At 36.3% G+C, this 72,089-nt stretch overlaps 2 protein-coding genes and 1 pseudogene across 2 annotated transcripts; 1 reads left to right on the top strand and 2 right to left on the bottom strand.

The window, feature by feature from the left end:
- Positions 1 to 11,418: 11,418 nt before the first annotated feature.
- On the bottom strand, positions 11,419 to 18,885 carry LOC132059907 (large ribosomal subunit protein uL15c-like; annotated as a pseudogene).
- Positions 18,886 to 42,378: 23,493 nt separating this feature from the next.
- LOC132060848 (cytochrome P450 87A3-like) lies at positions 42,379 to 47,079 on the top strand. The gene is made up of 7 exons (XM_059453757.1): positions 42,379 to 43,355; positions 44,400 to 44,654; positions 45,233 to 45,322; positions 45,468 to 45,546; positions 46,072 to 46,178; positions 46,528 to 46,655; positions 46,769 to 47,079. Exons 1-7 carry the CDS (start codon positions 43,209 to 43,211, stop codon positions 46,899 to 46,901), a joined length of 939 nt encoding a protein of 312 aa, XP_059309740.1. The 5' UTR covers positions 42,379 to 43,208; the 3' UTR covers positions 46,902 to 47,079.
- Positions 47,080 to 49,701: 2,622 nt separating this feature from the next.
- On the bottom strand, positions 49,702 to 58,412 carry LOC132059908 (uncharacterized). Its single transcript, XM_059452751.1, has 6 exons — positions 58,166 to 58,412; positions 57,185 to 57,317; positions 56,973 to 57,076; positions 51,315 to 51,486; positions 51,082 to 51,222; positions 49,702 to 50,357 (listed from the first exon to the last, which is right to left on the bottom strand). The coding sequence occupies exons 1-6, from the start codon at positions 58,213 to 58,215 to the stop codon at positions 49,986 to 49,988; spliced, it is 972 nt and encodes a 323-aa protein (XP_059308734.1). The 5' UTR covers positions 58,216 to 58,412; the 3' UTR covers positions 49,702 to 49,985.
- Positions 58,413 to 72,089: the final 13,677 nt, after the last annotated feature.

Genomic DNA, 72,089 nt, shown 5'->3' on the forward strand with positions numbered 1-72,089 from the left:
ATCATGAGGACAAGATGCGGGAGGTAGGTCGAGATGGTTGGGGTACGGGAAGAGAGTAGACGCTCCAAGATGGGAGGGGCGCGTGAGAGGTTGGTTATGAATGGTTTTGGAGAGGTAAAGGAGGCCGAAGAAGTATTGGGAGAGGTGATTAGGACAGATATGGCGCTCACCACCGAGGACATGACCTTAGATGGAGGTTTGTGGAGGACTCGCATTAGATAAAAGGCTAGGTGGCTTACCCTTTCACCATAGTAGTCATAGCTTTGCTCATTTATTTATTGCCATTTGGTTTATGCATTTGATTGTCGCTTATATTTGTTAGGCCGTTGTACTTGATTATCTTATTTATCTATAGTAGTTAATGCTCCTTTCTCTCCGGACTGTTCTACCATGATTTTCTCGCTTTTGGTATTCGTTATTATCATATTGTTTTCGATATGCTTGACCCTATCTGACCTTTGTCTTGTTTTCTTCTTGTTTTCCTCTCTTGAGCCAAGGGTCTTTTGGAAACAGCCACCCTACCTTTTAAGGTGGGGGTTAGGTCTGCGTACACTCTACCCTCCCTAGACCCCACATGGTGGGATTATACTGGGCTTATTGTTGTTGTTGTTGTTGAATCTAGCATAAGTTTATACAAAGTTTGGTTGATTTTTTTCTCTTTTACGCATAAAATATAGCATTGCTTATGCGGAGTATAATGGTTCGATTTCATCTTTTTCTTTTCAACATAACTAATACATGTATATGTTATGAGAGAATTTATGTACTATTATTTTAGGCAAGGTAAAAGATGGAACAACAAATACATAAATAACTGATACATGCATAATTTTAACCAGCAAAAGAACATGGGAAAATAACACTGTATGACAATTTGAAAAAAATATTTAGATTAGCTCATCTTTATTTATTTGCCCGAGCTAGCCAACATTTAGAGCTTTGCTGTTGCTTTGCGTCTTTGTTTTCTGTTGTTGTTGCTCTGCAGCTTTGTTTTTGTTGCTGGTGAAGCCCAACTTATATTAAATGTGTTGAAATGTCCTAACAACGCTTAAGGTGAAACTTTGTACTTATAGAATATGATTACACTACTATTACAATGATGAGAAACAGAACAAGTGTGTATAAACACCTATTATACATTATTTATAAACTCTTTTTATGTATAAACACCTATTATATATTATGTCTAAACCTCTCTTATGTATAAATATCTCTTGTATAAGTTTGTATAATATTTTATACTAGTGTAAAAGTGTGTATAAACACCTCTTATATATTATTATACACTTTTATATAAGATTGATACATTGTCTACAGTAGGTGTATAAAGTTATATATTATTATATACCGTGAAAAAATGGCTATGCGGGTGTAATTTAAAAATATAGCTACGCAAATGTAATTTTGTATGCTGAATTGTACATTATTAAATTTTTCCTGAAAAACAACCCCTTTCAGTTTTGTCAAATATTTTAACAAACTTTCCATTTAAGACTTTATGGCAACTATGAAAAGAAAGATTTAATTAGAAACAAGAGGCACAAAAAAAAAAGTGCAATAGACACAAAAATTAGATCAAAGATAGCAGAAGTTGCACCTCAAAAGCTACACTAGACTCTAGAAAAAAGAAAGATTTAACTAGAAACAAGAGGCTCAAAGATACCAGAAGTTGCACCTCAAAAGCTATACTAGACTCTAGAAAAAAAAAAGATTTAACTAGAAACAAGAGGCACAAAAAAAAGTGCAATAGACACAAAAATTAGAACAAAGATAGCAAAAGCTGCACCTCAAAAGCTACACTACACTCTAGAAAATAGACCTACGTTAGCAGAAATGGCAAAACTGCACCTCCAAATGTAAGTTCCACTTAAACCTTTTTTATATACAGTTCCCGTCAAATTTAACAGATAGAATTTGTTAAATATTTAACAGAGACCAAAAGTGTTTACTTTTGCGAACTTAAAAGATCAAAACTACACAAGAATATACTTAAGGGACAACGTTAAACCTACCCAAAAACATAGGGACCACTTTTGTTATTTTCTTTGAACATAATCCATCCTATTTGAAAAAGCAAAGGAGGACTAGACCATTTCATAAAAAATTGTTGATAAGCACATCGACTTCGGTTAGAAGAATCCGAGAAATTTCTACTAAATTATCGTACAAATTACAATGAAAAAAAGATATTATAAATCTAGATCGACTAATTGTATTTTAAATAATACCTGCGACAAATACATTCAACTTGTGATTGCACCGACCAAATTGCAAGGGCAGAGATCTATCATTCACAAGTTGCATCGTTTTCATGTTACTATATATAAATAATTTAAGAAAGTGAAAATACATGCTAATTAATCATGTTAAGTGGTAAAAGTCTACATACGTACAAACACATAATTACACGTTTATTGACTTAATTAGTATTATAAACATCAAGTGCAGATAAAATTTTATTCTTACTTAAGGGCTATATATATATATATATATATATACTAGTGTCATCTGGCCCGTGCTCGACATTAAAATTCATTTTGTAGATATTTTTTTTTTTAAATTATGCTCTTGGTTCTCTATTTTTTTAACATCAGTTTAACACTTTCGAAAGACTTCTAAAATATTAAAGTACAGAAACTTATCTGAAAGTTAATTAAAAATATTTTCTTAATTTATATATTATTTTTTAAATAAAACAACTGAAAGCTCTTCTAATTTCTATTTTACTAAAAAAAATTAAGATTAAATGTTACACCTCGGAAAAATTTTCCGTTAACGTACAAAGGAATAGACTAACGAAGTGTACGACGTATACGATGTTTTGATAAGAGAAATGATATTTGATGATTCTAATCGAGATTTCAAAGACATTCGAGGTAGGATAAGAAAGTTGTTAAGGAAAGCAAGGTATGTATGGTGTGCTTTCGGCAAGATTTACTTATATTGAATTAACGATGGCTTAATGACATTTTGAGAAGGGCTATTATAACGTCCCTTAGATTGTTAATGAGGTGTTAAACAAGTGTTAAGGTTCCATAAGGATTGAGATCAAACGGTTGACAAGAACAAGTTTCGGGAAGTTGAGATTGTACTGGCCCTTTATACGGACCATATAAAAGATACTGCCCGTATATCAGACCGTATAACTTGCCCGTAATTGGGGTTCATCGGAACCATTATACGGTCACACATACGGACCGTATGTGTGCCCGTATAACTTGGTCGAGACGTATTTTTAAGTTTAAATAAGGGACCCAAGTTTATTTTCTCATTTCTCATTTTCTCTCCAACACTCTCCACACCTCAAGAAACCTCTAGAACTCCCTCCACACTCCATCTACAAGAACCCAAGAGAAATTGATGATCAACTTCATCAAACCAACAAAGATCAAGTGTAGGAGACACATAAAAGTTCATCCAAGTCAAGAAATCCCATTGGAAGTGAATTAGATTTGCAAGAAGAGTATTTCCACTCAAGGCTTGTTCCTACACTATCTAAGGTGAGTTTTATGGTATTTTCATGTTGTTTAAGGTATTGGAGAAGTTGAGACACTTGGATTGTAGAAGGAAATGGGGAAACGGGACACGAATGTAAGAATAGTGTCAATATGAGCAGAAGGGCTTGGACGAGTTATGAGTATTGATATGTTGTGAATGTAAGTATGTTATAAATGACATTTAGAACATGAGATAAGCATTATATGTGAGAAAACGCAATAGTAAATGAGTAGAGGCTTGGATTGAGTTATGAGTATTGATATGTTGTGAATGTAAGTATGTTATAAATGACATTTAGAACATGAGATAAGCATTATATGTGAGAAAACGCAATAGTAAACTATGACCATGATTATGGAGGAATTGAAGTGAAATTGTGAAATGCGAATAACGTAGATGAATGATGATTGTTGCTTATAATATTGTGAATATTGTTATGGATGATTGGGAGTTGATATGGAATATGGAGGAAAGTTGTATAAACAAAGGAAATGCTGCCCAATTTTCTCTAGCTTTAGTAAGCACGTTCTTATAATCGATTAGATAATGTTGATGCGAATTTTCAAGGTAGAAACGCGAGCTGCTGAAGAAGAGCAATCCAAATGACAGAATTGTTAAACGAAAGAGGTATGTAAGGCTAGTCCTTTCTTTCTAAGGCATGAATCTTATGGCATGATTTTCCTCCTTCTTCAAGAATTTCCTATATTCCGGAAAACTAAGAGTCTATGCTCATGAACAGCCATATGAGACAAGAGATACATTACGAGTACGATAATGATGATGATGAGCTTAAGTCTAAAGATTCTAAAGTTCATGATATGCTAGTTCCATAAAGTTCTCGCTATGAATACGATATGATGTTTCTACAATCTAATGACCTCATTCACGATCCCTTGAGGTTACTCGTTGGGTTACACTCACCTTAAAATGTTAATTCCTTCAAGGTGAGATATGACGAATATGATCACTCCATAATGTAATCGGGGGTTCTCGACCTTATGTCACCCCGATATTGTTATAGATTGTCTATGAGCTCTAATGCCTGTCCTACGACACACGCTCCGGAAAAAAATTATGAGTCTATGTTCGCACAGAGGATTTCGTATGGGCGAGCAAAGGTGAGATATGCCATAGATACGATAATGGTAATGAAGAGCCTAAGTTTAGAGATAATAAAGCCTATCATCCGATTTTTTTTTTTTTTATGAAGTTCATGTTATGAATATGATATTATTTTCATAGATTGTCCTTAATTCAAATGCATGCTCTATGAAAATTATGATAGGCTTAGGAGATGTATGTGATGATAAAAGAATTCCGTAGTAATGGCAATGATGATGATGAGATATACCGAGCCTCGTTATGGCCGGGTACGGAAGACATGTATGTGATATTATCGAGCCACTACGTGGCCGAATACGGATATTGTCGAGCCATTACGTGGCCGAATACGGATAATATTTAATATGTATGAGCAGATACGGTATTATGATATGTATATGTATGTGCAATGTATATGATATGAATATTAGTATGAATGAAAATATGAATACGAATACGAAAATGGATACGAAAGGTAAATGAGTACGAATACGTATACAGATACGGATATGGATGTATGTACACGGATACGCAATAGAAATGGAATGTCCCCATGAAAAGCAAGTAAGTGCTATGACGATGATACTATTATCTCCCATCCCATGCTATTTCATGGGTTGTCTATTATGCTTTCATATTGATGTTGATGCGTTTTTACATACTTAGACATATTTCGTATCGCGTCTTTTTTTGGACGCCGTGTTCATGCTCGCTGTGTAGACGATAAGGTGACCAGGATTCCAGGAGTTACTCGAAATAGGGGCTTCTGTAAGCACTCCATTACTTCAGAGGTGCTATGTTGAATTGTTATTTTGGTGTATATATTTGGGCACGACGGGGTCCTGTCCCGTTCCTATGTTTGTACTCCAAAGAGAGGCTCGTAGATACGTATGTGTGGGTAATATGGTCTCACAGTTTCTCACCGTATGTATGTATTATTTTGATGGCCGAAGGGCTGATGTATATAAATGTAAATATGTTTCAAATGAAAATAGTTTTTCTATGATTATGAGTATAAGAAATATGAATGAACGCAGTGAGTATAAACGAAATGTTCAGTCGGTTAGTTCTTCGGTACCCGTCATTCCCTACTTCTGTCGTGACATTAAAGTCTTGATGATCCAAATCAATCTTTTTATATGTTAACTTAATCTCATTTGTTTCTTCGACTTGACCCATATTTGGCAAACTTATTTTTTACCAAAAGATATTACAGTACCCAATTAATATAAAAAATATTAAATGCAAAAATATAGTCTTATGATGATATCAATAAAGTTAACTTATAAATAAATATAAATAATTAAAAACTTTGATGCTGCAAGTACTTTTGTAAATGTTCTTTTCAAACTAAACCACACAAAAAATATTGGAAAGTCAATAAAATTAAGTTTTTTATATTTTAAGCTTTCTTTTTACTTCCAAAAGATGCATGTTAAAAAATAACATTTTTTTCTCTTTCTTATTTTAATTAACTATTTTTGGAAATAGTCGAACTTAAATATTTTGTCCTAAATTATACAAAATATTGATTATCCGATATTTTGCAAAATATTTTTATAATTAAGAAAATATACTTTTTGCAATTGTCTAGTATTATTATTTTGGAGATCTAATTCTATTTTCTTTAATTACAGAAATTCTTCAAACTTTTTCATAATATATATATATATATATATATATTTATAATTATCTTTTTATAGTTCCTCTTTTAATATAGTCATTTATTAGATAAATTTTATGTTAAAAGTGTGCGCATGTAAATTTTGACTAATGAACTACCGTACTTCGGAATTCATTTTTCGATTGAGACGGAAGGACTATAATTTGTATGTTTGATACATTTTACAAGTATTTAACAATGATATAAGTTATTTGTGTTTATGTTTTAATTTAAAACTTAATCCTACTTGAAGTGAAATCTTTGTTAATTACTTATGTTTGCTTGCATGTAAAAAATTACAGGAAATAAAAAAACATACGTATGTACGATACAAAATTACAGGAAATAAAAAAACATACGTATGTACGATACAAAATTATAGGAAATAAAAAAACATACGTATGTACGATACAAAATCACAGGAAATAAAAAAACATTCGTTTATTCAGACGAATGGAAATTTAAAATAGAAAATGATAAATGGTAAGTAACATCAATAAATAGTATATAATATTATAAGAATAATATTTTAATTCAATAATTAAGCCTATATTAAGATATAATTTGAATGACATGATAATTCTTTACATGTCTATAATAATTTTATAAGGAAAAACATTAGTTAAAATAAATTAATAATATTTCCACAAAAAAGACTCAAATATGTATGAGTGTGGGGACCACTATAATCTTATTCATGCCATCATTTTAATGGCATGAAAAAGGTCCTTAAAGTTCTTAAAAATTACAAAAATGTGTGAACATTTACAAAGTCATAAAAACTTCAATTAGAGATAAAAAAAAGTCAAACAAAATTATGTGAGGACTATAAAAAATGGGATTCTCCCTTATATATAGTAGTAATATATATTAAAAGAGAATATAAGAAATTGGAGAAAAAAAAAAAAAGAATTGCCGGAACGATTAGATAACAATAGTTTACTTCTAGAATATCACGGGCAACTCATATATATAACACGAATAGATGGCTTTAAATTGAAGTATGACTTAAGAAAATTATATTAGGTCATTCAAACCATTTCAATATGATTTCTTAATTAGTTTAAGGCAAGTTGGATATTATTAAAAGCAGTTAAAGCATCTCGTGCACCATTATACTTAGAGGGTATATGCGTGGACCGTACAATTATGTATAAGATTACGTTATTATGTCTAATTTCAGAATGTGACAGATATCAAGCATGTTGCTTTTGAGTTGGTGGAATTTAATTTTGATGTAGACATATTCTTATTCTTGAGAATTTCATAATACGTGACAACATGTCACAAGTATATAGACACAACCCATATACTTCGAAAGAAAAAGAAAAAAACTGAAGTAGGAAGCTCAAAATTTTTGCTTTAATTCATTTAATAATATCAACAGTCTTGCTAAGGTGTTAAAGATAAATGTGAGTTGCATTTCAAAAAAATATAAAGTCCATTTAACTTTTTCTAAACTTTAATCCTCATTTGTTTAAGAATAAGAATTTCAATTACATAAATATTGTTTTGTCAGCGTAACCAATTATACACCAAAAGTCAAAGCACTTCAACCAAGAAATATTGAACGAATATTATCTTGAGAATAGATCACAAGAACAATATTCTATTTGGATTATGGAATACAGCGGATGCATGTAAAAAATCCCTAGCTCGTACGCAATGTTTACGCTTTACACCAAATCAGTTACCATAATATGTTATAAATAAAGAATTTTATTAGTTAACGGCGTATGTAGTAACTGATTTTTATTCTAATCTTAATTAATTTATTTTAATATAAAAATTGATGATACAAATAAATATTATGTTGATGTATCCTCAAAAGTGAGAAGCCAGAGCCCGCACAGACAGCTATAGTGGATTACTGGATTTTATTGGGACGAAATCACAGAGAGATTTGTAGGGTTGCCCCTAAACCCCATGTAACATGTACTCCAACCTTTTATTGTACATATGGCAGCAAAATACCATGAAATGAACAATGAAGAAAGAAAGCAAGAAACATGCTAACCACCAAAGATTAGAGCCAGGATTTTAAGTTTATCGATTTCTATAGATTTTAATTTAATATATAATAATAACTGAACCAACAGACTGAGTTTGAACTAAATATTTTTATACATTTAATAATTTTTTTAATACAATTACACGATCTAGGCAAAGTTATTGAGTCACGTGAACCCGTAATCATTGTGCTAGATCCGCCCCTACCAAAAGTCTCGAATTCGGTTTCGTAAATGTAAGCCGTTCGATTGAAATTGTTTTATCCCTCAAAGTGGACTATCGGGACAAATTTGGATTCAAAGCGGGTATTAAACATCATAGTAAAAAATAAAGAAATAAAAAACAACAAACATACTAGTCAGTACATATTTCTATACAAATTGGGTTTTCCAGCCATCTTTGCTGATTGTGGTGGACCTATCGTAGTCCTATAATTAAGGAATATGGTTATTCTGGGCCATCACCAGCTAGCACTAATAATTCAAGAAACTAAATTTCTTTTCACTATGGCGAAAAATTCTTTGTCAATGCCCTGTGGACCATAAGATCATATGCACAATCATTTGACAACAACAGATTGTTCGCATAATGCTTACATGTGAAAGAAATTGAGCATTAAATTATTAGGACTTTAATTCTGTTGCCATAACTTAGCTAAGTTTTTTATTTCTTTAGTACATGATTTTTCTTCGGAAATGATATTCCCTAGTTGGATTGTAAATGATGTTTGTATGTTCCTTTGAACATGTCATGTTGAATTAATAGATGGCATTTTTGTTGGAAAAAAATAAATATAGAGTGGGGCTTAGGGCAAATACAGTGAATTGAATTGTATGAAAGTTTAATGAATCACTTTTTTTTACTTTTACAAATATGTATACATATTCGGCGTATATCCATTCCTATTAATTCTTAAAGTAAAGCTTCTTAAAGTTTTCACATTTTCTTATATGTGTTCAGACTCAGAATTGTATTAGGAGGCCCCGCAAATCGTGCCGAAATGGAATGATTCCCCCTTGGACAAATTAAATACAAATCAGGGAGCTTGACAAAAAGAAAACTCCAATTACTAAATAAAGTAACATTGATGTTGACCACCAAGGTAATTGGAATGGCCGGAATTTCTTTATTTTTAATTAGAGATCTTCGTTTGAGTCAAAAGAATATAAAACTATCTAATTGATTTAGTCAATGCGAATTCAAATTAATTAGATCAGTGAATTTTTAATATTAGCAATGAAAAAAAAAAAGTTTTGATTTTTATTTTCTATGATGGAAGGAGCCTTCTACATTGCTGGTTTGGTTTGGTGAGTGACATGTTATTATTGTACATAGTAATCATCACATGCTTCTGCCTAATTTCTTTAATCAGGCAAATGAATCAGGAAGGCTCCTTTCCTTTTCCCTTCTTGTAGGGTTCAAAAATAGTCTTTTTCTTTTGAAACTAATTCTCATTCCCGTATACTAGTTAGTTGAGATGTTCCATGTTTGGCCAATACAAAAGTCTATCTGAAAAATCTTTAGGTTGGCATGACTATAATGTCCTACCTCCTAGTCAAAGTATTATCAAAGCTAGAAATAAAATGCTCACTGAATAGCGCAAAGAAAAAAATTAAAAATAAAAATAAGTGAGGAAAAACCACTCAGGGTTGTGCCAGACAAATATGATTCCCTCATCTTGAATCAAAGGTTTTGAGTTAGAGTTTTGAGAATAGAGAAAATTTTGGTAGGAATGCTGCTTTAATTACTTTACACGATACGATTCCGGCTTAATCATGGTCCTAAAGCGAGTAGCAGATACCATATGAAAAAACAAAAACCAGAAAAGGTCAACAAATCTAGTGCTATCTTTGATCTATATTATCTGTCTTATACGACCGCACAATATTTAAGAAAGACATTTAGTATTTTTTTTATTATAAGGTATTGAGCTAAACTATCCTTTATGACTCCTTGAACATCTACTAACTTAATTAATATTTCACTAATTAAAATTCTAAGTGTAGATTTGAAAAGAAAAAAAAAAGTAATCATTTATTTCTTATTGTCTACAACATTAAATACTTTCAAATAAATCTAATTTATCAAAACGACTAATATTTGAGATCGGAAGGAGTAGTTCTTTATGATAATAAATGCAAGTCAGTGTGTGGATATAAACACATAAATTTTTGGACACACATCTAATGTATATTGTATAGACTTAGACATGTGTGCCTGAATAGCATTGAGCTCACTTTTTCATTAAGCTCACCTTTACTTCAGTTGTTCCTTGATGCTCTATTATTTCCTTTCTGCAATTTGATACTACTTGACTTCATCTTTTGTCAAAGGGAAAGAAAAAAGAACCTTTCCCTATTTCTCTTACTCTATTGTCGGAGCCTGAATTTAAATTTTATGGGTTCTCAGAATAGTGACATCTAATATTAATAATTGAATTCTAAGTCTAATTTTTGTACATAGTTAATGCAAAGGGTCAAAAATGTCTCTCTACTTTGGGAAAAGGGCTAAAAATATCTTCCGAACTAATTTTGAATAAAAAATATCCCTTCCGTCATTGAAGTTTTCAAATATACCCCTGTCTTAACGGAAATCCGCAACATAACCCGATTTCATTTTTAAACCCGCTCTATTTAAAACCGATCAAACTAAATAAAAAACGCATATGGGTTGCCCGCTCCTATGTCTAAAGGGCGTTGTAGGACTGTGAACAAATTGTCACATATGTTTTTTAGTTGAATGCCGATTTTAAATGGAGCTTAAAAATAAAATCGGGACATGTTACATTTCCGTTAAAACGGATATATATTTGAAACTTAAATGACGGGAGGGATATTTTGACCCAAAATTAATTCGGAAGATATTTTTAGCCCTTTTTCCAAAATAAAAATACATTTTTGAGCCTTTTCTTAATACAAATCCAAAATCTGAACTGGAAGTTAAGAGGTTTAGCTGAACCTGAATATTGGCTTCTATCTCCGTGGCTCTAGGACTGACATTTGTTCCAATTAGTGAGGTTGCACCAATTAGTAACCTAAGGATAAAAAAGGAAAATTAGGATCATGCACGTGTGCGTTGTTACCCAAGCAGGATGAGCATCAAGACAATAAAAAACGAAAGATATGAAAGTTACGTAAGACATACTGTTTTGACTAATGTTGATCTATTTGTCTTCTGATAGCCTTGAAAAGTTACAATTTTCTGAATACCTACAATTGGACCACGTCCAAATTTGAATAAATCAATAAATTGTCATAGAGTCCAAATGTGTGGGGAGAAAGAAAAGGCAAAAGGAATTATATTTTGGAATAATAGTAGAATAAAAAAGAATACAAATATTGTGGAATTCTTGCTTTACATCCCTTTCTAAAGTGACAACAACAGCATCAAATTTTGGGGCCAACATATGTCTTGGATCAAGCAGAAGAGGGGTCGGCTGAGTCAGATGCAGCTCTTTTCTTGGCAAAATATTCCTCCGCTCGCGCGAGGTTCTTGGCAACCGATCCCTTTACCCACTTCTTTCGACCAGGCAAAACTGTTAAAGGACAACCAGCTGCCTCTAGCTTTTCCTTTGCTGATGCTGAAAAGGCGCGGGCCTTAAAGTTGAGCTTGACTTTGAGATCGCCATCGCCTAAGATCTGAACAATAAAGATACAATGGAGTATCATAAGAAAGGTGATGTTGAGAGCATTATATTGTCATCATACTTCTAAGCATCGGCGGAACCAAAATTTTCACTAAGGGGATTCAAAATATAAAGAAGTAAACATAGAAAGAAGGCAAGGGGATTCAACGCCTAAAAAGTCAGTGTAATTTTTTGACAAAGGGGTTCGGATGAACTACCAGCTTCCGGTACCCTATCTCCGTCCATGCTTTTAAGTTCTAATAATAGTAGGATATTGGTATGGCACATGAATTATGTCAAACTCTCCCCAGCTGTAATCAAATAAAGAAGCAAAGAGGTCTGTTTCTATCTTTTCCAACATCGAAATTGTCATAGTTCATCATTCAATTAATAGTTAGGACAAGACAAAGGAGTGGGTGGAGTTGGACTTGAGCTTAAGATTTTTCAACTTTATGGTTAGTGACTTGACCATTATGTCAAACGCTTGGTTGTGAATTGGGGCATGAGAAAACTACAGGAACATAGAAAAGTTAGCTTACAAAGGTTCATTATTCCACATCCAACAGCTAAACTAAGGCAAATAAGAAAATCAAGTTGGAAATGATTGCAAATTCCATCACATGTCCTGGGAGGAAGTACACACTGACACGCTTGTAAGCGAGATAACCATCATATTGGATCAGATTTAGCAGTTTTGGTTGAATATTACTGCTTCATTTGATGCCAAAATAATCATGTAGCTGGAACTATAATGTGATTAGACTATTTCCCAAAAAAGATGCCGCACCACTAGGAATTAGAGTTACCTCCCATCTCCATGTACAAGAAATAGAGGAAGAATTCTTTTTATCGAATAAATAGAGGAGTTCTCGCTTTAGCTTTTAGTTTTTGTTTTTCACAAAACTATCAACCACAAAGCCACAAAAGGAAGAGAAATTCATACAACACATTGAGGACTTCTAGAAGTTACGCTCTTTCTAACTGTATTAAATTTACACTCACGGAAATGCTTGATTAAAATAGACGAATTGCTTTCAAGGACAAGAAAACAGCTGCCTATTTCTGCAATTCTAAGAAAGGATACAACACGACATTCCATAATCTCAGAAAGGGCCATCAGTGATTATCCAACAAGGATATAACTAATCGCATGAGGTGAAAACCAATAATTATACACAGAGAGGGACTAACTGGTGGAATCAACTTGGGAAGAAAAAAAGATCTCCTTTCAACGTGGAGACACACAGTGCAAGTGCAACTATCCCTAATTGTTCATTAAGACATCATAGTTGGACAATCACTAACCATTAAGTTGTCTTGGGTCTTTGTCCACGAGAACAAGAAAGTCCAGGAAGGCATAGGATCAGATCAAGACTGCCCGATATTATGCAATACCGATATTCTCTCATCTTTTTATAATTGAAACTGACTTCTTAGAGAAATCACCAACAAAGGATACAACCTACATACTTTCATGTATGTATAAACTCACAGTGGACCGAATAGACCAACTAAATTTCGACACTGTCACTCTCACATAGCTATGTAAGCCCAATAGAATAGTCTTCCCTTTTACAAACATTGCCAGGATCCCTCTGCTTAATTTCTATTTCAAAATTAGCATGTAAGAACACTCCAATTCCTTAGCTTGAGTTCTTTTTTTTTAATTTTTTTTTTTTATGTTGAAGCAACACAAAAGTTCCAGTGTCTCTAGCTTGAGTTCTCTTTTTACCTGATTGTATTATTACAGACCATTTATGGGTTCTGTAAAACAATGTTTTGCCACCTGAACTTATAGCATATAGATCAGAAATCCAGTAATATTTGTCAAATAAATAACAGAAGAGTAAACCACATAAATTAGTTAACTGTTATCTTTAACTTCCACTTGCTCTAGTTTTTTCGTCTGAAATATTTCCTAAAACTTTTTCACATAAACTGCTTTTCCTTGACAAATTTGTTAGATATATCTAGAAACTATATGCTATATATAGCCTTTTGGGTAAACGAGATACAAAGTTTATTGTTTAGTGTATCATCTTAAGCATATTATAACGGTCTTGTTTTGTATTTCCGATACTGCAAGAATGGACAACTGGAAATGAATCTCCGTTTGAGAGTTGCTGACGCCGTTGATTGGCATTTTTTTAAAAATTTACCCACAAGAATTGTGAAGTAGGTTTGCCTATTTATCAGTTGAGTTGATGACATGCAAATAGCAGAATAAAAAGACGCTCTCCATTATTCTGAACTCTCAAATGATGAGCAGACACCAAAAAGCTTTATCATACTCTCCATTAAGAGTTCTTCAATCACAGTTAAGCTTACTTTAGACAATTCCCAGGAACATATTAGCTGTGAACTAATGCTAAATTTATTCTCTTGATTTTCAGAAAATTCGTATAAAAAAATTGTTCAGAAATTCCGTTACTATAGGAATAACAGATCCAACCCCCCCGCCCAAAAGCCCACCCACCCCCCAAAAAAGGAGGAGGAATGGAGATGAAAATGGTGCCTTGGTATTTCAAGTTTCCAAATATACCTGGGACAAAGTAGACGTGACCTAATACAACTTTATTCTATCAGCAAATTCATTCAAAAAATGGCGTTTGTTCAGAACATCTCTTGTTATGCAACATCTTTTCTTTTCTCTTTTTCATTTTTAGATGAGCAGCTTCGGTGAATGGAGATGACCAGGGTGTCCTAAGTAATTCAAGCTTCCAGATTAATACACTTGGCTAATCAAGTGACAGATAAGAAAAAAAGCATGATGATTCTCATATTAAATGAAATCGCTATGGAAACTATATTATGTAGCAGACAAAACATCATTGTTACCTTTGGTGGAAGTCTCCTTTCTCTTCCTGAAGGGTTTATTATACCCTTCTTTTTTAGGGATTCAATTGACACCTCTTCTCCTTCTTCAAATCCTGCAGCCTCTACATCTTTCAAGTTCACTGGCACAAATTTGGGAAGTCCGGCATGCTTGCCTGTACATTATGTAAAAATCCCCAGGTTAACCGGACTATTAGTGATCACTAATCTAGGAAAGTAACAAAGGCCAAAGAAACTAGACTCCTATGCTGATATTGTGCATAAGTTTTCTTCTCTTAGTATGGCAAATAACCATATATGGTCCTAGCAATGACAATGTAGATGGTTTAAGGCCTACTAAGTATTGGAAAAAAAGGTATATACTCCAGAATTTTCTTTTGGTCATTGCAGTATTATTTAAGACCAGCAACTTGACATATTATCCCCTAAATGATTATCCACACAATTCTAAGCCATCCCCATGTATCACAATTCTAGTGCCAACAGCCTACTTAACTCAACTCAAGCCGAAGAAACTTATTCATTTCCACTGTACCAAGCTCACCACATTAAGTCTTTCTTTTATCTTTGATAAATATAGGAGTCTTTCTCGCTATTATCAATTAGGCAACTGAAAAAAGGGGCTAACCGACTATGACACATGACCTCCACACGCCTGTTGCCAACAGCCTACTTAACTCAACTCAAGCCGTAGAAACTTATTCATTTCCACGGTACCAAGCTCCCTTCATTAAGTCTTTCTTTTATCTTTGATAAATATAGGAGACTGGGTGGCTCAGTTGGTTGAACATGGCGCTTTCATAATGGAGGTCTCAGGTTCGAAACCCCCTGCCTACGACAACAGGGGATTTGCCTTCTGGGTCGAGCTCATCGCACGAGGCTTGCCTAGTGCGGGTTACCTCTCCTGTGTGGTTTGCGAGCTATTGCACGGGGAGAATCACATTTGCGCACCCGAAGGGTAGTGGCTGCGGGTTCCTATGTCATCAAAAAAAATATATATAGGAGACTGAAAAAAGGGGCTAACCGACTAAGACTACTAGTTATCCGAAAGACGGTCCTGCAAGTTGGACTTACCGACATATCTGTTTTCGTCTTTCTTTATTTTGTCTAAAAACAGCTCTTGCTGGACGGGCTAAGAAGCTGAACTCCCTTCACTAATTTATACAAATAAGAACAAAGTTTTGTTGATAAAATGGTTATTCTCATTTTTAAATTTACTTGTGCATCATCATCCCTAGCTGAAAATCGACCACTTTCACATCATATAAAGAAAGTCACAGTCCTAGTTTTGTTTCTTAGTAAGTAGAAGCATTCCGCCACCAGTTTCAATATGTTGAAAACAGCAACAACTAAAACATCTTAGTGCCCAATCTACTTGGGGTCCCCTATGAAAATCTTTTATATATTCCATTTGGATCAAGCTTCATTCCATTACTCTTTTTTTCTCAGAACAAATCAGGAGTATCTCTGAAACTGGGAATTCTCTAAATCACATACTTATTCCTACATGTCATACACTATATATACAAACTCATAGACTCCAGTCAAACACCACAGCTAATGCAAGTATGGCAATAGCAACTAACCTTATCCCAAAGATTCATTATGTCTGACACTCAAACGAGAGAAGCTTTTTCCATGATCCTATTCAGAATCGACTTTGACACATTACCAGAACCAAAATGAAAGATCTTTGTAACAAAAAACACTGGCAACATAGATGTATTGGTGGAATTATATCGGAAGCAAAGAATATTTGACCGGACACATGGCAAGCGTAAAGAGGACTAAAGTTAACCATTGAATCGGTCAACGTCAGTCAGACCAAGGATTTATTAGACCATCTGAGAATCAGCTCCCCGGCCCTCCTTACTCACACTGGACAACAAGGAGGATCCACCCCAAAAGGTTCAGAGTGCCCGAACAGGAGATAACTCAAACAGTGGCCAGACTCTGAGATATCCGGGATTCCGCTTAATCCCATTTAATGCCCACGATCTAAGTGTAAAGGCTGAAACGGGCGAGGATCACAGAAGCAGTTACCACTAAGCTATCCTATTGATAAGATTTGAATTGGGGGAAAACACCAATTTAACACTAAAACGCGGAATTAAAGGATAACAAGAAATTGGGATGAGAATTGAAGAAAAGGGGATGAGAAATAGAGGATAAAAGCAAGACCCAATGAATAATGAACCTATGAGCAAACCTAAGTATATGAAACCTTGACCCTCTCAATTTGATTCAATTCAAATAACCTATACTATTTGAAATCAAAGCAAGGGAAATTCAATTGAATCCACAAATGAACAAACCTTCATGAAATCAATGGAAATCGGTTCAAAGCCAACAATGGACTCCACCATTAACTACGTCTAAACCTAAAGGCTATTAAGCCAAACAAACTACCACTCCTTAGAGTATTCAATACATAATTCATCCAATCTAAGTAAATGAAATGTCTAAGTCTAGTATTTATACTCCTAGACTAAAGAAGACTAAGTTATTACAAAAATGCCATTAATGAGGCAAGGCCTTGTTTAGTTGGTAGTCTTCTTTGGGGAATTTCGGAAATAGCCCTCATATGGAATCTTCATCTTCCAAACACCAATTGTCTTGCAATTGTAGCCCGAATTACATCCCTAGCCTTGAATTTGGATTCTTGGCCATGATTTGCATCGTATAGCCACAATTTGCACTTTTAGCCACTTGGTGTAGAAGCCTCCACAATCTCTTCCCAAGCTATCATCCAAAACGTCCCACGTCCTTCCAAGCATCTTTGTGCCATCTAGGATCATATCACCTATAAATCCCCCACTTTCTCATCCTTGTATCCATCTGATTTTACCTGATTACACATGACTTTATACTCAATTTTCTGTCAATCTTGTTGTTCATCACTGTTCTTCAAAGATCTTCATCGCCTTAACCAAGAGAATCAATAAGAATCCTCTATCTCTTACTTTCACAATTATCTCGTTTCGATTATCTGCGTTGTTACATCATTTTCATTATATTTACATCGTCAAAGGATTAACTCAATTTGGATTAATAACGTTACTTGTGACCTCATTATTAACATTTAACTGATTGTCCAAACGAATTTTAGGCTAAACAATAAAGCTATGAAAATCTCCAACAAACCAAATACATTATTCCTAAAACTCACAAATGCAAAGTTAAAACACTGCAGAAGGACTACTAACAAAATTACCTCCAGCAATTCCTCTCAACTTGGGAAGTCTCCTATAGAGCGGCATTTGACCCCCTTCGAACCCTTTTCTCACCCGGGGTCCGGATCTTGATTTTTGACCTCTCATCCCAAAACCTCAATGACCCCCTTGTCCCCTTCTCTTTCTCGAACCCGGTTGAGGACCCAAATTGTTGAGCCGAAATCGAGTGCTTGCAGCTTCACCAGAGACATTAGCAACTTGGTTGATTATAACAAAGGGAGTTCATGGTTTAGCTTTGTTGTTGGTGAGTTTGATTGAAGGGAAACTACTTGAACATATAGATAAGTTTAAATTTGATGGATAAAGAGTTGAACTTTCAAGATTCTTGAATTACCCTACAGATAGTGATGGAAACTAGATATACATAAGTTTAATTTTGATGGGAAAAGACTTCAACTTGGCTTCAAGATTCTTGAATTACCCCACAGAAATTGATGCATATACATAAGTTTAATTTTGATGGAAAAAGACTTGAGCTTTCAAGATTATTGAATTATCCTGAGATAGTGATGGAAATTACAAATACATAAGTTTGATTTCGATGGGGAAAAAACATAAGCTTGGCTTCAGGATCTTGAATTACCCCGAGATAGTGATGGAAATTACATATACATAAGTTTAATTTTGATGGGCAAAGACTTTCAAGATTCTTAAATTACCCTGAGATATTGATGGAAATTAAATACACATAAGTTTGATTTTGATGGGAAAAAACTTTGAACTTGGGTTCAAGATTCTTGAATTACCCTACAGATATTTCATGCATATACATAAAGTTTAATTTTGATGGAAATGGTTAAAAAAAAAAAAAAGAAGAAGAGAAAAGTGTTTAACTTGAATGAGGAAGAAAGATGGTGAAGGACTGCAGATGTTCTTGTAGTTGTAGAAGTTGGGGAGGTAATGGAGACGGGGGAAGCCATGTTGATAACTTGAATGTGTTCAGTGAGGAGATGTTAACGGATAAGGATGTATTTTGGAGGGTTTTTTTTTCCATTTCTTTGCTTTTCTTTTTACGAGGGAATGGGTTAAAACCCCTAAAATATCACTGTTTTACAAGTTTCATATATAAATTATTAAGTATTCATATAACTTGCTGAATTATTGTGCCAGGTAGACTCATTTTTAAGATCTTTTATTTTCACGCATCGTTCAATAAGTTTCTTAAATATTTTGCCACGTATTCAGTCAGGAGTTTTAATTTAAAGAACGCTGTAGTCGAAAGATAACAGAAACACCCAATGTTTGTGGCCTATCTTGCAATCAACCCTTACTTCGATAAGCTTCGAGGCTCCCTGGTCATCCTCTATTTACATCTTTGGGTATACCAGTGATATACGTAGTTCCAATTTGTTGGCTTTCATTCAATTTTCACAAGGCATCCGCTTCCCGGGTTAAGATTATCGATAAGTGTTGTTGTTGCCTAGTCATCCTGTATCGTAGGTAACATCATTCTCTCCTTTGAAACTTGTCTACGAAATCATGCCGTAACTCCGCATCGCCCACTTTATTTTGAAGCTATCCTCCTAATGAGTCTCTCTATCTTCCAGGCTCCGGCGTGAGCTTTCAAGAAAACATTTGAGTAAATGAGAATACCAGTTAGAGCTTACCTTTTTAGGGTTTCGCCAAACTTTTTTAGCAGAGCGGATTCGATTTCTTCCAGTGTTAAATTGTTTCCTTTGATACCGGTTATATAGTCGTCACATGCTCCTGTGGGTCTAAAGTTCCATCATACTTTGGATATTCGACATTTTGAACCTTCTCGAGATAAGCATTGGGGTTGTACTTGACTTATATGGTAACTGCGAGTACTTCTTGGTATCCATTCCTTTGATTAGTGGTGGAGCCCTTGGAATCCGACCCATTCGGAAGTGAATTTCCTTTACATAATTTAAGAATTCTGCTCCGAATGGATCCACTTGTCCCTGTACTATACTAGATCTGGACCAACCAACTTTGGCGTTATCCGGTAAATCCTTGGTACCAGAGTTAGTTTGCTCGTTTCCAGGGGTTTCTTGAGCCACAACAACATTTGACGGTGCCGACATTCCGGAGTTGACGTTATTAGAACAATAGTCACCACCTGCTGCAGTTGAGCCATCATCTGGTTATATTAGGTCGACATGATCTTTACCACCGCTTCTAGGTTCGAGTCACGCCGCTAGACCGTGTTTCCCTGTTTAGTGTTATTTTTCTCATCACTTATATCGGCCTCGTAATACTTATCATCGTCATTGGGGGTCTAAGCCCTTCCATTACAATGGACCGGGCCACCGGTGTGAGCGGGAGTTCGAGTTAATTTTCGTTGCAGATTTGTTTCTTCGTCAAAGCTATTGGTGTGAAATCGGATGGTGCCGTCAAATATTCTTCGTTCAAAGGCAGCAAGTCGTCGTTTCGGTTTTCACTATCATCTCCCTGATTAGCGTTAAACAGAGTGTTTCTTTCAATGTCAGGCATGATATGATTTTTCTTTCGAAACAAATTAGAGTTGTATACATACTAAAAGTAGCTTTACACGTGGATATAGTTAACTTGGCACGAAGCAATGAGAGGAATAGTTACCAAGGCAATACAACAATCTGAAGATTCCGAAGAAAAGAACTACAAAAAAACCCGGGGTGACCATTTCGAAGTAAATCTGCTCCGAGGTATCAACTCGGCAAAGTCATTTAATGAAGATTCCAAGACTTGTAGCCGTTAGTGGACCGGACTAGATTTGATGCAGACGTTACGATTAGAATTTAAGAGGCATTTAAGGCTCTTAATTAGTCATTATTGGTAAAGAATATGGGCTTAAGTGCTGATTTCCCATGTTATAAATAGGAGCATATAGCTTGTAATGAGGATCGGAGCATAGAAGGCAACATTCTTACTTTACTAAAAAGCTTTATCACACTCAATTAACAAGTTCTTTGGCTCTTCATATTACTTCGCTTATTATTTTGGTTACAAGCTTCTTAAGGCATAAAGATCATTCGGAGTCGCTCCACTTGAGGAAACCACTCCGAGATCTCACAGAGGCTAAGCTCCAATTGTCATTTCATTATTCTTTTATTTATAGCTCACTGCAATTGTTTATCACTTTGATTCTAATTCAAGTAAATCAAAGCACGTATCCTTTAAACCACATATAAATTCAACTGTACCCTTTTCTGGGGTAAACAGTTTGACGCCCACCGTGGGGCTAAGGATAATAATGGTGGTTTGTTGTTCAAAAATCACTTATCTTTTGCAAAGTTTTTGTTAGCAGGTTTTATTCTGAAAGTATGACAGGAACCCCAGAACGCAGTGATGTCAACAATAACAACACCAATCTTGGCAATACTGAGAATGCTCCAGTCCTTGACCCGGTAGTTAGAGAAACAAGGATTGAGCACATTGATTTTCCTGAAGGATCCTGAAGGAATGCCACAGAAAATGAAGCCGATAACGCGATGCCAGTTGCCAGAAAGGATCTAGACAAGTTATTTGATATGATGGAAAAACAGCAGCGAGCTATCCTAGTTTCAAGAAAGGAGCAACATATCTAATGGATCGAGTCAAGGTGGTGAGACCAATGCTGAAGCTCATGAAGATAGGAGTGGTAGGGGTCCGGCGGCAAATGAGTCTTCGGAGATACTTAAATTACTCTAGGACCTCAGTAACGGCATGGAGAAGAATGCGAAGAAGGTCAACGTTTTCAATTCAAAGGTAGATCAGATTCCTGGTGCACCCCCAATTTTGAAAGGACCGGATTCCAAGAAATATATTCAGTTGCCATTTCCACCAAGTGTCGCTCCGAAGTTGATTCCTAAAAGGTTTAAGATGCAAGATCTCCCAAAATATGATGGCACAACGGATCCTCAGGAGCATGTGACAGCATACACATGTGCCATAAAAGGCAATAATATGTTATCGAATGAAATCAAGTCAGTCATGCTGAGATTTTTTGGAGAAACCCTAGCTAAGGGAGTAATGGCGTGGTATCATCATGTGTCTGAACATTCAATTACATCCTTTGAGATGCTCGTGGATGCATTCATTAAGGCTCATGCCGGAGCCAAAAAAGTACAAGCGAGAAAGGCCAATATATTCAGAATATGTCAGAGAGACGATGAGTTGCTGCGGGAGTTCGTAAGGAGGTTTCAATTCGATGAATGGGCAGTTGAGGCCTTTACCAAAGGGTTGAACCCAAGGAGTTCAAGCGCGTCACTGAAGTTGAAGGAAAGCCTTCTGGAGTATCCTGCGGTGACATGGGCCGATGTACATAATCGGTACGAATCAAAAATTCGGGTTGAAGATGATCAGTGTCTACCAGTTTAATCAGGTGGAAAATTAATAGGACGAGATAAGTCAAAAAGGGTAGCCGATTCAGATTTGAAAACGTTAAGAGATAGGTATCAACCATATGGAACCCCGGAGCGGACGAATTTTTAGTCGGACCGAAGGCAGAATAGCCGCCTTTTCTCATCTGAAGGGGGGGGGGGGGTGGAGGAGATAGACGATATGACTGTCGTCCTTCGAATAGAGGTCTCCTAGACAGAAATGATACTAGGACTTCCTTCTAAAATAATGTGTAAAACCCAAATATTTCTGAGTATCATTTCTATATAGATGCTGCGGAATTGGTTTTGGCGGTCGGTTGCATCGAGGGAGCCCGGTTTTCGAAGGATATTCGGACAGATCCTAATTTGAGAGATCGAAGGTTATTGTGTGCATTTCATCAGACACATGGTCATTGAACAGAGGATTGTCGATATTTGAGAGATGAAGTGGCTCAGTTGCTGAAGAAAGGCCACTTAAGAGAGTTCTTGAGTGATCAAGCCAAGACTAATTATGATAAAAATAAGGACACCGGTAAACCCGTGGAGCCAGCTAAACCGCAACAAGTTATTAATATGATGGGCAGAGATGACGTTGCTGAAATAACGGTCACGACTTCAAAGAAAATGAAGGTATCTGTAACTCGGGAAAAAAGATCTAGGGACTACCTGCAGGACAAAGTAATTACTTTTAGGCACGAGGATGCTGAAGATATTCCACGACCTCACAACATCACATTGGTAATCTCTGTTAATATTCATGATTGTTTAGTTAAAAGAATTGTGGTTGATCCAGGTAGCTCTGCCAACATAATCCAATGGAGAATAGTAGAACAAATGGGTCCTGTTGAATAAGACTATTCCATCAATTTGGGTCTTGCTTGGTTTCAATATGGCAAGTGGAACAACAAAGGGAGAGATCATTTTACCCGTAAATGCAGTTGGAACGATTCAACAAACCAAGTTCAACGTCATAGATGGTGTGATGAGATACAATGCTTTGCTGGGAAGGTCGTGGATACATGATATGAGGGCTCTACCATCTACTTTGCACCTGATGTTAAAATTTCCTACTCGGGAGGGGATTATGCAAATCCGGGGTGACCAACCAACAACTGAGAAAATGTATGTTGTTGAGGAAACCTTAGAAAAAGCGGAGGAAGCAAGGACGGTAGAAGCCACGGAGAAATAGCAATTACAGAAAACGGAGAAAACTCTTTCGGAGAAAGCTGGAGATGGCGTAAAGGAAGCTGTGTCGGTGGAAAAACCTGAAACTGATGATGATATCGCTTCCGAGAAAGAAGATGATACATATCATGTTTCGAGATCATTTGTGGCTCCCGATGATTTAGATGCAACGAAATCAACCACATAAGAGCTCGAGCAAGTGGTTTTGTTCATTCATTGGCCAGATAGAAAGGTATACCTGGACACCGGATTAACTCCGGAGCTCAGAAGTAATTTTTTTTTCTTAAAGCTAATGTGGATTATTTTGCCTGGCCCCATTTAGACATGATAGGTAGGGGTGTCAATGGTTCGGTTCGGCTATTTTTTTTGTAAAAATTTATACCAAACCAATTTTTCGGTTACTCTACTATATATAACCAAAATTAAACTTTTGAAAACCGTCCCAATGAGATCGGTTTATCTTCGTTGTCGGTACGGTTCGGTTCGGTTAATTTTTGGTATTTTTTGAAAAGTCACCTAATGCAATACAAAAAAACAAAGATTAAAAAGTTATGGAAGAGTCATTGTACTAAAAAAATTAGTTAAATAATTTGCAATATGAAGTTTTATGTAGTTACTACCATTGCTAATTGTAATAAGAACTTAAAAATTTAGAAAAAATATACACAAAAAGAAGAGGAGGAGAAACCAAACCTTTTCTTCTTTTGGAGTGGTTGATGATATTATCGTGTAGTAGTGTTCGAGACTTTATGTATATTGTTTCAATAGGGTCGACGAGTAGGTTTAAGTTTTAGTTATAGCCCTCTCCATTTAAATTCATCCCAAGGACAAAATATCTAAAGCTAGGTATTATAACTTCTGATATATAAAATATAGTTCTACATATGTATTTATTCGGTTCGGTTCGGTATTTTCTCGGTATTTTTTATAAAATAAAAAAGCTACCCTAATTATTCGGTACGGTTATTGATTTAATTTAAAACCTTCAGTTTTATTAAAAAGAACCTAAAAATCGGTTCGGTATGGTACGGTTCGGTCGGTTCAATTGATTTTTGAAAAACCATTGACACCCCTAATGACAGGTATACCGTCAGACATTACAACTCATAAGTTGAGCTTGGACTCGAGCTTTCCACCAGTGAAGCAAAAGCGAAGGCCCATTTTAGAGGTCAAGAACAGATTCGTAAAAGAAGAGGTAACAAAGCTATTAAATTTCAGATCTATTCATGAAGTAGAATACCCTGACTGGTTAGCTAATGTGGTAGTAGTACCTAAAAAAGGAAATAAGTTTCGAATGTGTATAGACTTTAAAGATTTAAATAAAGCTTGCCCAAAGGATTCATTTCCTTTTCCACACATCAATCGAATAATCGATGCAACGGCAGGGCATAAAATGTTAAATTTTTTGGATGCTTACTCCGTGTACAACCAAATAAGAATGAACCCGGATGACTAGGAGAAAAACTTCTTTCATTACCAAGTATGGCACTTATTGTTATAATGTTATGCCATTTGGTCTAAAAAATGTTGGACCAACATATCAACAGTTAGTTAATTGCATGTTTGAAAAGAAAATAGGTAATACCATGGAAGTTTACATAGATGATATATTGGTTAAGTCCCTAGAAAAAGGAGACCACTTAAGGCATTTGTAGGAGACATTTGATATACTTCGAAAATATATCATGAAGCTGAATCCGGAGAAATGCGCTTTTGGAGTAGGCTTGAGCAAGTTCTTGGGTTTCTTGGTGTCCCACAGAGGGATTGAAATAAATTCTGACAAGATCAAAGTTATAAAAGATATCCCGGAAGTAATTAATGATGTAAAGACGGTTCAGAGTCTTACCGGAAGGATCGCTGCCTTGAATCGTTTCATTTCGAGGACATCAGAAAAGTGTCGTAAATTCTTTTCGTTGTTGAAAAAGAAAAAGATTTTGAGTGGACTCCGAAGTGTCAGTAGGCTTTGAGGTATTTGAAGTAATATCTCTCCAATCCATCGTTGTTGCATAAATCGAAGGAAAATGAGCAGTTATTCTTATACCTGGCAGTTTCGGAAGTAGCCGTAAGTGCGGTTTTAGTCCGAGTGGACCAAGTCAACAATTTTCAATTTATTATGTAAGTAGAACTTTAAACGGTGCAGAAACAAGATATCTGCAGTTAGAAAAATTAGCTTTGGCTTTAATAACCTCGGCTAGGAAGTTAAGACCGTATTTTCAATGTCACCCAATTTGTGTGGTAACAAACCCATTAAAAAATGTGTTACATAAACCAGATTTATCGGGTAGATTAGCCAAATGGGTAGTCGAACGGCGATAAAATCCCAGGTCTTAGCAGACTTTATAGCAAATTTCACACCGGGAATGATGCCGGAAGTAGAAAAAGAGTTGGTATTAACCTCTGGTGTAGTTTCTGAGATTTGGACCTTGTTTACGGATGGATCATCCAATGTGAAAGGGTCTGGATTAGGAATAGTACTTTTTACTCCTTCGGGGGAAGCCATTAGGCAAGCTCTACAAACTGTGAAATTGACTAATAATGAAATCGAGTATGAGGCTATGATTGCAGGTTTGGAACTAGCAAAAATCTTGGGAGCGGAATCCGTTGAGGCAAATTGTGATTCTCTCCTGGAGGTAAATCAGGCGAATGAAATCTTCAATGTAAAGGAGGATAGGATGCAAATATATCTGGATAGAATTCGGATATTGATGCGTCAGTTCAAGAAATGCGGTTTAAAGCACATAACACGTGAATAGAACAGTGAAGCGAATGCTCTAGCAAATTTAGGATCGACGGTAGATGCCGAAGGAATCAGTTCCGGGAAAGCTGTGAAGCTTCTGAATTAGGCTATTGATGGTGGCGATGGAGAAGTTAACTCTACAAGCTTGACTTGGGATTGGCGGAATAAATATATTGATTACCTTAAAGTTGGTAGGCTCTCGGATGATCCAAAGGAATCAAGGGAGCTTCGTACCAAGGCAACAAGATATTGCATGGTAAGAGATAAGTTGTATAAAAGATCAATCTATGGTATATTGGCAAGGTGCTTGGGGCCTGGAGAAACGGATTACGTGATGCGTGAAGTTCATGAAGGAAGTGGGAATCATTTCGGAGCAGAGCTGTTAGTAAGGAAATTGATCAGGGCGGGATATTATTGGGCGTCGATGGAAGATGATGCAAAAAGTTTCGTTAAAAAATGTGATGAGTGCCAAAGGCATGCTCATATGACTCACCAACCAGCAGAGTTGCAACATTCGATGGTTTCACTTTGGCCATTCATGAAATGGAGAATGGATATTGTAGGTCCGTTGCCCGCGGCCCCTGGCCAGGTAGAATTTATTTTAATTATGGCTGATTATTTTTCTAAGTTGATTGAAGCAGGTGCTTTTAAGAAAATCTGCGAAAGAGAAGTCATAGACTTCATCCGGGATGGCATTATTTGTCGGTTCGGAATACCAAAGGAGATCACTTGCGACAATGGACCGTAGTTCATTGGGAAGAAGGTCACAGAGTTCTTTGATGGACTTAAAATCAAAAGGATAGTATCTACTCCATATCATCCGAGTGCAAACGGTCAGGCAGAATCAACAAATAAAACTATTATTGAAAACCTTAAGAAGAGGTTGGATGCGGTAAAAGGCAGATGGCGAGAAGTTTTGCCGGAGGTATTATGGGCATACTGTCACGACCCAGCCCTGTAGGCCGCGACTAGTGCCCGAGCTGGGCACTCGTACCCACCTATTAATCGTAATCAGATCATGACAAGCATAATGGGAACTTATACGCACAACAAGGCACGACATTGCGCACACATATATACATATATCATATATACAACCTGAGGATTTACAGAACACAAACACAACTGTACAGTGCTGCCCACAACCCACGTTTATGTCTACAGGCCTCTAGCAGTAATAACAGAACCATATGGCGGGACAGGGCCCCGCCGTACCCTGAATAAATATATACACATATAGCAAAGAAGTCTGTACCAAAGTCTGGGCTCCGGATGAGGGAGCTCTCCAAAATGGCTGAGTAAGGATCCTAAGCTGGCGGCTCACCCAAACGTGTATCTGTACCTGCGCGGCATGAAACGCAATTTCCCCCCGAAGAAAAGGGGGTCGACGGAATATGTCGAGTATGTAAAGCATTAAGCACGAGAAACTAAATCGTACGGAAATAAAGAGGACAAAAGTAAGTACAAGAACTGGAACTCATAAAGCTTACCTCGAACGTAAATCATGCTTATCAGAATCATTAGTGGACTGAGTAACATAAATAAAGAAATCATCATGAACATATACGTACATAACATGCCCCGGCCCTCTAATGAGGGACGCGGTAGATAAAATCATCATATATATGTACATGTAACGTGCCCCGGCCCTCTAGTGAGGGACGCGGTGAATGGAATCATCATATGCCATCCCCACCGCCCTCCCGGTCATCACATCATCATCATCATATATATATATATATATATAACGTGCCCCGGCCCTCTAGTGAGGGACGCGGTGAATAATGCAGTGGAATTGCACGAATACATGCCCTGGCCCGGGACGCAGTGAAGGATGTAATAACGGCTCGCACGAGCGGAGTAGTGAGAAACCATATGCATATAAATCATCTCAAAGACTCAATGAAATAAAATAAATTAAACGAACTATCATTTGGGAATCGGAACAATAGTCATATCAATTACCTTTCGGACTTTACTCGGAACATGTCAAACCGGACTTAGAAATCATAATTACATATTGAAGTCATATGCGTAACAATCCTCACTTAAAATGCATATAAATCATAATTCTAAACTTACCAAATAAGTAGGGAATCCATACTCGGAGATCAAGGTGGAAATAGTACTAAATCTTTCTTAAAGGTCATTAAGGATGATCATAGAAAAGTCGCGGGCCCCACGGACGGGTGCCGACCCTATCCGAGCCCGACTACGAGAGTTAGGGGAATGTTATGTCTTATGAAGTTACCTATTATGTTTCGGGGCGATCCGAGCTCATATGCAAAAGTTACGAGCGTTTGAAGTTCGGAACCTTTTAGTAACAAAATTCTTTATAAGACTTTTGAAATTGACTCTTTTGAGAACATAAGAACCTTAGTTTGGTACACAAGAGAGTAAGTTTTTAAGAATGAATAAGATACATATCTAAGCTCGGATCCTAAGAGTGGAATTCCTCCGAGGCTCGGGTCATAGCCTAGTAGCACTAAGACATGCCAAAGAAGAGAAAATAACGCCTTACATACCTCTTCCGCTCGCAAGCTACGTCAAGTCTCGACTCTCGGATGCTCCAAGATCTACATAACGCCAAATATATAAACATTAGCCATAAGCATTTAGGCCTTCAATTCCAAACGAACATTAGATTCTACAGAAATTTCGGCAGCATTTCCCCTGTAAATACACCAACCCGAGATTTCAACTCGGCTAATTTCAACAACAACCAAACCAACAACCAACCTACAATATCAATAATCAATTCACATTACATCCCAACATTAATAGCTCTTTCTACATGACTTCGACAACATTCATAATATTCCAACAACATTCAACACTCATAATATAGTCACTAACTACTTACGTTCAATCTAATATCCGCGTTTATACATTCGATTACTAATCCAAAACCATTCAAACAATATTCAAGAACGTTTTAAACAATTCATACAATTTTCCAACCAACCCAAATAAGGCTCCAACTCACCCGAATTTGTCTCCAACCCGACAACAACATGATCTACATTCTTTCCTTCCAAATTCATGAATTACACTAATAATCCACACATTAACAATGCAATTCTCATAAATACAAAAATCACATAAAATTCACATAAACTTCCAAATCATCCCATAACTAACATAACATTATTTTGAGTCATTAAACTTGCATTCTTCCTCATAAAATCCATAATGACGACAACGATAATACTAACGACGATTCGTTCATCCACAACTACACTAAAGGGGACCATACGGCCAACCCCATACCCACACACAAAGATGATTTTCATTCTTTTCTTCACTCTACAACAATCAAAACATGTTTAAATAGAATTAATCCATTACTTCCAACACAACATACATATGCACGGCCAAACACCACCTACACAACTTCAACTCCAACTTGATTTCTATCATGAATTTCTTCCATTTTAGCATACTACAACACATATGAACCACTCATAACACATAAAACAAGATTAGAACTCACCTTTCTTCTTCAACTTCTCACTTGCCTAAAGTTGGGAGATAGAGAAAACGAGCAATCTAACGCTCCAAACAACACTTCCACGTTAATGAGCACCCTTGAATTAGCAAGTTTACTTGAAGAATTTATTTTTTTGGTGGCTTAAAATTGGTCTTGAATTTCCATGGATATGGCCGAATAGGCCTTTCTTTCTCCTCCAAGTTTTTTCTTGATTTTTCTAGAATGAAAATTGTTGAACAAGATGACTAAGTCATCTTTTAAATATTACACATTCACCATCCATGTGGCCATGGCCCACCCCCAAGGTGGCCGGCCACATGGTCACATATTTCTTTTTTTTTTTTTTTTTTAATTTTTCCAACTTTTCAAAAATAGCACACTTACTAAAAATGGAATTTTGCCTCCAAGTGTTTCCTTAACCTTTCCATACCAACAAAATCATACACAACTTAAGCCTTTAAGACAAATAAAAGTCTCTCGGGATAGTCTTGTCCTTAACTTGTCAAGGTTGACTTGGATTATCCCGACGTACGAAATACGGGATATAACACATATAGAACCACGCCAAAGTCCAACGCCGAAGAAACTCCATTTTCTTTAGTTTATGGTATGGAAGCCTCGATTCCAGTGGAAGTCAGAGAGCTAAGTTTAAGGTATGCTCATGCGGATATGGAAACAAACGATGAGGCCATGACAGTGAAGTTGGACTTGTCAGAAGAACTTCGTGAAGGCTTACCTCCGGGTGGTGGCTCAAAATAAAAGGATAGAGAAATACTATAACCGGAGAATAAATCTTAGGCATTTCCAAGTCGTGGATTTGGTTCTCCGGAAGGTGACGCAGAACACCAAGAATCCTAATCAAACCTTCATAAGTTAAAGGCGATATTGTCCAAAGGTCAATTGTACAAATTCAATTGTTTAAAAGTAAACAAAATCATGCCCAAAGTAAATAAGAGACGTCGTATTTACAAGCATAATTAGAGGCCCGGTTAGTTTAAAAGAAAGCTTACGAGATGAAATTCCGGAGCAATTTGAAATGAGGTAGTTTCTTCATAAATTTATCTAAGTAAGATAATAAATGTCTCGGAAAAAGTCAAGAGACAAATAAAGTTGGTCATAATGCTTAATTCAGATCGATTCATTCACAAAAGAAGACCAGAAGATCAAGATAATTACAAAAGGAAAATGCAAGAGGTAGAAAATGAAAATCACTCGGATTTAGATCCAGAGTCTTTAAGATCTTCATTTTCTTCATCTCCAGAGCTCTCAGCAGCAGCCATTTTTTGGTAAGCCTGAGCTTCAACCTTCTTAGCCTCTGTAATTTCAGAGTCCAAATCCGTAAGGCCATCACGAGTCTGTTTGAGGGTAAACCTTCGAACATTCCATTTGTTGTAATCGACCTTGAGGAGAGAACGAGCTTTTGTAGCTTTTTCTGAGCTTATTCTAATTGAGCTTCAGTCACTTGGTTTTTTCGAACAGAAGCTTCAAGGTCGGACTTCAAAGATACCAATAATATCGTTATGTTGACGATTCTTGACCTGGGACTACTGCAAATCTTGTTCAAATTTTTGAGTAGCATCAGCCAGTTCAGAAACCCACCCGTTTTCAATTTCGGTGAGTTGGCTCTTGAATCGATCAACTTTAGAGGCAATAAAGACCTCGTGAATTCCTTTTTGAATCCCCTTCGACAATTAAAGTTCGAATTGGAGAGTTTCGAGGTTCAATGATGCTTGATCGAGTTCTTGCTTCAGAACGGACTTCTCATCTTGAACTCGGCTGGGATCATCCATGGCTCGAATATAGTCATTCTTATACTTAATAAGATCTTCTTGAATCAAGGGAAGGTCACTATGGCTCGCCTATCCCTTCTCTCAAGCTCAGCTTTCAAGTTTAGAATTTGTCTTTGTTGGCATTTTGAGCCCTTAGGTCGTCATTTTCTTCAAGGGCTTGACGGAAGCCTTCACCGACCAAGATGGATGACTAAAAGCAAGGGAAATATTAGTTACAGCGAAAAGTGTAAAAGAAAGAAAAAAAAGAGTAAAGTTGAAAATTACTAGGGGGGTTTACCCTATTGGATGAGTGCATTCCTTCATTGATCAAACATTTCCAGGAGATATTGCTCATTTTTTTCTTTGTCTTGCTCCGAAACAAGAGGTTTCAAGTAGCTTGCAATCCCTACCGGACGACCTAAGAAATTGATATCCTTGAGAACGGAGATAGTGGCAGTCCGACTGCGTGAAGGATTTAAACTAGGAGCTGGAAGGATGCTTACTAGCTGTTCATGGGAAGAGGTATTCTGAGACCTTCTCAAAGTAAGTCTCGTCGGGACTGAGAGATGTTCAAAACCCGTAGGACTTATATACGCTTTCGGAGCTTGAGTGGCTTCGACCCCTTCAAAGTATTGATCGAGGTCATCATGGCCAGTTGGTGGAGCAATGGTTGAAGCCGGAGCAGTATCAGGAGCGGAAGCTGGGGGAGCAGGTTCATCAGAAGTGACCCTTAATCTCTTAGGATGAGCGGAGTCATCTTCCGTTTCTTTTCCGACGAGGTCTACAACCTTCATTGGGTCAGGAGTAGAACGTGCTGTAACTCCATCAACAGGAGCAAATACCGAAGTCACAGCAAGTTTTTGTGTGGTAGCAGGGGTCTCAGAGGAGAGAATTGCAACCTCGGGGAGAATATTCATTCTTGTTTATCTTTTCCTCTTCGAGACTGATGGTGTTGACGGCATGGAGGGAGGCTTAGCAGTTTTCTTCGGGACTGCAACCTGGGAAATTGCGAGGGCTGAGGTGCTCGCATCTAATTCTGGGTCAGCCAACACCCTCAGAATAGAAGATCCTTTTGGAAGACCTGTCAAATAGAAAGAACAAAGTTAGAAACTTTTCCTATGATAAAATAAAAAGGTTAGATTTATAAATGCTAACCACGGTTTGTTGCCTTCGGCTGGTATTTGGAAATTACTTTCCATTTACGTGAAGCTTTTTTAGAGATAGCCAAAATGGCCTGGACTTATTCATGAAGATTGTCAATGTTTCTAGGGGTCCAGGCGGTGGCTGGAAGGAAAGGAGAAGTTAGTACGATTTAAAAAAAAACTTATGGGTCAAATTCCATGCCTCCGGGAAGGGCATGTATTCTGCCGAAATGATCTCAGTACGTGGGGACTATGACGTAATGTTTTGTCTAGCCACGATCAATTTCTTCATCAAGTTCAGCAATGATGGGATTCCTTCCCCGTTTATTCTGTAGAATCACAGCACCAAGGAAGAATATGGGAGTGCATAGACGGATTAGGTGGTCTAGTGTGAATGGGATTCTTGCCTCCGATGTCAAGAAATGGAGACAAGCCACTAGCCTCCATATGGATGGACCGACTTGTGCTAAACACACGTTGTAAGTGCGACACTGATACCAGGATGATGGTATCAATGGGTGGTTCGAATTTTAGAGTAAATGGATAAGTGTATACGTTGGAGAAACCTGGCCAGAAAGTACGAATGGATTCCTCCGGTGATGGGAAAATAATTTGAGAAATGACTTTCGCAAAACTTGATGATGGGTTAGTAGTAGAGTCATTTTCCACCGGGACTCTTTTCCAGCCACAGTCCTCTCGGACTTTGTTCTCATTGTCGGAGGTAATAGATGAAGGGTAAGCATCGACCGGTTTCCCATGGTCATCTTTAGTGGTAGCCGTGCTCACAGAAAATTCTTTGGAAAAGTTGAAAGTGGAAGGTAACATATTGAAGGCTCTAGGCTCCGAAGTTCTGGTGGCCTTAGCCGGAACTGCCGTAGACGGAGCTACCGTGGTCGAAGAAGGAGGAGGAGAGGATCTAGCCGAGGCAGCACGAGTGTTCTTTTGTTGTATTAGTCATTTGAGCAGAAGAAAGAGTTTGGTTGAGGGTGTTGGTCGGAAAAGCTAGCAATGATCAGAAAATTCTTTAGAAGGCAAGAAAGATATTAGAAGAGGTGAAGGAGTTTGAGTTAAAAGTAAAATGGTAAAAATGAGGAAGTGAAGAGATTTTATAGGGGGACTTGTCATCATTACAGTGACGGTTCGGGTCATGAGACAACTTCAGTTCCCCAGTTAACAATTGACACGTGTTCGGAGTGACAGCGTGACGAGACGTGTGTCAGAATATGGAGAAGTAGAGACGTTTTACTTTCCTGCCTATTTCAGAAGATGAATTTACTATTTTGAAAGAAGTGAAACTTCTAAGAGAAGTTGTCGACACAATTACTTCTGCTAATTAACTCCGAAGAAAACTCGTGCATAGAACAAAAATCCTAGTCGGTTCAAAGGAAACTGATAAAACGGATAAATACAAAGAAAAGAATAAGCTTTATAAGACCAACTCGATTGGCTGAAGTATATTAAAACATAAGAAATAATCTCGGTTATAATAACCGTACAAAACATTACCAAACGAATGGTCTAGAAAACAAAAGGAAAAAAAGAAAAGCAAAATCCAAAGGTTATGCGGCCTCGGACATCTCGGCGGACTTATCCTTTGGCTCGATGACTTCGGGTTTGCCAAAATTAACTAAGGCTAATCCATCAGTCTATTTCTTTCCACTTCGATAAGAGAGGTTGGAGGATTGAAAGTTTGAGACTAGGAGAAGAAGCTTCCTCGAAAGTTTTACTTTTTGCTTCCAAAATAGCTAAGTTACGGTGAGAGCGTAACCTTTGGCACCGAACCTTGAAACGGTCACGGGAAACTTCAACGCTGTTGAGTTGATCTCGGATTTGCAAATTAGCTGCCTCTAGTTGGAAGTTCTTCTTCTGAAGTTTCACGAAGGAGGTAGTCAATGATTGGAGAGAATTTTCTGTCTTTCAATGAGTCAGATGCGTCATGTAAGCGCAAAGTCAATGCAACTTGTAGGGAGCAGGGGCGGAGCTACAGTGCTACGGGGGGTTCGGCTGAACCCAGTAGCTTTTACGTAGATCCTATATTTGTACTAGAAAATCCAGCAAATATATATAAATATTTAAATACGCACCCCCATAGAAACGAAAGCAGGTGGTTCAGTGATTACTGCGCGGCTAGCAAAGCCTTCTGATTTCTTGAGATCTGGGTTCGAAACCCACCAACTTCATCTGTTTTTTTAGTTCCTTTCTTGCTACTGCTATCTCTTTTTTAAAAAATAAAATAAAATAAGCTTACTCATGCTGTCATGCATTAGTGTTTCCTAGGCTAAACCAACTGGTAAGCTTTCTTTCTTATTCCTGTACGTAGTTTTGTTTTTTTTTTTTTTTTTTAAAAAACACAAAATTGATAATTGAAAAGTCATAAAGCACGTTTACTGTAAAACAAAAACATCATACTGTTGGTTTCTTCATAGACCTCAAAGTGTTAAACCCAAAAACTGACTTTTCAAGAAGTTAGGGTTCTAAACTTTTGTGATCATCATCGCCACTGCCTACCGCCTGCCGCCCACCACCCGCTGCTTGCCGGTCGCCGGAGCTTGGAGTACGAACCTCCGCCCCTTGTATCAGTTGTATGTACTCTTTGTCTCTTTCTCCTCTCTTCCTCCTTTTTTTTGATTTGTTTGCCTATGATGTGATAATTTATTCAAAAATTGATTTTTAATCTTTGATTCTAGGGTTGTCCCACCATATTGACCTTTTATATTTATCTAATAACTGTTTTGCTTCCCAAAATTTCAAGGCCAAAATCCCTGACAAGCCGACAAATATGTGGTCCCTTTAATGATTTATATAGTGCAATTTTCTTCTTTAAATATGATACCATACAAACTTAGGCTATTTTTTTGAAAATAAATTACTTTTGTTAACTATCATTGATCGTTTTTAAAAGATGACAACTCGTCGAGTGCAATTGTAATGATAATGCTTATGTTTATATAGTGTTTTATTATGTTGCTTTTTTAAATATCGGTATTTGTTCATCAATTTGATGGTCGTTATATATTAACTTGAGATCGTTGTCCTATTTTAAAATGTGAACCCCCAAACCTCAAATCCTGGCTCCGCCTCTGGCAGGGAGTTAGAATCTCGGAGATCAAACTTGAGTTGTTTGTTTTCCCCTCGGAGACGTTCAATCTCTTCATGAAGACTTACATCTTGTTGGGGAGGAATAAACGAGCGAGCCATTCCAATGGCCAAAGTAGTAGCAGTGTGACCCTGAATAAAATAACAAACCAGAATAGGGAAAAATAACAAGGGGAAGAGGTTGAATAAAAGCGTGCTTGAAGAAGAGCGTCTGCCAGCTGGGTCAAAGATGACTTTAGTTGAGTAGCAGAGGTACGAGGACGAGGGATGATCCCGTAGAAGCTATTTCACCCCGAGGCAATGAATTCTTCGAAGGTGACTTAGTAGTTAGTGTGGTCGGGTCACCATGTGGATCCTTAGTTGACCCGCTGGGACTGTTGGATACGACAGCATTAACTTCAACCGACAACTCGTCATCATCAAGAATGATTACGGGAATCTGGTTTTCACATGAAACTTTCTTCGTAGCCACTGAAAGTAAGCGACGAGAACGAATCCGGGAGCCAATTCCTGCGGAAGAAACCAGGACGGTTGGAACATTTCTTTGCCTCCGTTTCTTACTTGAAGAGGCAACATCTTCAGTAGCACCTTCCTTAGAAGGAGTGTTTTTTGAGGTAGACTTCTTCGTCGGAAGTCCTGAGAACAAAGATACGGACATAAATGACACAAAAAGCATTATTAAATTTGAAGGAAGATCAAAACTTGCCATGGTTTTTTCCTTTCCACCATTTTGAGGAAATATTTCTCCAAGAACGGGTCAGGTAGCGAGAAGCGCCAAGCAATGCGACGACCCAATCAAATATTTTGATTACGAGCTCCAGTTCAACTGAAACCACTGTAAGAAAAAAAAAAAAGTGGTGACTTGCATAAGTTAAGATAAATTACTACAGAAAGACGAAAGAAAGTTAAATGTTGCATGAAAAGCCTATGGGTAGAATTCCATGTTTCAGAAAAGGGCTCCAATAGAGGACGATGGAGTTGATTTGTTCGGATCATGCTAAATCGGTGTAGCCATCCTCTATCGTAGTCATCTTCCGGATCAATGAGACCTCGCCTCCCGTGAGGGTACAGATGCACCAGACCACCTCGAATAACTCGAGGGACGTAAATGTGAATCAAATGGTCTAAGGTGAAAGAAAATCCGGCTATGTTAGCCAATATGTTGATACAGTAAACCAATCTCCAAATTTGCTAAGCAATTTGTCCGATGCAATTTTTATAACGGCGGCAAAATTCTTCTATGACTTAAGGAATGGGGAAAGAATAGCCAATTGTGAAAGGATATGTGTAGGTCATAGAATGACCTGCAACGTGATGATTCATTCTTATCTCGTTGCTAACTTGGATGACATCAATGTCGGCATCCAAGTTACAATCATCCCGAACCCTAGGGATAGTGGCTGCATCAATAAAAGATTCAAAGTTTTTGATAGACTCAAGATGATTTGAAACTCGATAGTCATCTTGGTATTTGAAGCCAGTAGGGAGGATATCAGTACCAAGGAACTCAAGTTTTTCCCTTGAGTCAGGTGAATTCATTGGAGATTGCTGCGAAGGATGAGTCTGCGATGCAGAATTAGTAGGTGATTGAGTTATTAAGGGGATAGAAGACATTGTTGAAAGGAAAAATCTTGAAAGGAAGAGATAGCAAGATTGTGATCTAGGGTTTAGTTGTAGAAGGAAAGTGAATGTGTAGCAAATATGGACGAGATTCTTACTTTTTATACACTCAAAATTGGAAGGTGAAGGGTTGGAAGTTCAAATGGCAACGGTTTCCAAGGCTGATCACATCAATGGAGTAATAATGAGTACTCAACATCGTGCAGAGTGCATTAAAGACAAAACTGGAGAATGTCTTTTCAGGCGGCGGAGTTAGGCTTTCGGTCTTCCCACCATTGCTCAGTTTCGGTTTCAGTTCAAGTCCATTCCCCGGAGTCAATGCTTTCCATCGAAAAATAGAGGGACTATCTGTATACGTGCTAAAAGTAGCTTTACACGTGCATATAGTTAACTTGGCATTAGGCAATGAGAGGAATAGTTACCAAGGCAATACAACAATCTGAAGATTCCGAAGAAAAGGACTATGATAGAACCCGGGGTGACCATTTCGAATTAAATCTGCTCCGAGGTATCAACTCGATAAAGGCATTTAATGAAGATTCCAGGACTTGTAGCCGTTAGTGGACCGGACCAGATTTTATGCGGACGTTACGATTAGTATTTACGAGGCATTTAAGGCTCTTAATTAGTCATTATTGGTAACGATTATGGGCTCAAGTGCTGATTTTTCATGTTATAAATAGGAGCATATAGCTTGTAATGAGGATCGGAGTATAGAAGGCAACACTCTTACTTTACTAAAAAGCTTTATCACACTCAGTTAACAAGTTCTTTTGCTCTTCATATTACTTCGTTTATTATTTCGGTTTTGAAGCTTCTTAAGGCATAAAGATCATTCGGGGTCGGTCCACTTGAGGAAACCACTCTGAGATCTCACAAAGGCTAAGCTCCAATTGTCATTTCATTATTCTTTTATTTATAGTTCATTGCAGTTATTTATCACTTTGATTCTAATTCAAGCAAATCAAAGCACGTATCCTTTAAACCACGTATAAATTCAACTGTACCCTTTTCTGGGTAAACAATAGCAAGTTAGTAAAAAGTCAATAATAGGTCAAAACAATACTGCAATTGTCATGTCCCTACGGTGGGCGCCAAACTGTTTACCTCTAAATCTGTAATTTAGGATAACATTTGAATTTGTTCTATGGTTCAAGAACACAAAAATTAAAATGACCAAGTAGTAATACTCTTGATGCTAAATTACGAGATTAGTACAATAAAAAGTGTTAAACTGATATAACACTACAAAAAACATTGTCAATATCGACACAAAAGAAGTCGGGAAAAACAAACCTTAGGAGGTCGATTTTTGCAAAAACATTTTTTTAAGAGACCGTCCTCCGAAGGTTGGTTTTTTAATGCCAAAAGTTGGAAAGCGGAAACCGACCTTCGGAGCTCTTTTTTTAAACTAAAAGAAGCATTTTCTTTTTTTTTTTTTAAATAAAAAATATATATTTCAAAAAACCTACTTGGGGAGGACGGTTTTTTCTTAAATTTTTTTTTTTTTTTTGCAAAATAACGATCTCCCCAGGTCGGTTTTTTCGCAAAAAATAAATTTGAAGAGTATAAATTAAAAAAAATTAAATTCTTAAACCAACAAGCACCAATGTATAATGGTAGAAATGTATCCTGCCACGGTCAATATGAGAGTTTAATTTCCGGATGATGTATTTTATAATTGTGTAATTAAACGTGACCTCAAAGAGGTCGATTTTTTTTTAAAAGCTGACCTCGTTATCGGTTGGTATTTTGCGACCTCTTGAGGTCGCTTTCAAAAGCGACCTCAGGTTTTCCGACCTATCCTTGAGATCGGTTTTGGGTCGATTTTCATAGAAAATCGACCTCCTAAGGTCGGTTTTTGACGTCGTTTTTGGCAGTTTTTTTAGTAGTGTAATGAACATAATAATCAAACAAAGCAAGTAACTAAATCTTTTTGATGTGTCTCTAGGCAGTTGTCAGGCAACGTCACCGGAAAACAAGAGCTTCGCGAGCTTAAGAGCTTGAGGCTTGAGTTACAAAGCTGTGAAAGTAATACTCCTTCCGTTTCAATTTATGTGAACCCATTTGGTAGGACGCAGTTTAAGAAAATAGAGAAGATTTTTAAACTTGTGGTGTTAAATGAGTCACGTATATTTTGTGTGGATATAAATCATTGCATAAAGGTAAATTGTTTTCAAATTTAGAAAGAAGTCATTCTTTTTGGCACGGACTAATAAGGAAATGGGTTCACATAAATTGAAACGAAGGGAGTAGTTGTTTGTGATGAAAATAAGATGAATACAAGTGAGGAAGGAAGGGATGTTTTATGACCTAACTCTAAGTAAAGTCTCCCATGTTATACACCCCTCGTATTGATCATTATATCATGATCAAGCCATTATGTATGTGGTTGGGATTTTGCAGGAGAGAATCCTGAATTTTTCGGGAATAGTTATACCTTGGACTTATCTTGATCAGCTGCCGTCTCGTTCCAGGTCTCGAATCTCCAAAGCTAGATGGGCTTGTGTCATGGTTCCGGACCCTCAGCAAATAACAAGGTCAACCTTTTCGGTTGTGTTCGAGCGTCGATAGAGGTGTCACTCAATTGAGTCACATCTGATATATCTCTATTTGCCACATGTTACTTCCCTACTCTTCCACCTGGTAAGTTCAATTTTTACCCTATACAGTAATTCATGGTTAAGTTAAAAAAGGTATATGTGTGAACACATGATATATATCTATTGATGTATAGCTTGTTTGGCCAAGTTTCTAAAATCAGCTTATTTTAAAAAATACTTTTTTGAAAAGTACTTTTTTTAAAAGGACTTTTCAAAAAAGTACTTTTGGCGAAAAGAGTTTGTGTTTGGCCAATTAATTAAAAAAACACTTTTGAACGACAATTAGTGTTTGGCCAAGCTTTTAAAAAGTATTTCTATTTGTATTTTTCTCAAAAGTACTTTTAAAAAGTCCTTTTGGGCAAAAGCTGTTTTTTTTTAGCTTATGAAAAACTGATTCTGCTACTCCCTAGAAGCACATATTTTCTCCCAAAAGCTTGGCCAAACACCTCATTTTTTTTTCTTTCAAATAAGCACTTTTTGAAAAAATAAGTACTTTTGGGGGAAAATAAGCTTGGCCAAACAGGCTATTAGTAGGTATGTACTTACTATACATCATCAATATAAGAATTTGTCACATATTATATCACTTTTACTTAAGTAATATGTCTTATTTTCAATATTATAAATCCCATTTTACGGAGGCTTACCTATACATGTTATTTGAATAACCGAATAATATATATAAAAAAAATCTTTGCACTACGTACTCAACTTAAACATAGTTCAAAAATGCTTTATCCATAGATGTGATTGGCAGGTTGCAACTTGACCATATTGGGAACAAAAAGAAGTTGGCAACCTATTAAAACATGTGGTTCTTCAAAGTAGTCTAGCAACTGTAATACTTTAGATTATTTTGGTTAAACGTTATTCTTGGACTAGGTAAGTTTATGATAATAGAAACCTAGGGATAAATGAAAGGTAACAGAATGTGCATGGGATTGTGATTCGCAGGTCTCGATCGGTGCACTAGTGGATGCAAATAATGTACTATTCCCCGTTTCAGTATATGTGGCAAAGGCATGGAGTTTAATAAATAAAAGAATAAAACCCTTTTGAAAATTTTGATCGTAAACAGATTATAATATTGTGTGATCATTTTAAGACTTTTAAAACTTAAAACTTATATCAACGAAAGTTGTGGTGGAGTGGTAAGTATTCATTTATCATTAACCAGAGGTCTTCTGTTGAATACGGAGTCATCTTTGTTAAGGAATTCTTTACCCCCTCAAATGTGGGACTTCTAGGCGCGAACCCAGATTTAATGGGGCTCCAATGCGGGCACCGGACACCAAATAAAGAATAAAAAATAAGACTTTTAAAATTTGTGGTGTTAAACATTTTATAACATTTATGTGGCTATAAAAACTTCTTATTAAAGGTAAAATAAAAAAATTAAATTAAATTATTTCTAACTTTAAAAAGCTATCATTCTTTTTTAAACGAGTTAAAATGGAAATGTTGCCAAGTAAGCAGAGATGGGGGAGTATAACAAAATACTAATAATAATAATAAAACAAACAAAAAATTATTAAAAAAGATCAGCAAGCACATCTATATAACTAGGACTTTGCACTCTGAGTTTCAACACTATCCAAAAACAAAAGCCTCTCAACGTAGAAAAATGTGGAATATAATTTTTTGTGTAGTAGGACTAGTAATAGTGGGAATTAGCCGTTGGGTGTATAGATGGAGGAATCCCAAATGCTAAGGGGTATTGCCTCCTGGCTCTATGGGTCTTCCCTATATTGGGGAAACCCTTCAATATTTTTCCAAAGGTCCCTATGAAGGAATTCCTCCCTTCATTGCTAAAAGGACCACAAGGTATGTACGCTTTTCATGGTTTAATCTTGTTATTATATACTAGTGTTTTATGTCTGATTTTGAAAATGTCTTATATTAGTTAGAGGGTATTTGGCTAAGCTTATAAGCTGGTCAAATTGACTTATAAATATTTTGTGGTTTATTAACGCGTTTGATAAACACTTAAAGTGCTTATAAATTAAATGCTTATAAGCTAAAATCACCCGAAAGCCATAAGTTGGTCACTCTTAACTTATGATTTTTCAGCTTACATACACTTTTAGTTTGACTAAGACTTTTACTATATTATCTTTAATATCTTTTTAATTCTCGAAATGTCTTTCCCAAAATAGAACATCTACTAACTTCATATTCATTCTTTATACACCGTTTCTCCTTTCTTTACAAAGATACTATATTAAATTTCTAATTTTTGTAAAATTCTAAAGGGCCTTTTAGTCATTTTAATAAAAAATATCTTATCATCACTTTTTCACCGAACACGTCAAACTATTTATTATCGATTTCAACACTTTAACCAACACACGTAATTGCCTGTTATAAAATCAGTTTCAGCACTTAAAAATGCTTTTCAACATCTAAAACTTATCAACTATTTACAATCGGCCAATCCAAATGGACTCTTAATACTTCTTTTTAGGTGCTGTTGAGCTCTCTCTCGAAAAACGGATTGATGGGCAATGGTGGATTGGCTCATAAATACCTTAAGAATTTAGTTCTATCTCTCATAGGCCCAGATAAACTAAAGACTAAATTAGTGTATGAAGTTGATTTCATTACTCGTCAACACTTGCATAGATGGACTACACAAAGTGAAGTTGATGTCAAAGAAGCATGTGGAATTGTAGTCATTTCTTAACTCATGAACCATTACATCTCTTTCTTTAATTTAATATTCCCTTAGTTTCATGATAAGTGATAGTATTTTTAACTTGATCATACCCCTTAAGAAAATTACTCATTCCCAGAAATTAAGAAGTATTTTTACTAAGGTTCCTTAATCAAATGTCGTGAAAAAATAGCTCGTTAATGATTTCATGGTTATGTAAAACTACATTTATTTAAGTAAGAGTAGAATCGGAAGAAAAATCAACGCCTTCTAGATTTTGTGAAACACCACTTATTTTGAAATAAAATGAAAAGGTTAAAGTACATACTTATCATGAAACGGAAGGGGTGCTTTATCTCAATTTATGTGTCGCTATTTGAATTTCGAAAGTCAAACGAGTTTTTCTTTGATCGTAATTTTTTCATATATTTTTTAAATATTTTAAATTATTAATTAATGTGATTTATAGTACTTTTTATGTAGTTTTCAAATATGTAAGTTTTATTTGAAAAAACACTTAAGGATTTTATGTCTGAATTTATGATCACAATTTTGAAATTTGACGCCCGAAATTCGAACTATAACACATAAACTGCGATAGGAAGCATATATTTGCTGCTTACTTAGTTGTTTTTCCTATAATATAGATGTTGTTCATATTTATTGCGAAAAAAATCCTTGGTATGAATGAAGAAGAGGCATTGAAACTAAGAGGACATTACAAAGCCTTTGCCAACGGCTTTCTCTCTTTTCCAATTAATTTGCCTGGAACAGCTTTCCATTCCAGTTTGCAGGTACTCTTTCTCCCTATTTAAGTTTGTTTTACTATTACTATTTCATTTTTTTTAATGTTATTTAATCTCGTTGCCCGAAAGTTAAATTATATCCCTCTATTTCAATTTGTGTGTCTTACTTTCTTTTTAATCTGTTTTATAAATAATAACATTGCTTTATATATTTAGTTTCTCTTTAAATTCAGTTCACAAGATTTAAAAGGTATTTTGATACATTATATTATACAAATCTAACAAATTTAAAAATCTTACAGTACTTATTTTGTTAAAATCCATGTCTAGTCAATCTAAGACACATGAAGCTATAAAGTGAAATGGAGGGAGTAGTAAATATAGACAATTTGTATGAAGCTCTTTAACATCAATACTGAGTTTATTTAATGAAGATGTGCCAAAACTACTAGCTGATGATTTATTTAGCACAACCTAGGTGCACTCAAACGCGGATCAAGGATTTTTCTAATATGAGTGCACCATTAGAAAGGAGAAAAAAAGTATTAAAAAGGAATTGATTCCTATTCTTTTAGGTAAATAACTCAACATTCAGTTAAATGCACCATTTAGCACTTTTAAAGTATGAGTATCAGCAGATAATATTAGATCAATTTTAGAAAATATGTATACAAAATACTCTCTTCATTTCATAATAAGTGGTGTTTTTACCTTTTTATTTTATTTCAAAATAAGTGGTGTTTCACAAGATCGAGAAGACATTAATTTTTATTCCAATTTTACCCTTACTTAAATATATGAAGTTTCATGCAACCAAAAGGTGATTAAAGAGCTACTTCTTTTTCAAGAGATTTGATTAATGACAAGTTAGTAAAAACACTTCTTACTTTTTAGAAGTGAGTAGTTTCCTTAAGGGGTGTGCCCAAGCTAAAAACACCACTTATTATAAAATGAAGGGAGTACTTAAGTTGGCGGAGAGACCATGAGTTCACATGCACAAAAAATTTACCTATAAATCTACCCAATGGGTGCACTTATATTTGTAAAATTGTGAAATTAATTGAGCCTTTTTTTTTGTGTGTGTGTGATTAGGGGCGTAAAAGTGCTATAAAGATGATCAAAGACGTTTTCAAGAAAAGGAGGTCATCCAAGGAGAAAGCAAATGAGCAAGACTTCGTAGATTATTTACTTCAAGAAATAGAGAATGAAGAGACATTTATAACTGAAGAAATTGCAGTGGATTTAATTTTCTTTGTTATATTTGCGGCCCATGAAAATACTTCTTCAACCATGACACTACTCTTTAAATACCTCACAGAGTATCCTGATGTTTTAAGACAACTAAAGGTTTGTGTTCTTTAAGAGAGTTCTCATTGTATCTTCTTATCTTGTTTTTATGGGTTAGTTTCATGGTCAGTCACTCAATTTTCATTATATTGTAGAAGAGTTTTTAAACTACTTTTTGTGACAAAGAAATAATTCAACTTTATCTAAGTAGTATAAAGGAATCTTTACATAAATAGCCGACCGGATTTACTATATATTTTTTCTGACCGATATACATAAATTATACACTAATTATACTTGGTTAAACATATAGTATTATATATGTATTATACATATATTATACATACGTCTAGATATTTTTAGTTTAAGTGGTTGTGTGGACGAATATTTAAGTTAATTCTTCTATAATAAAAGTCAATAAACTACTCTTTGTAATAAAAAATGACTCAACTTTGACTAATATTATAAAAATTCATTAAAAGGATATGAAAGAGACATACTATATGATATTTAGACAAAATCTCGAGACTTTTGGTTTCTAGAGGAAAGTTAACTTTCTGTGATACTTAAGTAAAATTGAGTAATTTACTTAATTATATTATTTTAACATATATATTTGATATCATAACACTTCGTAGGAAGAACATGAGAACATACTTAGAAATCGAGAAGATAAGTATGCTCCAACTTCATGGATTGAATACAAGTCCATGATCTTCACACATAAGGTAAGGTTTTTCTAATCCAATTTACATATATTATTCAGTATATGACCAACCAAAATTAAGATATTATCTCTGTACTCATAAGTCATAACAACAGAATAACACTTTCTTGTGTCTTTATTGTTTCTAATTTCAAAATGATTGACAGGTTACAAATGAAACACTAAGGCTTGCAAGTATCGCCTCGGGAATATTCCGAAAAGTACTAAAGGATGTGGAAATCAACGGTAAATTTTATTATAAATTAGATCTTTTAATTTGTTCGTTAATAAATTTAAAAAATGGCTTCTTTCAAGAATTTGCATTTGCATTTTAGTGGCAGTTAATTCCTCGCATCCTTGTAATCTATAGAACAATATTCCCAGACGATCCCTCTTTACAAAACATTAAATATTGGGGAGTTGATATTACCAAAATTTTAAAATGTTACTCCCTTGTCGTGGTTTTCAAAAATAGTTATCTCAAATTATTTGTCGTTTTAGAAGTTCAAGATAAAATTAATTTTTTTTTTTCCATTTCACCCTAATTAGTAGTTATTGTTCTTGAAGACTACAACCACCTCAATTACGGGTTGATGTCATGATTGTTTCAACACCAATGAAGGATAAAATAGCTAAAAAATCCCTCCTAATTAATGTTTCTTAAGGGGATCATGATAGATGATTTGAGACGAAGGGAATATGGAAATCAATTTCCCTTTTCTTTTGTTCTCATTTGTCTAAAAATACTAAACTGAAGAACAATAATCACAGGATATACGATTCCTAAAGGATGGACAATGGTCGTGTGTGCACAATCAGTCCATTTAGATGCAAACAAGTATGAGAACCCCCTTGAATTTAATCCATCGCGATGGAAGGTAAGTCAAATATATGTAAATATAATTAACTTTGTATTCCCTCCGTCTCAATTTATATGACACTTTTTTCTTTTTAGTCAGTCCCAAAAAGAATGACACCTTTCTGTATATATTTAGTAAAAACCCAACTTTAAATTTACGTTTTTACCTTTAACGAAATGATTTCTAGTCACACAAATTTTTATGGTTTGTTTTAGACCACAAATTTCAAAAGTCTTTCTTTATTTCTTATACTTCGTGTCAAGTCAAATATCGTCATATAAAATGGAAGGGAGGAAGTACCTTTTTTTGTGGTTCTCTATACTTTCAAATTTTTAATATGCTTCTACACAAAATTTGAATTCAAAAGGATGAAGAACTACATAGTGTGTCCAAAACATTTGTGGCGTTTGGTGGAGGAAACAGAATGTGTGTTGGAGCTAATCTCTCAAAGGTGCAAATATCCATTTTCCTCCACTATTTGATGACAAGTTATAGGTATGCATTCTCACGGACCCCATAAAAAGTAATAAGGTTAAATTTAATAAATTTAAAAATTATACCATGAGAAGTGTAAAGTTCTAATATTCAATTTCGTTTGAACATTTTAGGTGGAAAGTTTCAAATAAAGGAAACATTACACGACAACCAAATTTGAACTTTGACGATGGGATACGTATTCAAGTCCAGGAGATTCAACGAGAAAATAACAAAGAAATTATTACTCAAGTTGAAAGAGTTTAATACCCCAGGGTCCTTTTATTTTCTTTAATATTGTTTGGGCTGCGCCCCATCTATCTTTTTCATGTACTTTATCAGTTAATAAAACTGTTAATTCCCGTAAATTTTCATTTACTTTTAGTTTATATATTTTGTCCCACGTTGTGCTAACTGTTTGTGTTATGTGTTGGAAATGATAAAAATGCACGTGATTGATGTTTGTGATGATGTTATATACATGTTGGAAGTAAGTTTGAAAGGTTTGTAATGGATTTAAATTGAAAAAGCACCAACTCCCCACACAATAGGTAAAGCCTTAAAATTGAAATCAGTGAAGATCAAAATGAATAAGCAGGAATCAATTCTTTCATTACCTCATTACTTAACACACGTTATATCAAATACGTGCTATAGTGTTCTTGCCTTAATGTGGGCATGACTGTTTTATTTAAAAATATGGCCAAACCCATCAATAGATACTTGTGATCGTCTGGTTATTTCACTTGAACACTTTAACTAAACTTTGTTTCATTTAGACACCCGAGGTAGGGTCCAACTGTACCATTTAATTTAGACATTTTTCGGTGAATCAGCCAAATTTACAAAGTGTGTGCAATACACTCGCTGCTGACATGGCAAATGACTAATAAAATGAGGACATATGTCTTTTTTAATTTTAAAAAACTATTTAATAACAAATTAAAATTAGTACTCTCAAAAAGAAAAAGAAAAAATTTGATTTACACCCAATCAGAAAAAGAGACATTTTTATTAACAAAAAGAAAAAAAAGGACACATTGAAAATTCTGAAATGAATAGTTGTTTTTGGTGTTCTTCACCATCTTCATGTTGTTCTTGTTACAATCACGATTTTAATCTAAATTTTCAAGAGAAACTACTCCAAATTTGTTTTAACTTCAACTAAAGATTCCCCACGAAGACCCAAAGATAATCCAACATTAATTTCTCAAATTTTTCATCAAATCAATTAACCTATTTTAAACCTTCAAGCTTTCTAAAGACTCCATTAATGGCAAGTTTTTTTTTTTAAAAAAAATCTTTTTGGGAATTTTATTCTTCTTTTGTTTATTAAATAGATTTATCCAAAGAAAAATCATCTTTCTTGTCCTGTAAACGCTTAGGGAGAGAGAGGGTGATGGCGGTCTTGATTTTTTCCGGTGAACAAGATAGCAATGGGGGAAGGTTTGTTAAATGGAGAAGAAAGAGAAAAAAAAAAAAAAAGAAGAAGGAAATAAAAAGAATAAAAAAAATATATATGTTTTTTGGGCTCTTCACGCGCCAGATTGGTGTGGAAATCACGTAAGTTGCCAAGTCAGCGAAAAGTGTTTAAATGGCACAGTCGGATCCACCTCAGGTGTCTAAATGAAACAAAGTTTAGTTGAGGTGTTCAAGTGAAAGAACCGGACGACCACGGGTGTTATGTATGAGTTTGGCCTAAAGATATTATTATAACATTGTACATATCTTAGTCTAGATACCTCTAAATGTATAACTCGAGTTTTTCAACCAAACAATCATCAAATCTAATCTTTCACATCTGACTTACCAAACAAGTCATAAAAGATGGTGGCATCCATTAGTCTGATCAGCTCTATCAAGGGTTGAATGGCTTAATCTAAAGCGCATGGCAAAATTTATATGTTTACGGATAAACAGTCTTGCAAGAATTAAGAAACTATCAACAGTACTGAATCATGGATGTTACACATTATGGTTCCTCTAAAACGTAACTGATGCTCCTTTGTAAGTTTAAACATAACAGAAGATCAAGAATACATGAATCAGAAAAAGGGATTTCACTATTTTTAAATGCTCAACATCAATCTCATGATGGCACATTCTGTAACAGGGTGTGTAAAGAATTAAAAAATGAAAATCATAGAGACGTCTAATTACTAATAACTGAATATATTACAAGTCTTATCGAAAGTAAAGATCATTTACGGACTTGAATTGACCTAGATTATATTGCAGGAGGTAAAAAGAAAAATAGACCATTCCAAAATTTTGCTAATATGACAATTCAACCAGGTAAAAGTTTACTCTAGGGAAAAAGAAAATAGAAGAAATTGAAATTTCATTAATGATTACCAAAACAGGTGTTTGGGTGAGCTTTCTGCTGACCTCAACAATCTCCCCTGAGATAGGAGAATTAATTTTACTGTTGTGGAGGTTTTTTTTTTTTTTTTTTTCTTTCTTTTTTTTCCTTTTTCTGTTAAGAATTTCATTTCTTCTGCATGAATGTTCTTAATCATGTTCAATCTTTTATGGGAAAAAAAGAAGAGAAATTTACCCAACTTTTGTTAAGCTAATGGATAGCACTTGGAGTTGTTTGGTTGGTGAGATTAAAATACTATAATTTTGGGATAAAATGTAAGATATTGTGTAATTTTTATTTTGAAATTCGTCACTTTGGGATTGATAATAACACAATTGTGTTATTATTTTTATACACACTTTATGTGGGATAACAATCCCGTGATTATTAATCCCAGTATAAAATAACAAAACAACACATTTGCCCTTCTCAAAAACTTGTCCCAAAGTTATTGAAAGACATCTAAACAGTACTCAAAATATTTTACAGCTCAAGTTTTGAGTACTGGTTTAAATGTCTTTTAATAACTTTGGGACAAAAGTTATCGGAATATGCTGAAGTTAGCCACTGGAGGGTATATTTTGGTTCGAATTGCTGATTATAATTTTACTGGGAAATTCATCCAAGAGCAAGGACTGTTAACATATTCAACCAAAAGATATTAAGACTCAAAACTACAAGAATGAACAGAGCTAAGGTTAATACTTTAGCATGAAACTCATACTCCTAATACTTATTATTCATTTCAGGGAACTCATATTCACTTCATATTTTACAAATAACATTGCACTTCTAAGCTGGTCGAATAAGAAAACCACCAGGATATAACAGTGTGCACAGAAGCCGCCATGACGATAAAATTATGATCCTGTTGCTCTCTCTCTCTCTCACTCTCAGACACACATAAAGAAAAGAGGCATCAGACAGATTAAAAAAGAAAACTTGACACTAGCCAAATCTGCAGATCTAAATTAAGAATAACAGCTTCACTAACTTTTGCCCTCCTCTACCTTTGAAGAATTGAACTTGATGTTAACCAAATCTGCAGCAAGTCGGGCAGCAGCAGATGCACGCTCTGCAGCAGAAATAGCAGCACGAGCTCTCTCTAATACATCTGATGTTTCTGGTCTTGTATCCTTTTTTATATCGACAGAATCACCCAAAGTGCTGTCACCAAGTGATGGTTTATCTATATTAGCAGGCCATAGAGGTGCTTTACTAACAGAGGTTGGAGACTCGAGACTTCTAGCTCCTGGATTGCCATTTCGAGACGTCACAGGATTTGCAGAAGTTGGGGCATGACCACGAGCATTTGGTTCTAGAGACGCCCGAGCAGGTGCAGCAATTTGTTTTGGTCCATTCTACATCATGAATTATAGAGGCAGCAAATAAAATTCAGGTCAAGAACAACAGAGCACTTAAAGTTCAATGGTGTCAGGTAGGGGGTGACAAAATCAGCCCATGAAAACATAACTCGTGCAACCGCCCAAGTTTGGGATGGTCATTGGCCCGCCCATTTATTATCTCAGACCATCAATAATTGGGCTGATACGTAGCCCAAATTGACTCATGAATAATCTTGTCAAAATATTTTAAAGAATACATTCTTTATTTGACATGATATATATAGCCATAATAAAGAAAAATCAATTTTAAATTTAAAAAAAAAAGGGAAGAAAAATCAGTTTTATTAGGTACCAAAAAATTATATTAAGTTGCAAACAAAAAAATTAAAACTTAGTAAGAATTGGGCGGGTTGGGTCTTGACCTGCTTTCTAGCCCCCATTTCAGCCCAAGTAACTTTTGGGCGGGTCAATAACCCACTCATTTATTAACTCATCCCATTTTGACCAGCCCAACCCGCTCACTAGACACCCCTAGTCGCAGGGATATACTAGAGTTGATTAAATTAACAATGTCCCAACACCCGGCAAATTATAGTGGAGATCCTTGTGAATGTCCGAAGTGTTAGTTCTAACAAATTTTAAGGAGTAGCTTCTAATTCAGACATTTTCAAGCTTCTGAAGAGAAGGACTAAATATTCAAGACACACATACAACTAGAAGATTTAACAAAGGAAAGTACCAGAAGGTCCTCTGGCTTTTTACTCAGTTCTGCTTCTGTGTTAGAACAATCCCACTCCACGTTGTACTCTCTTGCAATTTCCTTCAATACATTGAGCCTTACTTCAGCTGATGGAGCACCGACTGAAAGTTTCTCTATAATCTGCATATTCAAAGAATTAAACGTTTAATATAGTCAACCCTGCAAGTATATCATTAGCACAATGAAGAAGAAGAAGAAGTAGAGAGCATAACTGTACGGTTGACACTTGTATCAGGCCGAAGCTCAGATGCTGCAGCTATGAATTCCTTTCCATATTTAGCTGCAAATAGATTCCTGACATGCAATAAATCTGGCAAATCTGAACATCTTGGAGCTGCAAAGATTATACTTGCAACAGCTTCCCGCAATTCCGTAGGGCATTCTCTGATACACCAAAAGAGATATTTAATCTCATCACGTATAGTTTTTACGTTATATAAACAAATAAGACAAACTCTTGTGTCCATGAGTTCGTGTCCGCTAGACAGATGCTCGAAATGATTTAGTTGAAACACAAAACTACCTAGAAAGAGAATATGTAGCTACTCTGGCTTTATAATGTGCTTGCCCTAGTGGCACCTTAAATCCTTCACCTACCAAGGTCAAAACGAAACGACGTTATAGCAACGATTTTGGTGGTCAACTTAGACTTTGCCATTTATGAAGGAACGAGGTCACCAGACCTCAACAAAAAGTTCAAGTCAGCCAAGGATCATATGCTTGTCAAGCTATAAATTTTAACTGACCAAAAATCACGTTTGACCAAGGTGCAAGTAAAAGTTATTTATGATGAATAACTGATGGTTTGATCTACATAGACCTCTATAAATGCACCGCATGTAAGAGTTAAAATATGATGACTGAGAACACTGAAAAGAAAACAAGATAAATCCAAAATTACATGAAGTCATCTCAAATTCTCAATAGACCAAAACCTCTTGAAATATAACAAAACACAATGGAAGCGAAGTATCTGCATAGTCGGTTTCATTGTTGGGACTCATTAGGTAGATGTTTTAGTTAGGTTACATTTTTCATGTTGGCTTAGGGATAACCATGATATTAAAAGAATCTTTAGTTCTAAAGAAACTGTAATCTGTTATAATTTAGAAAATTTTGAGCATTGAAAAAAATAAACCCACATAAAGCAGAACGAATATTGACAATATATATAGCCAGTCTCGTCTAATTGGAGATCAAGATCCCATTTGGATTAGCAGATTGTAAATAGTTGATAAGCTTTAAGTGCTGAAATTGATTTTATAAATAAGTAGTTACGTGTTTGGATAAAAGTGCTAAAACTGTTAATAAACATCAAATATGTTTGGTGAAAAAGTGTTGATAAGCTTTTAGTTTGTTAGAATGATAAAAATATCCTTAAAATTTTGCAACAAATTACAACATGCCCAGTAAAATCCCACAAAGTGGGACCTGGGAGGGTAGAGTGTATATTCGAAATAATTCCAAGTACAAATTAACCCACTATGGTGTTTCACAACGGTGTATTAAAAAAGCGATGAACACACAACAAAGGCTTTGATGTCAATGTAAGAATAATTAACGGGGCAAGAACGAATCGTGTTACCCTTTCTGTGTTGAGCAGCGTTGCCCTCTTCTAGGTGAGCCAAAGTGTGTTTAATACCTTCAAGAGCATTTTGCTCTTCCAGTACATACCACATTTTATGACTCGAGGTGTCGTAATTCTCACCGTTTAGTCTCTCACCCTTGTTAAATCAACAATGATGCTCTTTGATGTCATGTCTGGTAAATGAGATAGCAAGTTTTACTCGTCAATATTTACTTTAAACAATTTCTGCATGTGATATACCCACTCAAGCAAATTGATTTCCATAAAGGTTTCACATTTAGTGTAAAAATTGAAAGGTCCCTAAAGTTTCCAATCCTCATCTACGCACTAAATGTTTAACCAAAATTAAAATCATTTCTTAATGTGTATCAAAAAATATATTTGAGTCTAAAATCACATAGATTCTTAAACAATTTATGCATGACTTTCTTCACATTACGGGGGTGACAAGAATTTACAACACTTTCTCCCATAATTTTTAGTTTATCTATGGGAGAAACTCGAGAAAGCTGCGATTTAGGAACTATCGGACTTAATCTAGGTCTAGAACAAGTCTTTAGTAGCCAAGATTTCTTAATCTTAGCTGCTATTTCCTTTTCCTCCCAATTGGCTTCAAGTTCCATAGTGTATACCCAAATGTGCTTATTAAGACCAAACTTGTGATAAATACTAGCCAATTGACACCTCCAATAATATGGTAAGGATTGCTCCAATATACACAAGGCTCTCCAATCCGAAACATATTTAAAATATTCAAACATTAATTATGTCCGTTTCTTCCCAAAAAGACGAAGATGATATGGTATAGATGCAGATGGGTCCATTTTGAATTTTTGGAACTCTTCATATTTTCTTTCTCCGCCCCTAAGCAGAGCCCTATCCTCCCTAAAGATATTTTGTAGTGTCCTTAGGACAATCCTGATGACTTCAGGCTCAGAGTCTGAACATTACCGAATCTAGTCCTTCGACGACGCATTCTTCTACATTGTCCGTTTGCTCGAGTTTTACCACTACTCCCACTTGAGTAATTCGAGCTTGTTCTCGTCCAGCCATGTCTGAAATGGGAATAAGGAAACAAAATGGTTGTTACAATTCAATGGGCATCTAGTTCGTGGAAGAATACTTTCTAAGAACACCAGATGAATTTTTCTCACACAGAGAAAAAGCATTCTGGTATCGTTTAAAGCAAAAGGAGGATAAGCGGTTTAAGAGCAAAAGTCACTCCCACACACGTTTCAACATATAGAGTAGTGGTAACCTCTTTGTAGGAAACTGTTTAATGTTTATCTTACTAACCAGGTCGGGTCAGCCCACATGGAGCGACCCACAGCCCATTATCAAACATCTCCCACTTCGCTCATGGGGGGCTAGACCCAAAACCAAAAGGGCATCTAGTTCGTGGAAGAATACTTTGTTTCCAAGTGATTCAAAGTTCGACTTGGGGCGATTTGGTGGCAAGTTCAACAGTTAATCTTCCGCTGCTTTAAGGTACACAATTCGTTGTTCTTGCTCCACGAATTATTCTAGCAATGGCATCAGCGCCTAGGGTTATTTGTTTCACGCATAAACACTACAGCTGCGAATAGAAGTTTGCTCTTCTTGTTTGTATTTTTTGAATAGACAACCATTTTGTTTCCTTGTTCTCATTTCAGACATGGCTGGACGGGGACAAGCTCGAATTACTCCAAGTGGGAGTAGTTGTAAAACTCGAGCAAACGGACAACGTAGAAGAATGCGTCGTCGAAGGACTAGATTTAGTAATGATTCAGACTCTGAGCCTGGAGTCATCAGGAATGTCCCAAGGACGCTACAAAATATCTTTAGGGAGGATAGAGTTTTGCGTAGGAAAGGAGAAAGAAAATATGAAGAGTTTCAAAAATTCAAATGAACACACCGGCATTTATACCATATCATCTTTGTTTTCTAGGAAAGAAACTAGCAGAATTAATGTTTGGACATTTAAATATGTTTCGGATTGAAGAGCCTTGTGTATATCGGAGCAATCCTTACCAGATTATTAGAAGGGTCAATTGGCTAGTACTCATCACAAGTTTGGTCCCAATGAGCATATTTGGGTATACACTATGGAACTTGAAGCCAAGTGGGAGGAAAAGGAAATATCAACTAAGATTAAGAAATCTTGGATACTAAAAACTTGTTCTATACCCAGATTAAGTACGATAGTTCCTACATCTCAGCTTTCTCGACTTTCTCCCATAGATAAACTGGCTAAACTTGTGGCCGAAAATGTTGTACATCCTTGTCACCCGCGTAATGAGAAGAAAGTCATGTAAATACAGACAAGTAGTATATGACTTGTAATTGTGTAAATTTTTTTTATGAACAAATATTTGTTTATCTCTTCTGTTATATATATATATATATGTATATATACATATATCTACATATATGTATATATAAAAGAATCTATGTGATTCTAGTCTCAATTTTTTTTTTTTTTTTTTTTTTTTTTTTTTTTTACTACATACACTAAGAAATGTTTTTAATTTGGTTAAACATTTAGTTTGTAGATGATGATTGAAGACTTTAGTAACCTTTCGATATTACACTAAATGTGAAACCTTTATGAAATTGATTTGCTTGAGTGTGTATATCATATACATAAATTGTTAAAGTGAATATTGATGAGTAAAACTTACTTAATTGTCTCATTTAGCAGACATGGCATCAAAAGCATCATTGCAGATTTAAACAAGGGTGAGAAACTAAACGGTGAGGATTACGACATCTGAAATTGTAAGATATGGTATGTACTAGAAGCGCAAGATGCTCTTGAAGGTACTAATCATACTTTGGTTCACCCAGAAGAGGGTAACACTGCTCAACATAGAAGAAATCTCGAGGCTTACAATGCATGGAAAAAGAAAGATGCCACGTGAGTCGTGATCCTGAGGCTTACAATGCAGTTTTACTGACTGAATCTTATTTTGCCTGGATTGCAGACTCCGGAGCCACCGACTATGTGAGCCGTGATCGAGAAGCATTTGTAGAGTTATGTCGAGTCTCACCTGGATCAAGGTGGATATATGTAGGAAATAATGCAACGCTTGAAGTCAAAGGAATAGGCAGTTGCAAAATGGACTTGTATGATGTAGGTGAAAATTTGAAAGGGCACTCAACATTTTGGTTAGTTATGGGTGTGTAGGAATGTCTTTGACACCAACCAAACAATTATATTAGAGTGCTAAATACAGAAACCTCTCTTGAGGTTACAGCATGTAAATATAGTTTATTTGGTTTCAAATATTATATAAACCTTCATATTCCAATATGGTGTATTACAAAACAGAATTTCACCTATAGCTTAATATAGAGGTCCTGTATGCATAAATTTTATTTATTTCCATTTCTCTTTCACTTTGCCATAGACAACCCCTTCCTGAGCTAGCACTATGCTCCTTTCCTGCACTTTCCCCTTGCCAAAAGGGATTATTTTAACCAAATGGTACCTAACTTTTCTCTGAAAGCTGGTAATTCAGTAACCTAAAGGAAAACATTCTTTCTGAATACCCAAGGGTCCACATCTTTTCTCACCTTTTCGAAGAGAAAGAACATCGCTCACATGGTTCTAAATCATCTTTTCATTGTTTTAGAGAAACTATTATTATAGAAATTCAGCTGGGTAAGTAGTACTGATTGATATTAGAAAAATAAAGAAGCATATCTTAGAATTTTCAAGCACTCCTGAAGCCTTGAGGAGAAAGCATGTGGAAGATAGTTTGTTATACTGAAAATTTCATTAAAGATAACAAGAGGCTATAACTAGCATTAATTGAATCGACATACTAGGGTATGATCTTAACTTAGTCTTTTAAGTGAAAGAAATGGATAATAAATGTGAATACAAGCATAGTATTCGCAGCCTCAATTGATTGGTACTCACATTAGAAACAAAAATGCCCTCCCCTTGCCCAAACCCTGAAATTGAAAAACAAATACAAAATTGTACATATATTTTACTTGGCTGAGGGATGACTAAATCAACTTGAAAAGGTATGTGAAGCTTTTCCACCCCCCCCCCCCCCCCCTTTTTCGACAAGTGGTATCTGAAGCTAACTTTAAGCTGAGACTAGGCATATTGTTCACAGAGAGGAAACCAAAAGCACTTGGTGAAGTCTCTGGCAAACATAGTGCAAAGAGCATTTTGAAGCAACATACAAAACATCTCCTGATCTCTAAATAATGCCATAACAAACTGGACCTAATGAGTAACGAAATTTCATTGATTTGAAAAAAGAAAGTCAAGCGAGAGACAGCTTACTTTTGGCTTTCAAGGATAGGGACACGGGCATAAACAAACTCGCAGAACAACTCCAAAATTTCATAGGCAGCCCATATATTTTGCTCACGTATAATATGCTCAACCTGAATGAAGGCATACTAGTTAGATAAATACCCAATTGAATGATCAACAAGTAAAAGTATCTCAGAATTTCTACCCATCAACAAGTAAAAGTATCTCAGAATTTCTACCCTAATTCGAGCTATGGATTCCTGGCCGGCTTGCAGAAATTGGGCTATCTCCTTGCGCATATTTTTGAGCTGTGCATCTCTCTTGTTTTGTAATAATTTGATTCGTGAGATTGCCAAGGTCAAGCATGTCTTGCTACAAAGTCATCCACAGATAGAGTCACAAGAATACAACAACAATAAGCTTCAATCACTAAGTTCGGGTCAGCTATATGAATCCTGTTTTCTGTGAAACCAATCATTCATGTTACGTTATATTATACATTCTCTATAACAGCCGAAAAAATACCAGAACAAAACTACGCTGATATAGAGAGGTTTGACTGAGATGACTGTTATGGTCTTATAGATAACTCAGTCAAACCTCTCTATAACAACCGTCTCTATAACAACATTTCATTATAACATCCATGTTTTCTATGGAACCGATATTTCATGTTATGTTATATTATATATGTTCTCCATAAAGCATTTCGTTATAGAAGCAAAAAAATATCGAAACAAACAACGCTGTCACAGAGAGGTTTGACTATAGTTCAGCTTTATGAACCTTATTAACCTTTATGCTTCATCTGGACCAGTTTCATTCCAATGCTTAATAATTTCATTTTAAACATTAATTAGGTATTCTCTGACTAACAATTTTCTATATTTCCTAACAAGCAGTCACATGAATAATTAGCAATTTATTTTTTATTTTTTAAATAACCTAGATACAAACATAAAATTAAGCAGAACAACAGTACAGTTCAGAATTTCATATCAATTGTGTTTCAGCAAACACTAACTACCCTTAAATCACATAAACCCATTTTTAAAGCTTTAAAGGTGATACTTTTAGAAAATTGAAAAACCCCATAAACAGATCACTGACTTTTTTGGTAAAATTTGAACAACAAATTAAAAATGAGTTCTTGAATTCATTAAGGGAAAGAAAATACAGTTGACAGGAAAAAAAAAAAAAGGATGGAGTGTTTGACTAACCATTTCGAGGCTTGAAGTCCTCTGTTGAAGAGTTGATTCAGTAGAGACATGAGTTAAAGAACTCTAAAAAATGGTTATAAGTGCAAAAATATATATCACAGTTTTGTTAAGAATTTTTTTGGTACAAATTGATATATGTTTTGGAAAAGAGAACTTTAAACTTAGTTCTGATCGGTGATTTTCTATGAAGTTTAATTCCAATTCCAATTCCAATTCCAATCCCAAAGCTTTTTGTTTTTTCTTTCCAAAATTCCGATGATTTATTTATTGGCAGTATTGTTTTTCTTTACTAGTTTGGGCTATATGGGTAGCTATTTAGGGGACATGTGCACAAATAGCCAATTTGAGGACAATATTTATTTAAGCCATTTTATAAGTTTTTGTAAGTTTAGTCATTTTAGAATTAATTTCAGACCCATGAGATTGAAGTTGGTTTGATTGAAGAAATTTGAAATTTGAAGATTTATTGCTTATTTGAAGTTGTTTTGATTGAAGCAATTTGAAAACACCATTATTGATTTTATTAAGCTTTGATTATTTAAGAAGATAAAGTTGGATTATTGATTTTTGAAGGTTTATCTAGAATCTAACCATTAGATATTGTTGGATTGATAATAGAATGTTGAGGATAAAATTTGGATCAGTTGAAGATGATTTGGACCAATTTAAATCAATTTTGAAGTAAAATGTGCAGGTGAAATTTCTCAATTTTTTTTGGTTATTTGTTAGGAATTGTGAATAAATTATTCTAAAGTGATGACACAATTAGTATTAAATTTCTCATGATTCAACACGACTTGGGCCAAACGCATTCATTAGGAACTCTTGGTGAACGATGCAATTTGTTCTAAACTCTTGATGATTCATGATAACTTTGTGAAAATCTAATCCATAAAAAAAACTCGTGGTGATCCGTTAGGAATCGAACTCCAACTTTTAATTTGAAAGTTATTTTTGCACAACTTATTCAAATGGGCCAAAACTTAACAGCGACATTAAAATAACCTATTTGTGTAAATCTTCCCATTTGAAGAGCTTTGGATCGGCCCAAAATTAATGGGTCATTTTCACAAATTGGATCATTTAAAGCCTTATATAAATTTTGGGGTAATTTGCACGATTGGCCTTCGTTGGGGATGGTCTTTAATTTTTGCCCCTGAAATTGCTTGTTTTTAATTTTTAAACCCCTATAAAATATACAGATGTTAAGTTCGAACGCATTTGTCATAAATAAAAAAAAAAAAAATCGCAAGTCAAGGTTTTGCAAAAAGTTTGCCCGTGCCTTAAGATAACTAAGTAAATCTGCATTGAGACGACAACTTTTTTTTTATAAAAAACTTTTAGTTATCTGCGCCCAAGAAGTCTCAGATAACTCAGACTATTTGCAAAGCCTAGCCTTGCGATTTTTTTTTTTTTTTTGATTGAGCCGCGATTCGAACCCAGAATCTCGGGGTATTTTCGGCCACCTTTTTAAGCGAAGGACAAAAATTAAAGACCAACAATTTGAGGGGAAAAATTAAAGACCACCCCAAAGGAAGGACAATCCACACAAAAAAAATGTAAATTTTGTCCCCTCATTTAAGGAATTTGTAAAAAAAAAAAATGGTCTTGTCGGTATACACGCTGAAGAACGAAAAGTTACGCTATTGCCAGATTATGTCTGGGAAGGCATAACTATGGTACAATCTTCAAGGAACTGATCAGAAACATGAATTGTTCGACACTCATACACATTTTCTCTTCTTAAGGAAATTAGTTTATTGAATGTTTGAATTTATTTTTGGAATAATCACAAAAATAGATGAAAAATCTTCTCAACTTGAGGAATATCAATGGAATTATCCTTAAGAATATTTCACCGGTAATAGTAAATCTCCTAGGACTCAATAAATTATTATTGTTCAAACTAGGAGCAGAATAACAAAGAAAAATTTAAGAAAAAACTCAACAAAGTTGTTGAAAGAGAAATATTTCTAAAAACGTAAAGGTCTAATTATATAAGGGTATTAAAACCGCTATATCATAATGACTAAAATATGTAACAATTAAAACGTGTAGATGTTATAATGTTAGTTAATGGTTGTATATTTGTTACAATATATTAACGGCTAAAACCATTAGGAATCTAACAATTTAATCACGAAGTTGATTTTTGCCTAATTTTTTTGGTAAGCGTGTATTTGGACATACTTCTAGTCGAGTATGATCTGAATTTAAACTTTATGAGTTCAACCTTAAGATTATCAGTGTACATCCGTCGTATTTTAAAAGTTATGGGTTCATGTCTAATATTTATTGCAATTTTAATAAATATTTACCCATAAATTTATGCTGTAATGGTCAAAAGTTAAGGGTTCAATAAAACCCCCACCTAAAATGTTAGATCCGCCACTGCTTCTAGTAGGCTCAAATTGTCCAAAATGAATGTTTCAAAAAGCATGACTTGGATTGGCCTCACGTACATATCACGCGTCGGGTAAACTATACAAATATCCACTTTAGGAGCCACTATTTAATTTGTACCTGATTTTTTTTTTTTTGGCAAGTTTCCCCGCTCTGCGAGCAACTTTAGACATATGCAACTAAAGTTGAGAAAATTTGAGTCTAGAGTTTGGCATCATACATTTTTGTCTAAGTTGGCCTATTGGGCTTTAAAGGCATAGGCTTTAAAGATGAATGTAGTGTAAATTAAAAAATGGAAGGAAAAATAAAATGGAGGAAAATGAAATTCAAATAAATTTCATTTTGTAAAGGCACTTTGTCCCTCATTGGTGGGGGAAAGCACTTCTTGTGTGCTTATATATAAAACCACTTCTTCTAACTCTTAAAGGGTTGAGAAGAGGGACTCCCCTCACGCCGTTGCCATCGCTCGGCTTGGTTTTGGATTTGGTCAAATGATTGATTGATAATCTTTTTGGACCAAATTTATATCTAAAATTCTATTATTTATTTTCCCTTAATAATTTTTTTGTGGAATTTTAATTAAATAAAATTCGCGGAATTGTTATTTTTATTCCCAACCGTAATAACCGTTGAACAGACATAACACTTTAACGAACAAGCATTTCTGCGCCTGTTCAGAACAAAACGTATGGCTATAAATTTCGAGGCTTTGCCTCAGTTTTCAACCACTGAAAATTTACATTTTTTTTTACTCCCCTCTCTTTGCTGCATTCTGCATATTTTTCCAAAGCAAAAACATAAGTGTCCAGTGCGATTTGCTGCCGCTCTTTGAGTTCACCGAAATTCTGCAATTTGCATTGCCACTATTGCAGAATAGTTTTCCATTCTATCCTGGGAAAAATTAATCCATTAACCTTAGCAACTGTGAGGGGATTAGATTTCTTAAGGAAACACAAGAAACTTATGGGCTCGAAATTTTTTTGTTTCATCTAATTTCTGTCCTTCATGTTTCTGATTTTATAAAATAGAAACTGGTTTTAGTAAATTTCTAGTAAATTACTGATTTGAACACTTAGAGTAACATGGCCTTGTGAAGGTCAAACATCAGACATTTTTGCCTGAAGTTTGGTATATATATGTCACGACCCGAACTACGGGCCATGACGGGTATCCGGGGCTAACCACCGAACACCGCTCATTCTGTTCCTTACCTGCTTTCATTTATACTATATGCCCATAATCATAAAAATCTGTGAACATTTGAAACATAATTACTTTTGTAAACATAAGCCCCTTTGGGCGTCAAAATGATATATACATACATATACATACAAACTATGGGACTATACTACCCACACTGCGTATCTACGAGCCTCTACTAGAGTATTAGACATATGGACGGGACAGGACCCCGTCGTGCCTAATCATGGATATATACATATAGGTACCAAAAGAATAATCAATGGCACCTCTGAAAGATGGAGTGCTCTCAAATCGACCGCTGGCTCCTGCGAGTCCGGGTCACCTCCCCGTCTACTCAGCGGGCATGAACACAGCGTCCGAAGAAAGGACGTCAGTACGAATATTGTACTGAGTATGTAAGGCATAAACAACAATCAGACATCAATGAAATAAGGAGGCATCAATGAGGATACAACAATATACACTTGCGTAGATACAATCATAAAGGAAGTAATACATGCGCTTGCTTTCATACTCATCAATCATATCATATATGCATAAATGTATAAGGCATCCGACCATATAGGTCGGTGTAATAATCGCAACATTAGCAATATCATTAGCTCGCGTCCGGCCTCCCGCGTCCGGGGAATCATCTCATGCCGCTCCTTAGTGTGTGCCCATGCCATCTAGGCCATGGTGTATATACCGCGCCTTGAAGCGTGACATGCCCGACCAACTAGGCGGTGTAATCTCATATCTTTATCATAACATCATAGACTTATCATTATCATACATGCTATCATAATATGCTTATCATAATATACTTATAGCATATATCATGCATAGAGACTCATAGATAATCATACTTTATCGGGGTGACGTAAGGTCGTGACCCCCGACTGTCATTATGGGCATTCATAAGTATACTCGCCTCACCTTGAAGGAACAAGCATAAGGTGAGTGTGTATAATAATCAACATCAATGAACTATGGATAGCTTCATTAGCTTAATAGAGCATCATACCATAGACTATAGCATCTCTAGACTTAGCTTGTCATTAACGTTATCATAATCGTAAGATATCTCTCATCTCGTGTGTCTATTCATGAACAAGGGCTCATAGTCTTCTTGAAGATGGAACATTCATAAGAAAGAGGAAATCCATGCCATAGGACTCATGCCTTAGAAAGAAAGGACTAGCCTCACATACCTTTGTCGTTTAACTATTCTATCGCTTGCTCGTTCTCCTTTAATGCACTTGTTTATACCTTCAATGGAATTCGTATCAACATTAGCTATATCATCGTGAAAACATACTTACTAAAGCTATAGAAATTTGGGCAGCATTTCCTTTGTTTATACTACTTTCCTCCATATTCCATATCAACTCCCAACATTCATAACAACCATCACAATATCACTAACAACAATCGTCATCCATTCACGTGATTCGCATTTCCTAACTTTACTTCAATTCTTCATAATTATGGCCAAAGTTCATTATCGCATTCTTTCATATCCAATGCTTATTTCATGTTCTAAATATCATTTATAACGTATTTATATCATTAACATAACCATTTCCATGATTCATTCCAACTACTATTCCACAATGACATTTTCCACCCATTTAAGACCCATTTTCTATTCTCTTCTACCATTCATGTGTTTCAACTTAATAATACTTCAAACAACATAGAAAGACCATAAAACTTACCTTGGTTGATGGAGGAACAAGCCTTAGATGACAATTCACCTATTCCACCAAAACCCTACTTCATCTCTCTTGGGTTTTCTTGATTTGTATGACTTCTAATGGGTTTCCTTCACTTGATTCACTTGATTTCTTGTGGTTGATCTTTGATTTCTATTGATTTCTCATGGATGAAATGTTTGGAACACTCTAGAGGTTTCTTGAATGTGTGGAGGTGGAATGAAAATGAAATGAAATGAAAAGGGTCCCTTATATAAAATTCAACTTGATCCGATTGGATTATACGGACCAACATACGGTCCGTATAATTTCTACCGACCGTATGTTGGACCGTATATTTGGTCCAAAGTTAGGAATATGTCATTCGGGGCTGGATCTACGGTTGGACATACGGTCCGTAGATTTTATACGGCCGCATGTCCGGCCGTATGTTTGTCTGTTTTTCGAGAGTTGTTTTGTCGACTCATTTGATCTCCGATCCTTATGGAACCTTCTTAACACTTGTTCATCACTTCATTAACAATCTAAGGGACGTTATAGCTCTTCCTTAGGGCATCATTAATACACCATTAGCTTAATACTCAAAATTCTTATTCGATACACTCAACTTATAACTCGCTTTCCTTAACAACTTTCTCTCTTCGATCCGAATGTCTTTGGAAATCTTAATTGGGACCATCACACGCTATTTCTTACTTGTCTAAACCTCGTATACGTCATGCCCTTCGTTAGTCTATTCACTGTACCCTAAGGGGAAATTTCCAAGGTGTAACATTCTTCCCCCCTTTTGGAACATTTGTCCCCGAATGTTAAATCATTAGGGATTCTAGAAAAATTTCGCCAGAGTTTCCCCTATAATATGGCATTACCATCCTGTCACAACAACCCATAATATCATTGCCTCACAGGGCCACAACACAATAGCAATATAAACTGGCCTCACACGACCCATACGCATAAAAGAAAAGCATACATACCTTGTCCTTTCGACGTTTCGTCATAGGTCTCTTCCAGGGACTGAAATAAATGTGGATATGTGGACTTCATCTTCTCTTCCGCTTCCCAAGTCATTTCTTCCTGATTGTTATTTCGCCATAGGACTTTGACTGAAGCTATTTCCTTGTTCCGACGTCTTCGCACTTGCCTGTCTAGTATGGCGATAGGCACTTCTTCATAAGCTAGCTTTTCTGTGATCTGAACATCATCTATTGGCACAATCTTTGTGGGATCTCCAACACATTTGCGGAGCATTGAAACATGGAATAATGGATGGACTAATTCAAGCTCTGAAGGTAATTCCAATTCATAAGCTACTCGACCCACTTTGCGGATGATTTTGTAGGGTCCGATATATCGAGGACTCAACTTTCCTTTCTTACCAAATCTCATCACCCCTTTCATTGGTGATACTTTCAAGAACACCCAATCATTGACTTGAAATTCTAAATATCGCCGGCGATTGTCCGCATAAGATTTTTGGCGACTTTGGGCTGTCAACAATCGATCTCGAATCATTTTGACTTTTTCTACTGCTTGTTGGATCAACTCGGGGCCTATTAACTGTACCTCTCCGACATCAAACCATCCAATTGGGGATCTACATTTCCTTCCATATAAAGCTTCATACGGAGCCATTTGGATACTGGAATGATAGCTATTATTGTATGCAAATTCGATTAGGGGTAAGTGGTCATCCCAACTACCACCAAAATCTAGTACACATGCTCGTAGCATATCCTCCAAGGTCTGTATAGTACGCTCGGCTTGTCCGTCAGGCGGTGAAATGCCGTACTAAGCCTTACTTGAGTACCTAGACCTCTTGAAAGGATTTCCGAACTTAGCTGTAAACTGTGCTCCTCTGTCTGTGATGATAGATATTGGAATACCGTGAAGTCTCACAATTTCCTTAATATATAACCTTGCATAATCTTCAGCTGAGTAGGTGGTTCTGACTGGGAGAAAATGAGCTGCTTTTGTCAATCTATCCACAATCACCCATATGGAATCATACTTGCCTCGAGAGCGGGGAAATCCTACAATAAAATCCATATTGATCACTTCCCATTTCCACGTAGGAATTTCCATTGCTTGCAATAATCCTCCTAGCTTTTGATGTTCTACCTTCACTTGTTGGCAATTTGGACATTGGGCTACAAACTCGGCTATGTCTCTTTTCATACCATCCCACCAATACATCAATTTAAGATCATGGTACATCTTTGTCGTTCCTGGATGAATAGAATACCTGGAGTAATGAGCTTCTTCTAGATTCGGCGGCGTAATTCCGCCCACATCCGAACACATAACCTCGTTCTGCTACCTGAGAACCCCATCTACTGAGACTTCAAATAGTGACTTTTCTTTTGGAAATTTCACACCTTTATAATACTTCAATTTGGGATCCTCGTATTGGCGCTCTTTTATTTCTGCATCCAAGGATGTAATTGTGGGATTGTTAACACTAATTCCAGCATCGCCTGAATCAATTATACGAACTCCAAGATTTGCTAATTGATGGAGTTCATGAATCATTTCTTTCTTCTCCAAAGGCACTTCACATAGGCTACCCATTGATCGGCGGCTAAGCGCATCCGCTACTACATTTGCCTTTCCGGGGTGGTATAAGATATTCACATCATAATCCTTCAATAGTTCTAACCACCGCCGCCGTTGCGTGCATTTAACTCCTTCGTTTGAAAATATATTGGAGACTCTTATGATCTGTATAGATATCAACATGTACGCCATACAAATAATGTCTCCATATTTTCAAGGCATGAATAACTGCAGCCAATTCGAGATCATGAGTTGGGTAGTTCTTTTCATGTTTTCGCAGTTGTCTTGAAGCATAAGCAATGACTTTTCCATGCTGCATTAATACACATCCTATCCTAACACCAGAAGCATCACAATACACAACATAGCCATCCGGCCCTTCTGGAAGTGTTAAAACTGGGGCTGAGGTTAACCTGTCCTTCAACTCTTGGAAGCTACGCTCACAAGCGTCATTCCACTGAAATTTTGCTGATTTCTGGGTCAACTTCGTCAATGGGGCTGAAATAGATGAAAAGCCCTCTACGAATCTTCTATAATAACCTGCCAAACCCAGAAAACTACGAACTTCTGTAGGCGTCGTAGGCCTTGGCCAAGTCTTCACAGCAATTTTCTCGAGTATCAACTCTAATGCCATCATCTCGAAATCATATGGCCCAAAATGTCACGTAATTTAGCCAAAACTCGCACTTTGAAAATTTTGCATACAACTCCCGAGTACGGAGAATTCCAAGAACAATACGTAGATGATCGTATGTTTCGATTAAATCCGTGCGAGAATACACTAAGATATCATCAATGAATACTATCACAACAGACATAAGAGAGCTTGAATACATTATTCATTAAATTCATAAACAACTATACCGGAGCATTAGTTAGCCCCAAACGACATCACTCGGAATTCATAATGGCCATATCTTGTCCTGAAAGCTGTCTTGGGAATATCTTCTTCTTTGACTCTCACTTGTTGATAACCCGACCTCAAATCTATTTTGGAAAACCACTTGGCACCTTGTAGTTGATCAAATAAATCATCAATTCTTGGAAGAGGATACCTGTTCTTTATCGTCATCTTATTCAGCTGTCTATAATCAATACACATTCGTAGGGAGCCATCTTTCTTTTTCACAAATAAGACTGGCGCTCCCCACGGTGATAGAACCGGGTCTAATGAACCCTTTTTCGAGCAAATCTTTCAATTGTGCCTTTAGCCTTTAATTCTTTCTACGCCGGAGCCATTCGATAAGGAGGAATAGAAATAGGCTTAGTGTCCCGCAACACATCAATGGCGAAGTCAATCTCTCTTTTACGGAGGAAGGCCTGGAAGTTCATCTGGAAAGACATCCGGAAACTCATTCACTACCGGAACAGATTGGAATGTTGGTGACTTTGCTTCCGTATCATGGACTCGGACTAAATGATAAATATATCCCTTAGCTATCATCTTTCTTGCCTTAAGGTAGGAAATAAACCTACCCCTTGGAGTTGCCGTATTACCTTTTCATTCAAGCACGGGCTCTCCCGGAAATTGGAATCGAACTAATTTCGTTTGGCAATCAACATTAGCATAACATGAGGCCAACCAATCCATACCCATTATAACATCAAAGTCTAGCATCTCTAGCTCAACTAAATCAGCTTTGGTTTGGCGATCACATACCACAATTATACATTCTTTATACATTTGTTTAGCTATAACGGGATCACCAACCGGAGTGGATACCTCGAAAGGTTTAATCGGCTCGGGTTTCACCCCAATACGGTTAGCAACATAGGGGGTAATATATGATAATGTGGAACCCGGATCTATCAACGCATACACATCATGAGAAAACACAGTCAATGTACCTGTAACCACATCTGGGGACGACTCGAGATCCTATCGCCCGGCTAAAGCATACAAACGGTGCTGGGTGGCACCTGAAGTAGATACTCCCCCTCGGCCTCTACCTCGGCCGCTTTGGAATGGGAACCCGCCTGTAGGACGTGCGATAAAGAACCGCCGCCGATCCCGATCCGGGTCCCAGCTCTCGCCGCGCATCGACGGGAAATCTCTCATCATATGCCCCACCTGACCACAAGTATAGCAAGCATCTGAACCCTGGCGGCACGGCCCCCGTAATGTAATCTACCGCACCGCCGCATCGCGCATCGGGAGGTCTCCTCGACTATAATCTCCCCCAAATCGGAACACGGGGCCCTCGAACTCGGCCCCGTCTCGAACGGAAAGAGCGTCGGATCCTGCCGCACGTAAACCGGGGAGGTGCACTCGTCATCGGCGGCCGAGTGCCTAGAAAATGTCTGCCTCGATCCCCCTCTATAATCACTACCTGTGCCTATGGATTTAGCCCTTTTGTTTTGCCCTCTATCAACATCACGATCACCCCTCTGCGGAGGTTGTTGTCCTTCAAGATTCTGGGCATGGGCTTGAATACGGGAAATATCCATTCCGTCTTGCAATGAATCCGTCAAGCAATCCTTAAATAAATGTGGCCCTAAGCCACTCACGAATCTGTGCACCCGATCTCCCATATCAGCCACCATAGTAGGAGCGTATCTAGCCAAGGAATTAAATTGAAGGCTATACTCCCGGGCGCTCATGTTGCCTTGCTTCAAATTTAAAAATCTATCCGCTCTAGCTCGGCGGACCTCGGGCGGTAAATAATGACGAATAAAAGCATCAACAAATTCTTGCCACACGGGAGGAGGCGCATTCTCTTGCCTCGACGCTATCCAGTTATTGTACCATAGGACAACCACATCTCGGAGTCTATATGATGCTAACTCCACTGATTCGGTCTCAGAAGCATGGATAATCCGTAACGTTCTCAACATTTCATCAATAAAGCCTTGCGGGTCTTCATCCGGCTTTGACCCAAAGAATTTCGGAGGATTTAGACTCATGAAGTCACGGGCTCTAGTACTAGCTGAACGATCACTTGGGCTCGCGTTTTGCCTTTGTGCCTGAGCGGCAACCAATTGTGTCAATAAATTAATAGCCTCGGTCACTTGTTGACCCGATGTAGCCGGTGGAGGAACTGGAGGCATAGGAGCTAGAACAGAAGCCCCTTCTTGTTCTTCCGTAATAGGCGGAGTAGTGGAGGCATTAGATGGAGCCTCATTATGTGACTCATCCTCATCTACATTCATAGGCGGCTCTCTTTCTGCCCGCCTCTTTGTCGTAGTCTTGCCCCTCTGGGCGGCTTTAGCTTTTCCTTTTGGCGGCATTCTGAAATCACAACATACTCATTAGGGAGGATTAAATCTTATACTCGGCTCTATCACACGATTTTATGAGGAGAAGGATGGTCATTTTTCCTAAATGCCCTGTAGCCTCTTATTTATTAGCGTGGCGCGCAACACACCATAAACAAGACTCTACTAGACACGGCTCGTAGACACTTCCTAGGATTGAATCGCTTCGATACCACTTCCATCACGACCCGAACTACGGGCATGACGGGTATCCGGGCTAACCACCGAACACCGCTCATATTACTACTTATCTTTCATTCATACTATATGCCCATAATCATGAAAATCTGTGAACATTTGAAACATAATTACTTTTGTAAACATAAGACCCTTTGGGCGTCAAAATGATATATACATACATATACATACAAACTATGGGACTATACTACCCACACTGAGTATCTACGAGCCTCTACTAGAGTATTAGACATATGGACGGGACAGGACCCCGTCGTGCCCAATCATGGATATATACATATAGGTACCAAAAGAATAATCAATGGCACCTCCAAAAGATGGAGTGCTCTCAAATCAGCCGCTAGCTCCTATGAGTCTGGATTACCTCCCTGTCTACCTGTGGGCATGAACACAGCGTCCGACGAAAAGGACGTCAGTACGAATATTGTACTCAGTATGTAAGGCATAAACAATAATAAGACATCAATGAAATAAAGAGGCATCAATGAGGAGCAATCTGTAACTGTCTGAATCATAAAGGAAGTAATACATGCTGGCTTGCTTTCATACTCATAATCATATCATATATGCATAAATGTATAAGCTGTCCGACCATATAGGTGCAGTGTAATAATCAGTAACATTAGCAATAGCATTAGCCTGCGTCCAGGCCTCCCGCGTCCGGGGTATCATCTCATGCCGCCCACTAGTGGTGTCTGCCCATGCCATCTGGCCATGGTGTATAGCTGCCCGCCTTGGCGGTGACTGCCCGGCCAACTAGGCGCGGTGTAATCTCATCATGTGCTCATCATACTATGCTTATCATACATGCTTATAATAATATGCTTATCATAATATACTTATAGCAACACATGCATAGAGACTCATAGATAATCATACTTTGTCGGGGTGACGTAAGGTCGTAAACCCCCGATGTCATTATGGGCATTCATAAGTATTCTGCCTCACCTTGAAGGAACAAGCATAAGGTGAGTGTGTATAATGATCAACATCAATGAACTATGGATAGCTTCATTAGCTTAATAGGAGCATCATACCATAGACTATGGCATCTCTAGACTTAGCTTGTCATTAACGTTATCATAATCGTAGCATATCTCTCATCTCGTGTGTCTATTCATGAACAAGGGCTCATAGTCTTCTTGAAGATGGAACATTCATAAGAAAGAGGAAATCCATGCCATAGGACTCATGCCTTAGAAAGAAGGGACTAGCCTCACATACCTTTGTCGTTTAACTATTCTATTGCTTGCTCATTCTCCTTTAATGCACTCGTTTATACCTTCAGGATAATTCGTATCAACATTAGCTATAACATCGTGAAAACATACTTACTAAAGCTATAGAAATTTGGGCAGCATTTCCTTTGTTTATACTACTTTCCTCCATATTCCATATCAACTCCCAACATTCATAACAACCATCACAATATCACTAACAACAATCGTCATCCATTCACATGATTCGCATTTCATAACTTTACTTCAATTTTTCATAATTATGGCCAAAGTTCACTATCGCATTATTTCGTATCCAATGCTTATTTCATGTTCTAAATATCATTTATAACGTATTTGTATCATTAACATAACCATTTCCATGATTCATTCCAACTACTATTCCACAATGACATTTTTCACCCATTTAAGACCCATTTTCTATTCTCTTCTACCATTCATGTGTTTCAACTTAATAATACTTCAAACAACATAGAAAGACCATAAAACTTATCTTAGTTGATGGAGGAACAAGCCTTAGATGACAATTCACCTTTTCCACCAAAACCCTACTTCATCTCTTTTGGGTTTTCTTGATTTGTATGACTTTTAATGGGTTTCCTTCACTTGATTCACTTGATTTCTTGTTGATGATCTTTGATTTCTATTGTTTTCTTATGGATGAAATGTTTGGAACACTCTAGAGGTTTCTTGAATGGTGGAGGTGAAGAATGAAATGAAAAAGGGTCCCTTATATAAAATTCACTTGCTCCCGATTGGATTATACGGACCGTATAATTTCTACTGAACGTATGTTGGACCGTATATTTGGTCCAGTAGAATATGTCATTCTGGGTTGGATCTACGGCTGGACATACGGTCCGTAGATTTTATACGGCCAGTATGTCTGGCCGTATGTTTGCCTAGTTTTTCGAGAGTTGTTTCGTCGACTCGTTTGATCTCCGATCCTTATGGAACCTTCTTAACACTTGTTCAACACTTCATTACCAATCTAAGGGACGTTATAGCTCTTCCTTAGGGCATCATTAATACACCATTAGCTTAATACTCGAAATTCGAAATTCTTATTCGATACACTCAACTTATAACTTGCTTTCCTTAACAACTTTCTCTCTTCGATCCGAATGTCTTTGGAAATCTTAATTGGGACCATCACACACTATTTCTTACTTGTCTAAACCTCGTATACGTCATGCCCTTCGTTAGTCTATTCACTGTACCCTAAGGGAAAATTTTCCAAGGTGTAACAATATGACTTGTTAAAGCCAACTTCCAGTATAATTGACTGAATTTGTGGACTTGACAATGCCAAATTACGGAATATTTTCTTACTGAACTTGGGGTCTTGGGAAGGCTCCAAATATATAATGGTTT

The sequence above is a fragment of the Lycium ferocissimum genome, chromosome 6, assembly GCF_029784015.1.
Source record: "Lycium ferocissimum isolate CSIRO_LF1 chromosome 6, AGI_CSIRO_Lferr_CH_V1, whole genome shotgun sequence".
In the NCBI taxonomy this organism is placed as follows: Eukaryota; Viridiplantae; Streptophyta; class Magnoliopsida; order Solanales; family Solanaceae; genus Lycium; species Lycium ferocissimum.

Coding starts and splice junctions, on each gene's coding strand:
- LOC132060848 (XM_059453757.1), top strand. CDS start 43,209: ATGTTGTTCATATTTATTGCGAAAAAAATCCTTGGTATGAATGAAGAA. Junction 44,655..45,232: donor ATGTTTTAAGACAACTAAAG/GTTTGTGTTCTT, acceptor AACACTTCGTAG/GAAGAACATGAGAACATACT. Junction 46,656..46,768: donor TATTTGATGACAAGTTATAG/GTATGCATTCTC, acceptor TGAACATTTTAG/GTGGAAAGTTTCAAATAAAG.
- LOC132059908 (XM_059452751.1), bottom strand. CDS start 58,215: ATGTCTCTACTGAATCAACTCTTCAACAGAGGACTTCAAGCCTCGAAA. Junction 57,318..58,165: donor GGACTTCAAGCCTCGAAATG/GTTAGTCAAACA, acceptor ATGACTTTGTAG/CAAGACATGCTTGACCTTGG. Junction 51,487..56,972: donor CCTATCCTTGAAAGCCAAAA/GTAAGCTGTCTC, acceptor TTGGTGTATCAG/AGAATGCCCTACGGAATTGC.